At 35.4% G+C, this 72,089-nt stretch overlaps 6 protein-coding genes across 6 annotated transcripts; 5 read left to right on the forward strand and 1 right to left on the reverse strand.

Annotated features, from left to right (window-relative positions):
* The first annotated feature begins 23,032 nt into the window (after window positions 1–23,032).
* On the forward strand, window positions 23,033–26,815 carry LOC128232334 (MORN repeat-containing protein 3-like). The gene is made up of 5 exons (XM_052945831.1): window positions 23,033–23,264; window positions 23,659–23,819; window positions 25,366–25,525; window positions 25,831–26,015; window positions 26,334–26,815. The coding sequence occupies exons 1-5, from the start codon at window positions 23,120–23,122 to the stop codon at window positions 26,400–26,402; spliced, it is 720 nt and encodes a 239-aa protein (XP_052801791.1). The 5' UTR covers window positions 23,033–23,119; the 3' UTR covers window positions 26,403–26,815.
* Window positions 26,816–34,021: 7,206 nt separating this feature from the next.
* LOC128229598 (uncharacterized) lies at window positions 34,022–35,356 on the forward strand. The gene is made up of 3 exons (XM_052941354.1): window positions 34,022–34,139; window positions 34,331–34,502; window positions 34,783–35,356. The coding sequence occupies exons 1-3, from the start codon at window positions 34,091–34,093 to the stop codon at window positions 34,886–34,888; spliced, it is 327 nt and encodes a 108-aa protein (XP_052797314.1). The 5' UTR covers window positions 34,022–34,090; the 3' UTR covers window positions 34,889–35,356.
* Window positions 35,357–37,467: 2,111 nt separating this feature from the next.
* Window positions 37,468–38,947, forward strand: LOC128232501 (serine protease inhibitor dipetalogastin-like). Its single transcript, XM_052946074.1, has 3 exons — window positions 37,468–37,615; window positions 38,130–38,268; window positions 38,563–38,947. Exons 1-3 carry the CDS (start codon window positions 37,570–37,572, stop codon window positions 38,648–38,650), a joined length of 273 nt encoding a protein of 90 aa, XP_052802034.1. The 5' UTR covers window positions 37,468–37,569; the 3' UTR covers window positions 38,651–38,947.
* A 1,038-nt stretch (window positions 38,948–39,985) lies between these two features.
* Window positions 39,986–54,427, forward strand: LOC128232500 (acetoacetyl-CoA synthetase-like). The gene is made up of 18 exons (XM_052946072.1): window positions 39,986–40,190; window positions 43,371–43,474; window positions 43,766–43,883; window positions 44,155–44,268; window positions 44,456–44,553; window positions 44,790–44,904; window positions 45,104–45,182; window positions 45,343–45,493; window positions 45,773–45,853; window positions 47,555–47,679; window positions 47,838–47,902; window positions 49,631–49,753; window positions 49,984–50,097; window positions 50,283–50,408; window positions 50,635–50,704; window positions 53,052–53,110; window positions 53,309–53,514; window positions 53,764–54,427. The coding sequence occupies exons 1-18, from the start codon at window positions 40,076–40,078 to the stop codon at window positions 53,899–53,901; spliced, it is 2,001 nt and encodes a 666-aa protein (XP_052802032.1). The 5' UTR covers window positions 39,986–40,075; the 3' UTR covers window positions 53,902–54,427.
* Window positions 54,428–54,615: 188 nt separating this feature from the next.
* On the forward strand, window positions 54,616–57,048 carry LOC128232351 (uncharacterized). The gene is made up of 4 exons (XM_052945860.1): window positions 54,616–54,702; window positions 54,953–55,418; window positions 55,599–55,769; window positions 55,941–57,048. Exons 2-4 carry the CDS (start codon window positions 54,972–54,974, stop codon window positions 56,904–56,906), a joined length of 1,584 nt encoding a protein of 527 aa, XP_052801820.1. The 5' UTR covers window positions 54,616–54,702; window positions 54,953–54,971; the 3' UTR covers window positions 56,907–57,048.
* Window positions 57,049–61,845: 4,797 nt separating this feature from the next.
* Window positions 61,846–67,435, reverse strand: LOC128232678 (homeobox protein DBX1-B-like). Its single transcript, XM_052946377.1, has 4 exons — window positions 66,806–67,435; window positions 66,444–66,608; window positions 63,290–63,489; window positions 61,846–62,493 (listed from the first exon to the last, which is right to left on the reverse strand). Exons 1-4 carry the CDS (start codon window positions 67,143–67,145, stop codon window positions 62,152–62,154), a joined length of 1,047 nt encoding a protein of 348 aa, XP_052802337.1. The 5' UTR covers window positions 67,146–67,435; the 3' UTR covers window positions 61,846–62,151.
* Window positions 67,436–72,089: the final 4,654 nt, after the last annotated feature.

A 72,089-nucleotide genomic window follows, 5' to 3' on the forward strand; every position in this document is an offset into this window, starting at 1 on the left:
ATTATTTGTTTTTATCAATTTGTGCATGCTATTCATTTATAGACTTTTGCACTGCTTAAAGTAAAGACGTAATAAACGTTAGATCGGTTACGGAAACTCCAGAAGGAACTACATTTCCCCCTAGAAACTTTTTGTTTTCGTTTCTTTTGCTATTATTTTAAAAATCGAGCTCGCAGATGATCCAGGACTCAGGCAGCAGTGTTGATAGCTAATAGATGAATTTTCGATCTGTATATAGAACTCCTTCGAGAAGATAAAATTTGGTAACATACATATGAATTTCGCTTTCCCTAATTTGTTTATGCACAGTTTATCTCAAACAATCAACCATGAATTCTCGAGATAACCATATCAACACGCGGCTGAAATGAAGCTGGCGAATTCTTCATTCCGATTGGTATAACCTTGTACTTGTATAAACCATCAGGTGTTACAAATACTGATTTCTCCTAAGCTCGGTCGGTAAGAGGAATTCCGTTGAGAAGTTCAAATTTCGTCACATATTTCGCTTTCCCTACTTTGTCAATGCAATCATCAGTTTTCGGTATGATGCGTTTTGGTCAAAAGATTCACTGTAATATGTGAATACGGTTTGTCCCATTTACTTTTGGCATACATGGAGAGCTGTAACTGCTCTGACCTGTACATTAAAAAGATTATCCAGAATATTGTTTACTATGTCTCTAAAGTATTGCTCTTTTAACTGATTCATTTCTATTGATGCTGTTTTACTTGTTTAATGTCCTCGATACGCAAGGACATCGTGGTCAGACTTATGTCCTCGACACGCAAGGACATCGTGGTCAGACTAATGTCCTCGATACGCAAGGACATCGTGGTCAGACTAATGTCCTCGATACGCAAGGACACCGTGGTCAGACTAATGTCCTCGATACGCAAGGACATCGTGGTCAGACTAATGTCCTCGATACGCAAGGACATCGTGGTCAGACTAATGTCCTCGATACGCAAGGACATCGTGGTCAGACTTATGTCCTCGATACGCAAGGACATCGTGGTCAGACTTATATCCTCGATACGCAAGGACATCGTGGTCAGACTTATCAATGATATCTGTTGATGCTGTTTTACTTGTTTGATGTCCTCGATGCGCAAGGACATCGTGGTCAGACTTATATCCTCGATACGCAAGGACATCGTGGTAAGACTTATGTCATCGATACGCAAGGACATTGTGGTCAGACTTATGTCCTCGATACGCAAGGACATCGTGGTCAGACTTATGTCCTCGATACGCAAGGACATCGTGGTCAGACTTATCAATGATATCTATTGATGCTGTTTTACTTGTTTGATGTCCTCGATGCGCAAGGACATCGTGGTCAGACTTATGTCCTCGATACGCAAGGACATCGTGGTCAGACTTATGTCCTCGATACGCAAGGACATCGTGGTCAGACTTATGTCCTCGATACGCAAGGACATCGTGGTCAGACTTATCAATGATATCTATTGATGCTGTTTTACTTGTTTGATGTCCTCGATGCGCAAGGACATCGTGGTCAGACTTATGTCCTCGATACGCAAGGACATCGTGGTCAGACTTATGTCCTCGATACGCAAAGACATCGTGGTCAGACTAATGTCCTCGATACGCAAGGACATCGTGGTCAGACTAATGTCCTCGATACGCAAGGACACCGTGGTCAGACCAATGTCCTCGATACGCAAGGACATCGTGGTCAGACTAATGTCCTCGATACGCAAGGACATCGTGGTCAGACTAATGTCCTCGATACGCAAGGACATCGTGGTCAGACTTATGTCCTCGATACGCAAGGACATCGTGGTCAGACTTATATCCTCGATACGCAAGGACATCGTGGTCAGACTTATCAATGATATCTATTGATGCTGTTTTACTTGTTTGATGTCCTCGATGCGCAAGGACATCGTGGTCAGACTTATATCCTCGATACGCAAGGACATCGTGGTAAGACTTATGTCATCGATACGCAAGGACATTGTGGTCAGACTTATGTCCTCGATACGCAAGGACATCGTGGTCAGACTTATGTCCTCGATACGCAAGGACATCGTGGTCAGACTTATCAATGATATCTATTGATGCTGTTTTACTTGTTTGATGTCCTCGATGCGCAAGGACATCGTGGTCAGACTTATGTCCTCGATACGCAAGGACATCGTGGTCAGACTTATGTCCTCGATACGCAAGGACATCGTGGTCAGACTTATGTCCTCGATACACAAGGACATCGTGGTCAGACTTATCAATGATATCTATTGATGCTGTTTTACTTGTTTGATGTCCTCGATGCGCAAGGACATCGTGGTCAGACTTATGTCCTCGATACGCAAGGACATCGTGGTCAGACTTATGTCCTCGATACGCAAGGACATCGTGGTCAGACTAATGTCCTCGATACGCAAGAACATCGTGGTCAGACTAATGTCCTCGATACGCAAGGACATCGTGGTCAGACTTATCAATGATATCTATTGATGCTGTTTTACTTGTTTGATGTCCTCGATACGCAAGGACATCGTGGTCAGACTAATGTCCTCGATACGCAAGGACATCGTGGTCAGACTAATGTCCTTGATACGCAAGGACATCGTGGTCAGACTAATGTCCTCGATACGCAAGGACATCGTGGTCAGACTAATGTCCTCGATACGCAAGGACATCGTGGTCAGACTAATGTCCTCGATACGCAAGGACATCGTGGTCAGACTTATCAATGATATCAAAATTATACATATTTCTCCTGACACTGGTTTGATAAAAGAGCTTTCTCTGTCTAGGTATTCTTTGAACATATAAACATGAAAAAAATGTTTACGCCCTCCATGCGTAACCAGTTAGTATGTTACTTATTAAGTGGAATACTAGATAACCGGTTAATGTTGTACAGTTTATAAAGGTAATAGGTGGCAGTTCTGGGCACTTTCAAGCCTTTTTTTAGTCTTATGATATATATCTTACCAAAAAAGTAACGCAAATATTAACTAGTTAGCTAGATAATTATCGCGAAAATTAAGTGGTTAACACGAAACAAATCGCGAACGTTAACAGGTTATCTTACGGCAGTTATATGCCACCATACAACTGACATAAGCTGCCGAAACTTTTAATAGTTTGTTTCTAGCGAGGTCCACATGGATCTGACCAATTTCCATCCTACATTTCAAGTTCCTGTCTAGAAGCCCCAGCCTCAGGTATCATCTCAAATTAAGAATGAGCCCTTAAACTGTGTCAAAATCCGAACTTTGTTCAACGTAAAGCTGAGAGTACATTGCACGAGTTTTACCAATTAAAAAAACTCTTCAAGAGTTTTTTCAGTGCTTTTCGAAGCCCATTACAGTTTTTCCTGCTACCTTATCAAAGAGCAGAAATGTACTATCAACTTCTTTTTTCATAAAATGAAGGAGAGAGCCTAAGGTGTTTCGTAACGATTCTTTACGTTCTTTTTCTAAATGCGTTTGTGTCTGTATCTCTTCTGACTTAATTCAGACTGCCAACAATAAGACAGAGTGCGCTCTCTTCAAAAACGTGGTTTATGCACATGCAAAATCGCGGCCGAGCGTTCATACTGCATAGCCGCACAAAAAATAATAATCAATCCTTGTAAGTAACGTGAAATTCGTCTTCTTATACATAACATTAAAACATGTTCTGTCACCTTGTGGTAATGTAACTAGTTTGTACCATCTGCCGGCTTCTACCTCTAATCTATATGCAGATATTCTTGACAAAGCATTTCTGTATTTTAACCATATTATCATCGGAAAAATAAGATTTAAATTTAATTTCAAGCTCTAGTGGAATCATTTAGCTCCGTTAACTATGTTTTATATAAAAAAAAACATCCAAATTTTGTTGTCTTTAATATGGGAAACATAAATAAAAATCGTCTCCGACAGTTTGATACATCCTAAGGCTGATGTACGAGTTTCACTTATAAGTCAATGATTTGAAATTAGGATTTTCATTTAAATCGCAACATATTTTAACATAAACTCATTCAGCATATCTTAAAGGCCTCGCTCATGTTTTGGCACCAAAAATTAGTTATTCCGGAAATGTATCTGTTAACACTTATATTAAAATGATTTTACTTTATGACAGCGATATTTCAGAAAAAAAGCAAGAATTAAAATATTAAAAATCCTGGTTGTGGTGATGGGGAGCGAACCCACGCTGGTACCGTCAAATAAACAACTGATACCATATTCACTCGCCCACAAGGACTAGTACATAAGCTGACGGATGTTTTAACCTTGATGGAATACATTGGTAGCATCACGTGATAATGTCAGTCAACCTCACGCAGCAGTATTTTGCTGAATCGCGATACTAACGCTTTTCAAAATCGTGCACTTCAAAGACAATATATTTTGAGCATATATCAACATTTGTTGATGTCCGTGAAGTTAGCAGTATGTCAGCCAGGCAGCGTGAAGTTAACAGCCTAACAGCGTGGCAGCATGACGATAGCAGCCCAGCAGCGTTGCAGCGTAAAGTTAGCAGTCCAGCAGCCTGGAAGCGACACAGCGTGAAGATAACAGCTTAACAGCGTTGCAGCGTGAAGTTAGCAGTCCAGCAGCCTGGCTGCCTGGCAGCGTGAAGAAAGCAGCCCAGCAGCCTGGCAGCGTGAAGTTAGCAGCCTTACAGCGTAGCAGTCCAGCAGCATGAATGAAGCAGCCAAACAGCGTGGACTCTGGCAGCATGAAGTTAGCAGCATGACAGCCTAGCAGCCAGGCAGCTTGAACTTAGCAGCATGACAGCTTAGCAGCGTTAAGTTGACAGTCTAACAGAGTGACAGTTTCATTTGCAGTCTTACAGTGTGACAGACTTACAGCGTGAAATCAGCAGCCTAACAGCGTGGCAGCCTGGCAGCTTAAACAAAGCAGCATAAAAGCTCATCAGCCTAACAACGTGAAATTACCACTCTCACATTCTTGCAGCATAAGGTTGGCAGAACAACATTCTGACGAACAGGGCACTGTGAAGTCAGCAACATAATATAATTTCAGATATTCCTGTTTTCAAACCCATAACAAAACATAAAAAATGAAAATTCCTTCATTTTAGTTCTTTTGAAAAACACGTCTATAAATGACGCAATATACTAAAATGTACACTTTGAAAACATCTACATAATCAATATTTTCAGAACTATATATAGTTATAATGCTTAATATGCTGTTAAAATCGGTGTGTTTGCCGAAAGGCTACAGGGAAAAATATTTTTCAGAGATTGATCTCAATGTGCTTTATAAGCTCGAATGCCGATCTTAGGAAAACATACAGCACTATGAGTTTTAATAACAAATGACCACAAACAATTGTCTGACCATTTCCTAAAACCGTCAACCTGATAATTATCAATGCAATGGAAGATTTCTTTTTGTTTTGAAAAATGAATCATGAATATCTGAATTTATGTTATGTTGCTGACTTCACAGTGCCTGAGCGTCAGAATATTATGCTGCCAACCTTAAGCTGCAAGAACGCCAGAGTGTTAATGGCATGCTGTTAGGCTGCTTTGTTTACGCAGCCAGCCTTCCACGCTGTTAGGCTGCTGATTGCACGCTGCCAGGCTGTCACGCTGTAAGACTTTCAATTTTATGCTGCCAATCTGCCAAGCTAATTAGTTCACGCTGCCTTGCTTTCAACTATATGCCTGGCAACTAAATGCTGCCAGACTGCCACGCTGTAAGACTGCTTACTTCACGCTGCCAGGCTGCCGGACTGCTATGTTCATGCTGCCAGGCTGTCATATGCTAACTTCATGCTGCTAGACTGCCACGCTGTTAAGCTTCTAACTTCAAACTATCGGACTGCCACGCTGTTAGGCAGCTAACTTAGCGCTGCCACGTTGTTAGGCTGCTTATTCTACTGCAAGACTGCCATGCTGTTAGGCTGCTAACTTCACTCTGCCACGCTGCTATTCTGCTATGTTCACGCTGCTAGGCTATCAAGCTGCTATTCTGCTATGTTCACGCTGCCATGTTGCCAAGCTGTTTTAATGCTAAGTTCACGCTGCCATACTGCTATGCTACCATGCTGCTAATTTACGCTGCCATGCTGTTAGGCTGCTATATTCACGCTGCCAGTCTGCCAAGCTGTTATGCTGCTCAGTTCACGCTGCCAAGCTGCTATATGCTGCCATGCTGCTAATTTACCCTTCCATCCTGCTAGGCTCCCATCTTCACGGACATCATTTGTTGATGGAATCCAGCCGTCAGTTTGTTAGTTTTAACATTCCTAGTGATTTGCCACACGTAATATTTTAATAAAAAATCCATAAAAAGTGCATTTTACAAACCATGAAATAGTTCCTTTAAATCCTCAATATGAATTATTTTCATCCAACATCTAATACCGCCTGTAGAACGTGAATCTTACAATGTTGTTTTACCTCCTTTAAAGATCATTACCGTAAATCTTGATCCCGCACAATTTTATCCCCAAGTTATTGAATATTCTAACTACATGTATTATAATAGTCATTTGCATTTTGAACGTAGACAACATCTGTTAAATACATGTTCATGCATTGATATGGGTTTTTTAGATCACACTTAACAAGAGCGCCGCGTATTGCTACCAACAGTATATACCCTACAGGGTTTTTTTTGCCATAGTAACACTGTTTTTAAATAATAAGAATAATTTTTTGTTGGCCCCTAACCAATTGAACACAAAATTTCATATCCTGGTTTGCATACTTCTTGAGTTACATCAGGATGAATATTTTCCGAATGGATTGAAAGACGTTCACATTATGTATGTTGCCATAGCTACCACACGAATTCACCGAAAATAAAATGACATGCATAAACTCACAATGTCCTTCTTACGACAAACCAAGTTTCATTAACTTAGCTTGCATACTTCTCGAGTAACATGCAATGTTGAAATTTTCAATTCATGATATTTTCAGTTCATTTACAAAAAGAGGCATAAAATTGTTTGGTAGTTTGTTATAACGTTTAGACTGGTACCCTCTTTCTCTTTTATCCGAAAAGAAACCAGTATCAGCTAACCGCGGTGCCCGTCGCGCATTCAAAATGTCTTATAAATTCATACGTAAAGCGAATAAAGCGTGCAGTCTAAGTAGAAAACAACCAGGAAAGTTGGTTTAAAAAAGTATTGTTATCCTTTGTTTACAATGTTGGTAGTCCGAAGTCGGTCCCTGTTTTTTTTTTCGACATAATTTGCATGTTTCTGTGATATTTCTTTTCGATACAAAGTTTTTTAACTAATCATCGCATGGCACTTAGCACTTAGCACTTAAATACAACATGATTTTTGGTATTTATGTTCAAATACTATTAATGTAAACTAAAAGCCTTATGCCGCGTACCTGTATATAACATTATATTTTTGAGGAAAAGTAAATCAGGGCACCAGTCTACTTATTGACCTTAAAATTTACTCTGATCAGAGCGTCCGAATGATTCAGGCATGTATGTTATCACTACTTCTGGATGCTGATTATGTGAATATCATAGTGTTTTATTAAGGAAATTTATCAATAAAGCCGCCATTGAATGATAATCACCATCAAACGGGTTTATTTTCATCTTACCGTGGGTAGCATTTTTAATTTGACACGCCAATTTTCAAGCAATAACAAGTTCGTTTGAAAAAATCATGTGATTTCAATTTTGCAAAATGGAGATAAAAAATATCAAATATGCGCATACTTATTTATGAAGTTTCATTTTAATTGAAGCCAAATGTATGAATATGTGCACAGCATCTGTGAATAAGATGATTGTTTACCTATGTGCATAGAAAGGTCTTGGAGCCACTCTCAGTGTAAGTACATGACATTGTGATAAACCATCGCCATTGATAACAATCTTGCATGCTCAATTTTGATTTCCTCTCTTATAATGCACCAGTCAATTGTTACCACGGCCCCCTCGGGGATATATTAGGGAAAGGGGCTGTGTTTTTACCTTTCAGGTGTCCTCGTAGCTAAAGAACTTCAGCGAACACATTATATATTACCTTTTTGGACGTGTTGTAAACATCAAAAAAATAAATATAAATAAAGTTATGGACGCCAGAACTAGTGTCCTCGCAATGCCGGGTGATTGCGGTGGTTTTGTCTTCCCTCAAAATATATCAGGGAATTGCTCTTACCTTAGATCCCCGGGGTGCGGGGTTATTCACGGGATGTTACCACCAGTTCGTTCTCGCAGGGCAGGGATTTTACCGGGGATTGACTTGACGGAAAGTCGGGGGGGGGGGAGCGTGGTTACAATTGACTGGTGCATACTTTACAAGTTCTTTTTCTGAAGACGCTTCGTGCTCACTTTTTGTTTTCTAGCCAAGAATGAAAATCAAAAATGGGAAAGGTATTTGGTTAAATAATTTACAAGTGTAATTTTTGAGTTTTATTTAACAATGCAGTGCCGAATATTGTGGAGATAGAATTGAATTTTGTATTAATTAATCAGTTGACTTGTGGCGTTTAGGGAACAAAATTAAAATCAAAATATTCAATAAAGTTCCCTTATCACCCAATGTTGTGGAATAGTAAAGTAATGAAGATTTAACCTCACAACAGTCTTTCTCAAATGCTGTCCAGGCTTTTTTATGCTTAAGAATAACTAACCTCGCGTTGTCAGACCAGAAATCATCTTGGCATGAGATTGGATCACTATGGATCATTGTGCACCAGTCAATTGTAACCACGGCTCCCACATCCGGGGATATACCGGGGATAGCCGGCGAAATTGGCCATGTTTTTACTTTTCAGGTGGCCCCGCAGTGCCAGGTCTACCCGGAAAATACAGTGTGGATGGGGCTTAACCTAATGTCCCTTGGGTGCGGGGCATTTGGTGGGGACTGTGCAAATCTGTATGTATCATCCAAATATGAGTACCTTGCAGGGTGTATGTTATTTGTAAAAAATATACTAAGTGAGCTTTCAAGATTACCTTTCCAATCGCATACACAATGCAGTTTCAAACATGGATAACTAAAACAAATCTTGGTAGTAGACCATTACTATTAAATATTTGATAAGTCACAGACATTATAAGGTACAGTTTAAAGGGGCTGTACTCAGTTACTGATGAAAAAGCAAAAATTTAAAGAAAATTGACATAAACTTGGTATCGATGTGTACAATTAATGCATTAAAACTTACTAACTGATGATCCCCATAGTTTACAAATGATTTATCAATAGCAGTTATTTCGTGTTTTTCCATTAAAAAAATATTACTAGGTATGTCTTACATGATATTAGCGAGTTAGGTATATATCTGGAAAATTCCTCCCGGTAAAAGTAAGTCTTCATAACATAGTGGATACAACACTTCACTGCATTTTTTTTTCATTTTGGTATTTTATTTACAATAACGATATCAAAGAGTAAAATATTTTATTAAACAAGTGTCCTCAGATTCGTTACAGGTAAAAAAAACTTTTTTGGTGCCAACATGGTGTACAGTCCCTTTCATAAACAACAAGTAAAGCCAATGCTGTATTAATTTGAGACAAACAAAAAAAGACAGCACAAAGTTCAAAAGTGTGACCAATGTGAGAATACCTTACATAATTTATAAATTTCCATGCGATTCAGACAATTTTAATGCTAGAAATCACAAAAAATAATTCCCTTGAATTATTCCTGTCATAATTTAAAGCTACCCTCTCACAGATTTACCGTTTTTACAACTTTTTTTTGTCTTGGAAAGAGCAAATTTTTGCGTAAACATCTTCAAACCAATGATATCAGATTGCTGACAAACAATAAGGTCGTAGTTTGTCATATTTCCGTTCGAAAATTAATGTTTTATGGTTTAAACCGTTGCTAACAGTTTAAGAATAATGCTTAAAACATCAATTTTGTAACTTTAATATAAAAATCTGCCAACTAAATTTTGGGCAGCAGTCTTATATAACTGGTTTCCATGGATTTTCGCAAAAATTGGCTCGTTCCAAGACAAAAAATAAAAAAAAGTTGTCAAAATGAGAGTGCAGCTTTAAACTCATACCGTAATAAAATTGCAATGCACTACTTTTGACATAATTTTAAACAGATAAAAAAATGTTATTTTTAAAAGGCACAATATATCCTTTATGTGACCTTACATTATAATGAATGTATTCAGATCATAATTAAGTGACTTTTCTTGCACTTAAATGTAAACAAGAAAGCTTGGGATTGAACACTAAATGAAACAAGAATGAAATTAAATGAATCACAAAATATCATAAAAATTATACACACAAATGTTCTTTGATATACAAACAAATGAAACATTTTAGACTTTCAAAAATTTAACATTTACTAAATATGGTTAAATAAAACGATAAATACATTTGTAGGATTTGATATCCTACTAGATGTAACTCGGCTTCGTTCATTTTTCTAAACTTTCTCTCAGTGATGAGGAATAAATTTTATTCACTTCAGTTGTTTTTTAAGTTTATGAAAATAACAATTGAAACAATTCATTAACTACTGTTGATCAGTGCAGATTGCGGGAGGTCATGGTTGATTTCAATGAACCACCAATAAGCCCTGCCAAAATTGGATACTGATTGGTCACTCAGGTGCTTTTGGTAGGCATGATTAGCATGAATGTTAATTTTAACCATCATTTATGAATGTTTACACAATCAAAGAATATTGAAATAACAAGCGAAATGTTAGTTTGAATGGTGAAAGCCATGAAATATGTAAAGTATTCAAAAAAGAGTCCATTTTTCAGCTTGTGTAAAAAATGAGAAAATTGTTAAGTAACATTATTTATTGTTTATCAGGAAAATGTTGAAATCTCATGTTTAAGCCTATAATGAGCATACTCGATTGCTATGTTATTAGCACTTATTGCAATATGTTTTATTCATTGCAATATTTATGTAAAACATTAATTATTATGTTGACTTAAGTTTGTAGATGAGAACTAATGGTATAGGTGATGTGAGAATGATCTTGTAAGTCTTTAAAACCCCTTTTGGTATTGTGAGTTCTTTGCTCAAGTCTTGTTAAGTTTAGCTTTTGAAGATTTTCAAAGTAACTGCAAAACAAGTCAAGCTGTCTAGAAAGACTATGTCAAACCCTGACCAGATATAATTTCTTGTCTTTTCAAATTACCAACTTGGCAAATGTTTTACCATAGCATAGGATATTGGTTTTAAAGTACATGTTAGTGTTTTTGTATGTGGAATGAAATATCATAAGTAGCACTAAATTGAACAGAATTTATAGTTCTCATTGATATTACACATAGCCCCAAGTACATGTTGATCTAAGATTTAAGGCTTGGATGGAGTCGGGGCAATAAAATGCATGTTAATACATTGTACTTTCCAACGCAAGAACTGTTTGTTTATTCAAGTAAATAAAGCAATCCCCACACCAAGGAACTGCAGTATTGCATAACCAGCTTAATTGACATTATGAGTTGGAGTTCAAATTGCTCCAATTAAAGGCACATCTAGTTTTCAGAATTATTCAAACTCTGATTTAGCAACCTTAATATAGTTATATGAACTACTTTTGCGAAATAAAAGCTTTTTTTAGATTTACAAGGACGGGTGAAAAGTATTTGCCAAATGTACTGCAACACCTGATACCTGTTGCCTAGGAATCCAACAAATTCTTGGCACTCCAAATGTTACAGTAATATTCAATTTGGAGTGCCTGAAAAGAAAGCTTCTTGATTCTACATTCAACATCTTCTTTCTGTATGACATATTGGACCAGGAGAATCATGAACCTACAACCTTTTGCATCTATTGAAATAGGGAGCTATCAGGACAGTGACAGAGGACAATACAAGAATGGCCAACTGCTGCATTTATTGACTTTTCCAAACTACTTCCTTAAGCATCTTGTACATGTATGTAGTTGTCTTTTTCAATGATTGTTCAAAGTTAAAATGGGCCTGTGGGTTAAAGATGCTCTGTCCAAGGGGTAACATGTTTTGTACATAATAGGGTTATAAGTACTGTACTTGATCCAGGAGGTTGTGTTCGACTCAAGTAGATTTTTGCATATTCGGATTTCACAAGGCATAAGCCGAGTAAAATCAAAATCTACAAAAAACTACCAGAATCAAATATGACATTCCGCCATATCCGGATCAAAACGCAGTACTAATAATCCTTTTATTATATACATTACTGATTAGATCACTTAGAAGCCACATCTTTGCATAATAAATTTCATTTTTAGGATGCACTCATTGGTTTAATGACGTCAATTTAATATTGCGCAACATACTTGTTATGACGGGACGTCACAAGAGTGGTATATGGCCGTATTGCACTGGAGCCGAATATGGGTTAAAGTATTTTGTGATATGTAAATGCATGTGGATTGATGATGGGTATAAAATAAAGAATAAAATTATGTTTGGTATTCCATTCTCACTAGCAGTGTGATGAACTGCTGACCATGTTATAAAATATGATGGTCAAAGTATGTAAAAGACATTTCAATATTTCATACTTTAAAAACGATATTCATCTCATCTTAGTCTACTCAACTTGCTTTGCTATGTACAAAAGTCTGCAGCAGTAATATGAATAGCATAAGACAGAAGGCAGTGACTAATATTTATCAACAACACTAAGTTATCATGGTAACATGTTATATGAATTGAATACCAAGCACAAATTAAGAGGGAGAAAATAATTCTTCACTTTTTAAATAAAAACTACTTCCTAATAGCAATGTGTATCCAGTCTGACATAGGTGTACAATGTAGAAGTCTTTTACAAAGATTGTTCAAAGTATGGCCCTGTGATTTAAAGCTCCCCTGAAAAAGAGGTGACAGGTTTTCTATATAGTATATAATTACATCATTGAAAATCTTCTCTGAAACTGCAAATAACAGTCCTTTGATATAAAAGGATTTGATCAAATTAAAGAAGTATGTGTGCCAACCACGTAAATTAATTTGTACAAGTCTTATTTAATGACTTTGAGAATTTCAAAAGAACTATGACTTTATCTGATTTAACGCTTTACCCCCCCCCCCCCCTCACTCTACACACACTGAACTACATTTTTCAAATTTCCTTTGCAGCTTGCAAGCAGTTTTAGTCTCAAGTTTAAGCTAGCCCATTAAACAGTGACCCCTTGTGATTTGAGCCGATTTTTTCAATGCTTAGAACATGGTTGTCAACATTCCCCTGAATGAAGCCCTAGTCCATCAGTGCTTTCACTTTGATTTTACTATGCAAACGTTAGATTTAAGATCCTCCATTGATCCTGTGGTATGTTATGCACATGGGCATGAGTCCTTTCCTCTCAGGAATGTTTTAATGGATTGATCAGATAACTATCTCCTACGAAGCAACGAACAAGGGAAACCCGTTACACTGTTCCTGGCTTATCATGTATAAAATAATGCATCTTCATCTTGATAAATCATAAGTTCACACATGTATGTCAGATTATGGAGCTAAATACGTGTGTGTGGTGCTAATTTGAGGTGCACAGAAAAATACAATGTTTTAAATTATCATAAATATTGAACATACCGTATACCCAAGAAATAGATATATTCTCGATTAAAGCAACGATTGTACCCGTCCATGATCCGGCGTACCAGTCTATCAACTGGAAAATGTATACCCCCGCCTGAAAAAAAAAAGATAAAAAGTATATTAATTTCATAAAAAGGACACAAAAAAGCGGAAATAATTTAATAGTTATTGTAGGAAGACTATTTTATTGTTAAACACTTACGCCTGTGCAAGTCGGCAGTGAGAGGACAAACATGACAACAGTGATGACAATCAATGTGGGAATACGAAACCCAGCCGGGAAAATTACCTGAATAATCATCTCAATCGGTATCATCTGCAACATAGACAATGTTATACCCGTAAAGGTTTTACAAATAAATGAATACGCTTTCTGAAAAGATATGCTATAAAAGTTATAAAACTGCTCGTCACTTCACCTTAATAGAAGGACATGAACCATTACAAGTGGGTAACTGATTAACACATATTGCGGCGGAAGAAACTCTGAAAAAGAACAATAACCTATAAGTCAAAGGACAAGATCAATAACTGTAATGTGATTTTTATATTAAGATTCCTTGATAACAGACAGTTTATAAGATAACTTAGCTCTAAAAAATCTAACATGTTTTCTATAAGTACCTCATATACATGTAAGGGTTGTAAATTAAATTGCTGCAAAAGTTCAGTGTAACATTGTATTGTTCAGTTTAATATCCAATTATAGACTTATTTGCCAAGTTATCTTCAATGTTCTGGTATAACCATACGTCTGTCTGTACAAGTGATCCAATAGACTTACAATATAGCATTCAATGTTGACAACGTCATTGTCCTCGGAGCTCTCTGGTGTTGTCGATGCTGTTTTTGTTTGATTTGTATTATCTATTTCTATTCCGAGTTTTTCATACGGTTTTGTTATTTTCATATGCGGTTTTCAATCATGTTATTTTAATAGTCATATTGTTATGTGTTTTTCATGTTGTTAAACATATTATTGGTGTTATATACAGTAACGATGTTAGTCCGAATAAAAATTAAAGTTAACATTAAGAAATTAAAATTAATGTTCTTTTTTCAAACAAACAAAGTATCTGAACGCGTCCTTTTTCATAGTAAATACATCAACTAAATTAAAATTATTGTGTACATACCTGACGAACCGACAGTCTGATGCTTTGTTTTGTTCCATACTGCAATACAATCACATTTCATTTATTTCCTCTTTTTTGGTTGTAAATTGTGTAAAGTGTAGTTTTTCCTTAACTGTTGTTTTCTTATATATTTTTATTTTCTACAGCATATATCTGGTACCTCATATATTTTACCGCATAGTTTCATATTGTATATATACATATACATGTTATATAATTTACTAATGCAAATAGTTCTACGATCAATCACATTTGCTAGCTGTCTAGTTGTCTAACATAGAAGCACAGCAAAAGTATCATCTGATATCAACTGCTGGCCCTTAAGATTCGTTATCCATCCTTTTTACTGCATTGCTGTTCATAATTTATTTTTTTAGGTCTGTTTTTTTTTCAACGTTCAAAATTAAAGTGAAAAATGTCAAGGTTAGCACAATCATATATTATAAATCTACACAATTAATCAAATTTCCGTTTCCTCAAACCAACTCAGCATCTTATTAAGTGTATGCTATTTTTTACAAAGTACAAATATTTGTGATTTGGATTGCCACCCTATCAGTAACGAAAATGATTTCGTGAAATATCGTACCGGCACTGGTTGATTTTAAATCTAAGTATTCTAGATTTCTTTAGTAAGTCGGTATGCTGAATACTTTAACCACTGTTTTATATGATAAACAGACTACAGTCATTTTTTCAATAATGATAGGAAACAGTTTCTGAAGTCTGGCACAAATGTCCTCTAAACAGTATTTCTGTGTAAACGTTACTTAACTAAAACATAATTCCTTAAAAAAGCTTTACGACACCTCAGACTTCTTATTTTACGCGAGTTGCTTCTCTTGGACTATTAGGTGTTTAGCTATTGTACCTTTGAATACAATGCATACCATTTTAAAGTAATGGTGGAAATAATTATACATTTGTTAAAGTTATAATTCTATTCCTTCAAAAGGTATATTTCTAATTCTTCAAAAATGTATACCAGAGTAATTACTCCAACCGTTTCTATACTACCGACTTCCTCTGAAACAGGAATGACTTGGAAGGAGTCAGCTCCGGAAACGTGGAAATAGTAGGAACGTCCTCGAAAGATAAAGCATCGGGCTGACGATATACAAAGAGTAAACAGCCAATGGGGCAGATAACACGACTAGGATCCCTCTCGTGCTTACCAGCTCGCACATCGTATATTCATGATATTGACAGAACTACCTCATTCCGAAAAAATGGGATGAGTACCAAAAGAACCTCGATTAAAAAAACACTTTGTGATTCGTAAGGGCATAGCAAAATTAAAGGACACAATCAACAGCGCCAAGGCATGTGCCAGGGTAGTTGTCCAAAGTGCGCTGTTATGTCCAATTATGTATTTTAATGTCACGAACAAAAGAATCCCTTACGGTGAACTGTCGACGCAGAAATGTAATATATTGTTTTACGTGAAATGAATAAGCAAGTACAGAGTAAGTCGGTCAGACAGAATGTGAAGTTCGTGGAAATATGTTAAAGCATCTCAGAGAACATGGGAATAAAAATCCATAACAGTCCACTTTTACATATACATAGTATGTTGAAATGGTCGACCACTCTTCTTCATACTAGACATTGTATAAGCACAATCCCACATCAGCTGAACTATTGGTGGGACATGATGTATAAAATGCCTTCGCACAGAGATGCCAAAAGGCTGAAACGAAACAGACTGCTATAATTGTAAGTATAATTGCAAATGCGTGTAATGGCGCGCGTTGGCGTCTAGTTCAGCTCATTTCTTCAGTAATGTCCTAAATGGCTGTCCATACTGTAGAACATAACCGTGATTCGTTAAATACTGATGAAGGGCTATGCCCGTACTTTTTATTTCCTCTCTTTAAATGCTGACTACTTTCGAATGAGCCGTATTGTTTAACATCTGCTTTGGTTAGATGATAGGTTTAGGCAGTGCAAAAAAGTTTTTGTCAATTCGACAAAGGCAAAAAAAGTCAGCCTATGTAACAAAAATCGATCGAGTATACTTAAGTAGGTCATGCATATTGTCACAAATATTCGTTTTTTCATCTTTATACGAGCCAGGCTTAATTTAGCCTACGACCTATCCATCAGATGTTATGAATTATAAACACAATGCATGAGAGTTATCGACAGCGGAAAACCGCTAATTGAAACATTGTTACAATAACAAAACACCAAGAAAATCGGCATATAATATAGTCCATTTCAAAATACTTAAGGGCAATTTCTTCTGGGTAAATAAACGATGAATCATATGTTATTAAATAGTCAATGGTAAGCCAGAAACCGTGTTATACGAATACAAACTGTTTTTTATCAACCATAGGTTCATACTGCAATAATTACAATAATCATATCAAGCGTGAGTAGAATACAAATATGTATCCGTAAAAAACTATTTTCTCAATTCCAACGCCTTGCTAGTAATCAATTTACACTGGTATTTTAAGAAGTGAACAATTCTATAAAAATGTTATCCCATTTGGTCGTACATAATAATATTTATCTATGTATGTTTTTCTAATAGAACAAAATTATGTTGCTCTTCGAGCATATTGCATAAATTACATTTCCTTATGTCTTCTGTCTCCCTCTACTTTAATATTTACGCTGATACTCATATTCTCAACAATGGAATTTTATATAATTAAGAAAACAATCATTATTATAGAAAGACAGTTAATCAAACTTTGGCATTTATACATTGGCTCTTGCTCACAGTTTATTCAGAAATCCGGTTTTGTACAAATACATATCGGTTACTCTCTTATATATAATTTTATGAACTGTAAAGTCATCAACATAATATAAATTCAGATATTCATGTTTTTAAACCCTAAAAAACATACAAAATGAAAATTCCTTCACAATAGTTCTTTTGAAAAACACTCCTATAAATGACTCGAAATACTAAAATGTATACTTTTAAAACATCTACAAAATCAATATTTTCATAACTATATGTAGTTTTATTGCTTAATATGCTGTTAAAATCGGTGTGATTGCCGAAAGGCTACAGGGAAAATTACTTTTAGAGATTCATATCAATGTGCTTTATAAGCTCGAATGCCGGTCTTAGGAAAACATACATCACTACGAGTTTTAATAACAAATGACCACGAACAATTGTCTGACCATTTCCTTAAACCGTTAACCTGATCATGATCAATGCAATCAATGGAAGATTTCTTCTTCTTTTGAAAACATGAATATCTAAATTTATGTAATGTTGCTGACTTCACAGTGCCTGTGCGTCAGAATATTATGCTACCAATCTTAAGCTGCAAGAACGCCAGAGTGCTAATGGCATGCTGTTAGTCTGCTTTGTTTACGTAGCTAAGCTGCCACGCTGTTAGGCTGCCAGTTTGTCACGCAGTAAGACTTCCAATTGTATGCTGCCAGACTGCCAAGCTGATAAGTTCACGTTGCCTAGCTGCCATCCTATCAGCTGATAAGCTTCTAACTTCAAACTGCCAGACTGCCACGCTGTTAGGCTGCTAACTTTACGCTGCCATACTGCCACGCTGTTAGGCTGCTTATTCACGCTGCCAGACTTCCATGATTTTAGGCTGCTTACTTCACGCTGCCAGACTGCCATGCTGTTAGGCTGCTAACTTCACTCTGCCACGCTGCTATGCTGCTATGTTCACGCTGCCAGGCTGCCATGCTGCTATGTTTACGCTGCCAGGCTGTTATAATGCTCAGTTTACGCTGCCAGACTGCTATGCTACCATGCTGCTAATTTACGCTGCCATGCTCTTAGGCTGCTAAATTCACGATGCTACGCTTCTATGCTGCTTTGTTCACGCTGCCAGGCTGCCAAGCTGTTATGCTGCTGAGCTCACGCAGCCAAGCTGCTATATGCTGTCATGCTGCTAATTTACCCTGCCATGCTGCTAGGCTGACAACTTCACGGATATCATTTGTTGATGGGTTCCAGCTGTCAGTATGTTAGTTTAAACATTCCTAGTGATTTGCCACACTTAATTTCGTAATAATAAAACTCCATAAAAAAGTGAATTATTTTCATCCAACATCTAATACCGCCTGTAGAACGTGAAGCTTACAATGTTGCTTTACCTCATTTAAAGATCATTACCGTAAATACTGATCCCGCACATGTATAATAATAATAATCATTTGCATTTTGAACGTAGACAACATCTGTTAAATACATGTTCATGCATTGATATTGATTTTTAGATCACACTTAACAAGAGCGCCGCGTATTGCTACCAACAGTATATACCCTACGGGTTGTTTTGCCATAGTAACACTGTTTTTAAAATAATAAGCATAATTTAAAACAGGCTCTTGGTTTTTGATACTTATAGGCTAATACCCTAGGAATTTTCCATCAAAAACTCATAAGTTTAAAGCGGTGATACCTTAAACATGAGAAAGAGGACCACTGACACCCAAACCACAGTGTAGCCTAGGCATAGACGGTCATGACATAGGTCACTGGACTGCGATTTAAGCTAGGCTCTGAGTTTTTGATACTTATAGGATAATACCCTAAGACCCTAAGACATTTTAAGCAAAAGTTCTATTATTTGAAGCGGTGATACCGTATAAACGGGAAAGGGGACCACTCTCACCTATACCACCACAGTGTAGCCTATGCCTCAACCTAGATCATGGTATAGGTCAATGGACTGCGATTTTAGGCAGGCTCTAGGTTTTCTATACTCATAGGCTAATACGCTAGGAATTTTCCATGAAAATTAAAAAAGTTAATAGCGGTGATACCTTAAAAGTGAGAAAGGTAACCACTCTCACCTATACTTCCTAAGGTATCAGCCTAAATACAGATAAAATGCCACATCCGAACAAGAAAGTATGGTTCAGTGCAGAATGCTATGATGCACGATCTACATTTAAAAAGGCAAGGAATAAATTCATACGGAATAAATCGAGTGATGAATTGCGCCATAATTATATTGCATCAAAATCTAATTATAATAAGGTTAAACGCAAGAATAAAAATAAATACTTAGCCAAGGAAAAGGAAACATTAGAAAAATTAAGCAAAACTAAACCAAGGGAATTCTGGAAAAGGGTGAAGAACCAGTATAAGAAACGCCCCCAAGATGCGGAAAATCTAAATATTTCTGATCTTTTCGAAAAATTTCGGGATTTATATAGCACCCCCGTTAGTAACGATGATAATGTCCTACGAGATGATATTGTTGATGAATACCTTGATAAAGAAATAACCGTTGTTGAGCTAAAAGATGCAGTATTTTCCCAAAACAATAATAAAAGTAGTGGTCTAGATAATATCCCCGCAGAGATATATAAGCATATATTTCCTCATATTGCACCGTTTCTGCTTAAACTTTATAACTATATATTTGCAAAGGGGGAGTACCCAACATGTTTTGGGGAGGGTATTATCGTCCCTATTTTCAAAGGCGGGAATGTAGAAGAAGCAAAAAATTATCGAGGAATCACACTCATTAATATTATAGCTAAATTTATTCAACGATATTATTAAATAGGCTCACTAAATGGAGTAACACTAATGAAAAAATAATTCAAAATCAATTCGGATTCCAGAAAGGAAAGTCCACAATTGACTGTGTATTTATACTTCATTCAATAATCGCTAAAACTCTTGCATCAAAAATGAAATTATATTGTTGTTTTATCGATTACGAGAAATGTTTCGATAAAATCTCAAGATCTCATTTATTTCATAAACTTATAACCCAAAATGTTAGCTCATTGTTCGTAAAAGCTAATCAGGCCATGTATAATACTGTAAAAGCCTGCGTTCGATATAAGGAAACGGCGTCCCCCTTTTTTACCTCAAATATTGGAGTAAAACAGGGGGATCCCAGTTCAAGTTTGATGTTTTTATTTTTCGTCAATGACATACTTAATTAATCATAATATAGATGGGCTATGCAGTATCAATGATATCAAAATATACTTACTATTTTTTGCAGATGGTGCAGTTATTTTTGCCAATACGCCTATAGCGCTACAATCAATGCTTAATGATATACAATTATATTGCGGCCTTTAGGATTTAAAAGTAAATATACCAAAGACTAAAATAATGATATTTGAGAGGGGAAGAAAAACAAAATATACATTTACATTCAATAATACTAATCTAGATATAGTAGAATCATTCAAATATTTAGGCATAACTTTATTTAAGAATGGAAACTGGAACAGAACGCAGAAACACACCGCTCAACACTCATTATATGCTTTGCATAATTTATTCATCGCAGTCAATCAATTAAAACTAAATACAAAAGAGCAATGCAAGTTGTTTGATAGTCTGGTAGGATCAATATTAAACTATGGATCCGAAATTTTCGGATATTATCCTGCAAAAGATATAGAAATTATTCATTGTAAATTTATGAGAAAGGTTCTTAAAGTAAGAAAAAGTACAAATTTATCAGCGTTATATGGTGAATTAGGAAGACATCCTATGGAAGTTCAGAGAAAAATAAATATGATACGGTACTGGGTTAAAATATTAAAAAGCAATGATAACTCATTAGTGAAAAATATATACACAATGCTTAAAACCGAAGCAAATTCTAATAACACATTTAATGGATTAAACTGGGCTTTTCAAGTGAAAACAATATTAGATGAAATTGGAATGTCTGACGTCTGGATCGAACAAGATATACAAGTTATACCTTTACAACTAATTAAACAGAGGATAATTGATATATTTATTCAATCGTGGAGTGCAGATGTGAATGGATCCAACAGATTGGCTACATATAGTTGGTATAAAAAAGAATTATTACATGAAAATTATCTAGATCTTATACAGATAGATAAATATAGGATATCATTAACTAAATTTAGAGTCTCATCCCACGACTTACTTATTGAAAAGGGAAGGCATTTTAATATACCTAGAACAGATAGAATTTGTACATATTGCAACATGAATGTCATAGAAAATGAATATCATTTTTTGTTAGTATGCCCGCATTATAATAACCTGCGAAAGGAATATTTTAAAACATTTTTTTTTGTCATTGGCCCACAAAACAAAAATTTATAGATTTGATGTCAGCAAATACAAAGAAAAAGCTAAATTCTCTTGCTAAATTTGTATACCATGCTTTTCTTTTACGATCACGTTTAGAGTAACATATAATAAATATATATGTATGATAATATTAATTCATAAAACAATCTTAATATAACATCCAATTTGTAATTCTCTCTTATGACCTTTCACGTTTGATAATATGTGAAGCATTTTGGCTATGAATGTTGTACATTTAATGCTAAATAAATGTTGTTGTTGTTGTTGTTGTTGTTGTTGTTGTTGTATCAGAAAACCAGAGCCAACCTAAAATCACAGTCCATTAACCTATACCATAACCTAGGGTGAGGCCTAGGCTTCACTGTGGTATAGGTGAAAGTGGCAACAGGTGTCTCAATGCATAGTGAGATATTCTTTAATTGACATTCACATATTCGCACGGGATGCGTTAAGTCTGTGCAAGTGTGCCACATAAGAAGTTCATTCAGTTATGAGACAAATAAAATGCAAATTAAAGTTGTAGCATGCATTTCTTATGTTCACATAACATGTTACTGCCATATCTGTGCAGGAATCATGGTTTACTTTGAAAGAAATGTTTTATCAGTTATAAACTCAGTCGCCCCTGTCAAGGAAGTTCTCGAGCAAATCTTGTCCTAACGTTGTTTTGCAGATGACAGTGCTATACTTTTTCACATAAGGGTCCAAATTGTATAACAGAAACTCTTGGAAACGAACTGGAAAGTTGTCATGAATGTCTTTAAGACAATAAGTTTACATAAAACTTGTGGTTGAACTGAATAAATTCTTTTTGGATCAAAACGTAAACTTGCTAAAGTCAAAAACTCTTTTATCAAATGCAATGACCATACTTTAGTCTCATACTCTCCTGTGCAATACCTTGACGTGGTGTGGAATAATGATATTTCTGCTAATTCAAAATTTTAACGTGCAATCAGGAAAATGAAAATTTAGGATCATGTTCTTGTTTAAACAAAGATTTTTTAAACTTGAATATTCACAAAAACTCGCTTAGCAAATGTCATTTTGACTATATGCTAGCTGTGTACTAGTCACCATTAACTGAATAAACCGTATTAAGAATGGTCTTACTAAACAACTAACAAATCAGTTAAAAACTGCTCAAAACAACGTCATTAGATTTATAAATGGGTATAAATGTACATCTCATTTGAAAGAATATGATGTATATAGTATAGTTCCCACAACTTTTGCGCCAATACCTCTGATAATGGCCAAAACCAAACTAACCGTTTTGACTAACAAAATGTGACGAGCTTTACCTTGTTGTCATAGGGATAGCGTACTGTCATACACTTCCGGTTTCAATGTTTACAAAAAGTGTTGTTATTATCGATAGACAAAATATTAAATAAAAAGCTTTTCGAACGTTAAAATGCCTATGTTAAAAGAACCAAAGGCGAAGCAGCCTTTGTGGAAGGAAAACGATTATAAAGCTCAGAAAAAGGGCATTCGTAATACGGTTTATTCAGTTAATGGTGACCAGTACACAGGAGAATGGCTGAATAATTTAAAAGACGGTATGATTACTTTTCATATCATATTTTATATTATATTTGTTACATAATCCGACGTTGAAAAATTTACTTGACTTGATCCGACTTGATATCAGATCAAGATAGGCTTAAATGTTTACATAAAGTGGTGTTCATCAAACATTTTTGGCAGTTTTTGCTATCATTCAACTAGTTGGGTATTAAGGTTCATTCAAAGGGCCATGAAGACAATCTGGTGTTTATTTATTGATTTTTTAGTATATATAAAAAAAAAACATAGCTTAACTTTTATTTATGAGCTACATGTATTTTTAGTTGTCACGCAGCTGGTCATTCATTGATCATAAATGTATGATATGAATTTAAACTAGATGTTTTAATTTACATTGGTGATATGAAACTTTAACTCCATTTTCAGGTAAAGGTACATACAAATGGAAAGAAAGTGCCTGTATATATGATGGAGATTGGAAAAAGGGAAAACGAAATGGATTTGGAACATACAGTCGACCAGACACCAAACATAAAGGGCAGTTTGTGAAAGAATATTCAGGAGGATGGAAAAATGATATGCGTCATGTTAGTATCAAATATTTAAGTACTTATGCTCTATTGGACTTCTTCCTCATACATAATTTCAAAACATACATTAGACCACGCTTTAAAGTACTCATTATAGACAAATATTTTTCATTAAGCAGTGCCTGGAATAATGTTGAATTTAAAAAATGATTATTATTATATATGGTTTTTATTTTTCTCTATAATACAGTGCAATTACACACAGTATTTTAGTTTAAATTTAGAGTATATTAAATGCATCATAATAAAAAAATGAACGGAATGATAATAGTGGAACTATTTGTGCAGTTAATTTGGCAAACATCTGACATCAAGTTTAACATGTTTTTTTTCCGTAATTGCATAAGTAATGACCCTTGTGGTGACAATTCTGCACAGGTGTGGTTAATGGGATTAAGCTCATCAACTTCCTGTTTGCCAGCACTCATCATTTAGCACTTAAAGTTCACTGATATAATAGATTTTACAATCACTAAAAATATTAATCTTTATTACATATTCCAGAAAAAATATAATAACAATATTTCCTTGTATTATGGAAAACAGTGTACAAAAGTCATAAAAACATGCTGGAAATTTTCATGCGCCAGATGCATGTGCAGGTTTCCTGTTAATAAATCAGTCATGCAAATGCAAATTAAAAATATATTTAAAGGAAATATTTTTTTGTAAATTGATGTCTTCACATGTTATATTTGAAAATTATAGGATGAAAATCAAATTTAAATTCACATTTAAAAAATGTTTATGTAAAAAAGTTGTCCAGTGTATTTTAAAATAATTGTAAATGTTATGTGAATGAGATTAGGAAGAGGTTATAAGGAAACATACATTATGTCCAGATATTTCTTTTGGTTATTAAAATGGAATAAGTTAGCTGCAGGTGAAATATCTAGAACCACAGAAAATGAAGTTAGATGTTTAATTTTCAGAGGTTAATAGTGATTCAGTGGCTGAAAGTATATAATTGATAGAGAAGAAATTATATTATTATTAGGAGGGAATAGCTAGCAAATGTCAAGGCATGTGGTCTGGAATGTTATAATATTATCCTGAATCTGAATTTGACAGTAGTTTGGTTCATTAGTTAGCCCTCACTGGTGGGGGGGGGGGGGGGAATAGTACTCAGTTTCAGTATCATATTATAGTACATTTATGTTAAGGTTCCCTGTTACAAAATAAACATGCACCAGAAAACTAGAATGTTTGGTTAAAAAGGCTTAAATTCATCCCACAAGGGGCGTTGCCCCCTTGACCCTAACAGGGGGAGGACACCCAGACCCCCCCCCCCCGCCTACTTTTAGGATATTCCCTGCTACTTGAATTAATTTCTACACCCCTGACATACCGTATTCACTTGTTGCATTTCTAATCTTTGCTGACACTGTTCAAATAGTTATCAAATACTAAAGGAATTGAAGAAAAGAGACTTTGTTTTGTTAAACTACAATTTAGCTATTTACATTTATTATTGTATGAATACATATACCATGTACATGTTTTTATGACTAAGCAATTTAGTATTAACTACACTGCATGACAGGGCTATGGAACCAACTTCTACACAGATGAAGAGTACTATGAAGGGGAGTGGTATGGGGACAAGCGAAGTGGTTGGGGAAGAATGTATTATAAAGATGGCACAATTTATGAAGGCGAGTGGTATGATGACAAGCGCAATGGTCAAGGCATGCTCAGATTACGTAAGTCTAAATACTTATTGTTATCAAGAAATGCTATTAATTGATCATTAAATATGCAAAATTGAATATTGGTAATCATTGAAGATGCAGCTGTAATAGTGGATGTATGGTACAAAGTATGAACAGTTCATATTTTTAGCAAATTTAACAACTAACAAATTGTATTATAAATGAAAAAAATATATACCCATTTCAGTTAAGTAACATGTGATGGAATAAAAAAGGTCTTAAATAGAAGGAAGTTACACTCATTAATATAATACCAATAAAAGTGTTCTATATTGACTCCTGTTTGTTTCTTACAGCAAATGAAAACAGATATGAAGGTTCTTGGAGAGATGACAAGAAAAATGGACCTGGTAAATTTTATTACCTAACCAATGGACAGCTTTATGAGGGGGTGTGGGTGGATGATATTGCAAAGTGTGGAACAATGAAGGACTTTGACAGAAACAATGCACCTGAACCAACACAGTACCCCATTCCGAAGGTGATATTAGTTTGATATGTGCATCATACGTTTTGAAATGTGCATACAGATATAATGCTTCATTAACAATAAAACTAGTTCATTTGTTTATATTTTTACAGCTTATTATGGAAAAAAGTATGATTATATTAAAGCTTATTTAATTTTATAAAAGTTCGAATTAAAGCGACATAATTCAATTCATATAATCTCTTTTCAAAACAATATATTCCACGTATCTCTTCTCGCAAGGAAGAATAAATTCTTGTTAGTGCAAACTGTGCAGTTAAAGTTAAAATTATCCATAGTAACAATTAAACAAGTGTGTATTTGTTACAGGTTGAACTGGCCAGTGTTAGTGGAGTATTACAGGAATCGGAGGAGCAGTTTCTACATGATCAAGAATAAGTTTTAGTCCAATATAATAACTTTAAAGGTCTCATTGTCATGAACCATATTTTATATGTCCAGGAATATATTTAAAATATTCGTTTTTGTCTTCGTTTACCGAAAACACCAATATTCAAATTTTAATTATTTGATCATGGATCAATATTATAGATGTGCTTACACAACAATGGACTGTGTAAGTGCAGAGCAAACTTCTTCATAAAAATAAATGCCAAACATTTATACCCTTTTATATTACCATGTTTTGCATTCAAGCAGAGTTTGGGGTTTTAAAATTTCTTAATAATGGGATTTTGTGATATTTTTTTTTTGGTATTTTTACCGATTGTTCTTTACAATATTATATTGTTTTATATTATTGTCATCAATAAAATGTTTACGAAATCAAGTTTTCTCCGTTTTTAGTTCGATTGATCATGGAATAGGTCATTGTTCATTTGGAAATGTGTTTGAAAATCATCATATGATTGTCATACAGACCTGCAAATAAATGGTAACGTATAATACCGCAGTGTTTGTAAAAGCTCTTACTTCCAGTTGTTTTTATCGTTTACTCCTATCCATGATCATTTGTTTGCGTAAGAAACAATATGATGGTTCATGTAGTTATTTGTTTGTAATTATCTTGTATATACTTGGTCTTTTATATAAGTATTTTCTTACGAACTGCCAACAATACTATACTACTTCCAGAGCAAATTCTATTAAAATGTCTGGATTTATGAAACGCATAAGTCCCACAAATAATTGAAACAAACTATGTGTATAACACTTTTTAAAGAAAGACCAATGACGTTGGTATAGTGTTGATTAAAAAATTAAGTACAGCAAATAAAACGTCACCTATTTGGGGACAAACTGTCATCCCATTGATAAAATCTTATCACGTTAAAGGGACACTCTTATTCAAAATCAATGCATACACATGTATAACAAACATTAATTTTGACTGATACACCTTAAACTACTTACTAAATAATGCATTTATGGAAAAATATTAATTACTGATAACAAGATTGTAACTGTGTACTTAATAGCAGAAAGCGCTAAAATATTAAATGATTGGTGAATGCTAAAATATTTACTGTGGTCTTCTATAGTTTTATATGGTAGAAATGCCGTGTTTAATGCTCATTTCTTTCAAATTCAACTCAGTATCCTTCATGAGAATCATTGTTTTCGACATTTATTCATCAAATTTGGAATTTTAAAACAAAAGTTTTAATTGTGGTAAATCTTACGTGGGAATAAGAGTGCATCTTTAACCAGTTGTTCTGTTACTTACTAAGTGGAATTGCAAACCATAACTAATTAACCGGTAATTTCTGTTGATTAGCTAAAACAGGTGGCAGTTCTGGGCACTTTCAAGCCAGTTTTAAGTCTTATGATATTTATCGTACCGAAAAAAAATTGCGAATATCAACTAGATAGCTAGATAATTATCGCGAAAACTAAGTGATTAACACAAAACAATGTGCGAACGTTTATGTAAACAGGTTATCTTACGGCAGTTAAATTGTATACATTTAGTTAAACAAAAGATGGAACTCGTCCTCGTTTAATGCCTTTAATGACTTTTTTTTCGTGTAGTATATATATCAGTGTGTGTATACCACGTGATAAATTAATTACGACATAAATGTTGTGTCGGAAGGCAACCTTTTGCTTCGAATGGTGACTAACGAAAGTGAAAGTTCGAAGGTGGGACTCCGTAAGTGGCGTAGACTGCGCTGTTTAATTAAAAATGGTGAAGAAATAGTAAAGTTATGTAATGGTTAGATGACATGAAGTGAATTATTAATGATTAAGAATGGGCGGAGTGAGCGTAGCAAACTAGTCCTTTTTATTCATTAAGAATTCACTTCATGTCATCTAACAGACTTAGAATACAACCTTATTGGCTGATAATTGCCGACGCAAAAGCTGACGCAGGGAGTGTGTGTCGGATGATTGGCAATAGGCGGATCTTTAAACACCCGCGAAAATTGAAATTCTTAGTGATTAAGTCTACTACTTAATGGTTGCCTGTTTGCAATTTCATTGGTTGAGAATGTGTGTTGTATTCTAACCTTGTTTAAAGTCTTCATTTGAAGCAAAATATGCGCCTTCCTACGTAGCATTTATGACGTAATTTATCAAGTAGAATGTACACACACTGTATGGGTTGTCTTGTGGTGTTGTGTGCATCTCATTGACTCGGGCCTTTATATGTGTTCCGCTAACCAGAGCAGGAATACAAGTTTGGTTGCATGACTTGTGCCTGTAGGGTGGATTGTATTAATTTAAAACTGTGTTTACTATGAATACGTGTGTGTCCTCATGGCATACTGAAACACGTAACTAGCTGCATACGTTTGTGCGCACATCTTACATGCGTTGCTAAAGCAAACGTCGCAAAAAGGTGCCTTGTAATAGATTCTCGAAGAACAATCATGCGAAGCCTCAGAACGCATCCAACGTATACACACAGCAGATTTGGGCGAGGTTATTGCGATAGGACGCTTTTCTGACGTCCTGTATCACGTCGAGTTCGGTGTGTAAACACATGTCCGTCCAGAGAACACAGCGGTCGAGTACATGTACTTATGTAAGTTTTAAGTTATTAACAAAATCACACATTATACATGGACATCACAACACACCATATATACAATATACTCACAATGAGGAGAAAATCAGGTTACCAGTAGAATTGTTACATTTGATATAAAGCTATTAAAGCTGCACTTTCACAGATTGAGACTTTTGATTTTTAATTTATTTTTGTCTCACAATAATCTGATTTTGGTATCCATGCCTTCCGTTCAGTCATATAAATAACCCACAATTGTTTGAAAAACTGCCAAAAATTTCATTTTTTCTTATATCGTTAGAAACGCTTTTTGCCATGAAACATTTTGTTTCGAACGTTTATATGAAAAACTTCGATCTGATCTTTAGTCAGCAGCCTTGTATCGCTGGTTTTCAGACATTTAAGCAATAATTGGGTCATTCTAATGCAAAAATGTTGTCTAAACGGTCGATCTGTGAGAGTGCAGCTTTAAATATAAACTATCTGAGTTTCTCAATCTAAAACTGTTATGAATACGCATTGCTAATTTCCAACAAGTAGTCTTTGTAGATGAGCTCAACACACTTTGGTTATCGTCTTCTTAAATCAGTTTATTATGGACATTCAAGGAACTAGCATTCGTCGTTTTAAAGGCGCACAACACGGTCAATGCAGTTTTAATGCATTATCATGTATAACTCATTTGACTTTAATGATAAAAACAAAACACTGAAAAAAAGGGTTAAGCTTGATACATTTTTATTTCCTTGATTGCGTACTGAATGGACCCACCTACCGACGCTCTTGTTAATACATTGTTTGTTTTTTACTTCCAACGATAACACTTGTTAAAAGTCTTTTAAATACATTGCTTTTTACAAGGATTATTTTTTAACTCGGGAGAATGTTGCGGAGTTTAAAAAAAAAACGATTTATACGATAAATGTCTTATATGATATAGTACGTAACTAAGACATTTGTATCCCATTCAGTATGTGTCCATGTTGCATTATATTCGCCAGTGCTGTTAAGCGGGCGGTTTTATCGCTTATTTATGCGTGTTTAGGGAAAGCAATAGCTTAAAATTTAGGTACACAACGTCATTCAAAAGGTGTCCGTGACAAAAGATAAGAAAACAACACCAACTGACTCACAATGTTACTCATTATAATATTAATTCATGTTTATCAACGACTTAATGTCGATCCTAAATCACATCTTAAAACTAGACCAGAAAACAACGATTGCCCGTATACTGAATGGACCCGCCTAGCGACGCTCTTGTTAATATTCGTAACTTCAAATGAACACACTTGTTAAAAGTCTTTTAAATACATAACCAACAAAAGGAAACAAGTTTCAATGTACAATATATCACTTCTTCATGCACAACGAATCTGATTTATAAGGCGTAATCAGGCGTCACCATACCAGCAAAACTCTTTAAAAGAGCATTTCAGTTGGCTCGATATTTTTGGGTGTATTTTTTCGCCTTGTAGGAGAGTTGATTACATTAGATGTTTAACAGGATTAATTTTATCTTGGTAGAATGCTGCGGTGGTTAAAATAAATTATTGATAAGATGAATAATGTCTAACATAGTTTTATAAACTGATACAAACCTCGGAGGAATCACGTTTAATGAAAAAATGACGTTAACAATTATTATTTCAGTTTAAATTTTTATATATGCTCATTTTTCTATTCACAAGTCGACATATAATACACAATACTGTTAATATATACATACATACATATATATATATATATATATATATATATATATATATATATATATATATGTATGTATGTATATATTAACAGTATGTTGGTGTGTGTTGAGGGAAAGCAATAGCTTAATTTTAAGGGAACACCAAGTCCATCAAAAGGTGTCCGTGACAAAAGATAAAAAAATAATACACCAAATGATTCACGCCGTTACTCATCATTATATTAAATCATGTAAATCAACGATTTAATGTCGATCCTAAATCCCATTTTAAAACTGGACCAGAAAACAATGATTAAAGGATAATACGTCTGTAAACAGAGCAATCACTTTAAATTAGCTATGGCCAGACAGCCTGATGCAAGCCACCAATCTGTCAGTCTATATTTGTATTCGTCTCGGTTATTCTACTAATAATAGTTGATAACAAGCTTTATACTGATAACCCATTAAACCGCCCGCTCAACAGCACTGGCGAATACAATGCATCATGGACACATACTAAATGGGATACAAGTGTGTTGTACTATATTTTAAAAGTTTAAAGTACGAAATCAGATGACCTATAGATAATCTATTTAGAAATGGTACAGAGGCCCAGAGATTGCATACATGAGAGATGAACTTTTTGCTTTGACCATTACTTTTGTGCATGGTTGTAACAAGCTCGGTAGTGGACCATCGATCGTCGATTTGCAATAAATGTTTTAGGCAGAGAAATGCAGCTACCCTAACAAAACATTATAAGAACAGTTCTAGTGAAGTCCACATATAAACAAATGAGCTATGGCTGGGCATCGTTGACTATGAGTAGATGACTACCAAGGTTGTAGTTTCAAACGGTTGTTTTAAACAAGAATTTTTTAAAGAATTTATATTTTATATTATAATTTTAAAAGCAATTTCCTTTGCAAATCTATAAAGATGCCTAGTGCTCTCTTGCTAAAACATGGCATAAACTCCTTGAATAAAGTTGTGTACTTTAGGTTGACTTGTGATTTGGTTCTATGCAAAGAAAAATGAGCATTGGCGGGGGGACAAACCATGACAATTTGTAGTGACACAAGTTGAACAACTTAGGTACTTGACCTATAACTGATTAGATGCGACAATAATCAAATCACTGCTCCCATACAAAAATAAATTGACATGTGTTTTCTGCTCAGATCTTCTCATTTTTGGAAATTATTTAAATATACAGCAGAGGCAACAAAAACCTTTTGGCTTAACACAAACTAGTTTTAACATGTTTGTTCTATCATGAAGTATTTTTTAAAACAAGAATTCCAGATACGGTGCTAACGGAAACACCACCGGTACTATTTAAATGAAATGTGTAGGGAAGCAGTTTCAGACAAGATGATTGTTAATTGTTTTGCTGTACATGTCTATATAGAACAAATGAACGGGGCGAAGCACTGAACTTGGGTAAAACCGTGTTTGAAAAGAAGACTTTACTGACCAGTGCATTAGACACATTGATCACTAAATAATTTAATGAAGCTGTAGATAAAGTTTTAAGAACTGCATTTAACAGATCTATCTAAAACAGTCGTTTATAGCCATAGTTACTGGTCTGTCACCGTAGCTCATTAGTGTTATTTTAAAAGATAGACCACAGACAAAAAACTGTACTCTGGCTGTAATTTAAGTAAGGAAATTAATCTGTTTCAAATGAAATCACAGAGGGCATTAAGTAGCAAAAACATTTTAGACAGTCTAGATTTGCCACAAGCAAAACAAAACAAAAAGACTCACTCAAAAAACACATCCACATTCAACATTAATATGTCTATCAAAGGATTTGAGCGATCGTTCAAAATCACTGGAGGTGTCTTACAACATTTGCATACACAAAAGACCACGTAGGCAGTCGATGTATTAAACTACGTGAACAAAGATAAATATATGGTGTACAAAAACGTTGGTAAAACAATTCAGAATTATTATAAAAATAGATCTGACAACGGTGACAAAAACAAAGCAAAAACTGGACGAAATCAGAAACACAAACGAAATAAGAGTTGACATGATGAAATGCATTAGTTCATAATGATATTGGTTCAAAGATATTATCTGTATCTTTTATGTGGAGGTAGATTATCTACTGCATTGTACAGATGCTTTAAGTAAAAATGTGTTGTACGCGATGTTGTGAACATGGGTGTAATAAACTGTTTGCAGATTGACATAACAAATCTTTATTCATTTCTCTTCCGGAAGGCATGGCATGTATATAGTTGTTCTCAACTTGTAGATATTTCGAAGAAATACAAAACCATATCACATACACGTATACCTTTTTGTGCTTTGTGACAATTTCCCCCTTATGCACAGTGATTCCATTTGACTATATATGCAAAATTTCAGTGCTTTTCCATCTATGCTGCATGGATGGCCTCTTTATAATTGTACTCTTCTTTGGGTGAGTGCAAACAGTTTATTCATTCATTTGCAGGTGATATTTGTAACATAAAGTGAATACGTAAAGTATTATGATCGTATGGATGTTTACATCATTTTGTTTTAGGTATAAGAATCAATTCAGATAAAATTAACATGTTAAGGATTATTATTAATGCAGTGCTTTTTTCAGCACGAGAATGTCCTCTGTCAAAGTACTTTGAATTTTGAATACTGATCTGAAACAAAAAAAACTAGTTTGTTTTTAAACATTTACGTCATGATATATATATAAAAAATATAAATCCATCATGCTTCAGGTAAAGCCTTGCAAAACACAGTCATCCCTACTCGCTCAACTCTTGTTTTTTATCATAAGGCAATGTAGTACGTGGGTTCAAGCATTATGTCGTTGACATTAAAACTATTATTCATTTCCCAAAGGATAACAAAAACAAGGGCACCTTTATTTACATTCGACGCACATTAATTGAGATAAGCACAGAAAAAGACTGCAAAAATCGCCAGTTTGCGCAATGACACAAGTGACTGATTTAATCAAAATATAAACGATAACAATGTCAACAAAAACCATATATTGAATGATCACAGATGTTTTGTGGCTTTAAACCGAATTTATCACCATCTTCCCAGGGTGTGTACGTCGACATCTGGTTAAATCTTGATCTCAAACAGAACATTAAAAGGTGGATATCTAATTTGGCCAACTTATTGATGTAATTGAAAAGTCTATGACGTCAATCAATGAAGGACTAACCCCTTTTGGGCCACTTAGTTAGATAAAATAATAATCGGATCTTATTATAATCAAAATGGTCAATTTTTATGTCAAAACCACTTGTAGACCACAGTTTTGAGGTTTGATAAGCTGCAGGGTGTAGTGTTGGGACAGATATAAAGCATTGTCGGTTGGAAGATTGTTCCATATTTCATTTGCACCTACATTGCTAAGAACGTAAGCGAAAACTTAAAACATTGAACATGGAGAAATTCATTTTGGTTATTCCTTTGGTTACGATGTTTATTGTTGGTAAGCAATGCAATTTATTTGTTTATCTTGTAGTTGCACATTTGCATTTGTAGCTATTTTCAGTGCATGCAAAATAAAGACAAAAATAAAAAATAAACTTTTATGATTTTATGTTAGGTAAATATACTCAATTCTCAATAAATATGGTTTAACGTTTCTTTATTACAATTCTTCATCATTTGCTATTTCAGGCGTGTTCAGTATACCAGTACGGGAGAAGCGGTTCTGGCTGCAGGAGATCAAATGCGCCGAGAAGATAAACTGTACGGACGAGGACTACAAGCCCATCTGTTGCTCCAACTCCAAAACATATGACAACGACTGTGAACTGAGAGTGGAGAATCAGAAGAAATACTGCACACTGTAAGACGATATGCCATTACATATTACAGTCGTTAAAACAATTTAATGAGATCATCAAAGACTATGTAATTTGCACATTCGAAGAATGATGTTTTTTTTTAAATAGGGGCTATAAAGGTATTACATGGATGCATAATGCAGTTACTCTTCTGTCAAGACTTTTGACAAACAAACTTATTAATGACATATTAAAGATTAGTCTGCATTAGGATATTATCTAAATTAAAATAACATGAGTTATATTTTTTGAGAGACTAATGTCCATGCTTTCTCTTTACAGTAGTGGCGACTTCAGTCCCCTGGTAATGGTTCACCCTGGTCATTGCAAGGACCGCTCAGACACTTCCGACACCCCCAATGACAGGTCATTCTTTCTTGACCGATGAATACTTCGCCATCTAAATGCCAGAGAGAGGGCGTTGATGAGCTAAGGAGCTGTTGGGGAAGAGTGTGACACGATTCAAAACTCCACAACGTTTTGGAATCAGATACCAGACATGGTTAATCGCAGTGGCAACCCCGTGTTAGTTAGCAAATACTAAAGCTGACTTCACCTCTGCGTTGAAAGTCCCGAGTGGGTAAACAATCATGAAGAGTTCCGTTTAACGGTAATTTGACTACAATGAGTGCAATAATATAACAGATGTTCGATCATGAAATGTTCACAACAAAAATAAACAACCGGACCCTCAATTGTGTTTTTAACGTTGAGAGATATGGAGACAACACTGTTAAAACTGTATAGTGATCTTTGTATATATACAATACATGTATGCTTTGCTGTATATTAATTGTGTATAAACATAATTTTGTTGCAATATATGATTATGTTGGTGCAATGTGTTCAAGTTTAATAAATGTCATTCGTTAAAAAGCGTTCTTTTCCTTTTACATAATTGCCACTTTAGCTGATGAATGGAAAACAGCATGTTTAATATGTCAACAAACATAAGCATTTCGGTATGATACAATAACATGAGTTATATTTTGAAACACGTTGTCTAATGATTAATAAGGTATAATTGTATTACTAGCAAATAACAACGAAACGTCAAGTATATGTCATTGAGTGAACGAAGCAAAAATATCGAAGTTAACCGACCATATGTTCATGAAACAAAACTAATATCTAAAAATGTTTAAGAGAATCATAAGTAACCAGTTACGATTTATTAACGTATCATGGTCTTTGGCCTAGCCGAAGCATCTGCAGCATTATCTGAATTATTACTTAGCAAATGCCAAGGTGTATATGAGATTGAGCGAATGCACTTGACGGGTTTCATGGCATAAAAACAAAACAGTGATAACTCAGGTGAGGCGTTAGTTTAATATGATACAAGAAAAATCGCCCAATGAGCAAATACGTACTATGTCAAATGTTTCCGTACGGGTCAAAGGCGTTGCATCAAGAATTTACAAGATAGACATGGACAATGGAAACTTTAGGGACAATAAGAAATTGTTACTAAGAAATTGTTACTGTCATGTTAAAATCAACAATATAAAAACTTTTACTTCAGGGTGAAAAACAACTTTCTTCTTTTTTGTAAATTCATGTATATGCCCTGGCTCTTGAGGACTGTTTTATCCGTTGTACAATTCGAAGTGTACGGCGTTATTTCCAGATATTTTGCGTTTCATAATATTTTTCGTACGAAACGTGCGTCTGTTTTCGTTGATCTTCGAAATTATCCCACGAAAGCGTTTAGGGTGGCGTAAATACTTAATAACCACTCCCATAAAGAAGAATCCTATAGTTCCATGGGTTTTTTTTATTATCAAACGTCATAAGGGAAACAGTATTTGGGGATTTTTTAAAGAATATTTGGTTTTATCCAGCTGTTTAACTATATAGGTGATGTTAGTGCCAGGTTATATCATATGATATGTTGGTCTAATTTTCGGATCAGTTAAAGAAAATATAAGCAGTGAGGCAAAAATGATGTTTCTTAATAATATTTTTGGCCATGTTGCATTAAAAAAATAGACCAATAATGTTCATTTTCAGTTACAAAAATAAGATTTAATTATGTCTCTCAAAAACATAGCATACACACAATGTACTTTTTAAAGTTTTCGTCATTTTATCAATATGATTTTTATCAGCAATTAAACCCCTTTCAACTGATACACATATTATGAGGGGTACCTATAGTCGAATCCCGTTGGGTCGAACTCGCTTGGCTCGAATGCTCGTTGGCTCGAACTGAATGTTAAGGACCGATTTCTTAATACTTAACGTAAGCAATCCCGCATGACTCGATTTTTCCGAGGCTCAAGGTATATTCTCCGGTGCCTAGGGGTTCGAGCCAACGGGACTCGACTGTATTTAAGCATCAATATTTAATATTGGTATACACGTATTGTAGCTAATGGGACCTACAGATTACTACCTTATGTGTTGGTTAAATAAAGACGGTCAAAGGCTTGAAGAAGGTATACAAGACCATAGCTGTTCTTTGGGTATCTTAATCATATGAGTTTAATAAGTATTTATAGAATATGGTGGAAAGAGATATAACCCTTTTTTATGCATGTGTATTTGCAGAATACAATCTTATAATTAAGATTTTAAACATGAATGTCAGTTTGTTTCTATGGAAAGGATAAGGAGAATGTTAATGCTCTTGTTTTCTTAAAAACAATGACAACATGACTTTTAACAGTCCACATAGAATTAAAAGGACTGACTGAGAACGCTGTTTTATTTCTCAATAACACGGGTAAATCATGCAAAAGGTGTTTGGTGAATATCTGAAAAAAATGTTGTTTAACTATATAGCCGAGAGCATTTTCATTGAGAAAATAAACATGGACATAAATTAAAAATAAATAAAAGATTTTAGAAACTCAAAGATAATTTTTCCACTGTCACAATGCTTCGGGTAGAACTATTATAAAAGGGTGAAGTGAACGTTTTATCAGTTCATATATCGTGTGACTAGTATTAGGGGTGGGTCTTTCTGATTGACGTGCAAAGGAGGAGTTTTAACAGTTAAGATAAGAAGGAACATTACTTCGTATAATAAGCAAATATGTCTTCCAACTGCAGTATTCGTGAAAGATGATTTTGAAAGGATTGGTACTTGTCACAATATTCTTTGCTGCAAGTAAGTTATAAACTATTAAATAAAATGTTATTTTGTTTTTGTTACCATTTATTTCATTATTATTATTATTATTATTATTACTATTACTATTATTATTATTATTATTATTATTATTATTATTATTATTATTATTATTATTATTATTATTATTGTTATTATAATCACAATACTAATAAATATAGTGCATAATTGAATATAAAAATACCATGAATTTAAGGTAGTGTGAAATTCTCAGTTTCACTAAACATTGATAAGGCGTAAAATATATATATATATATATATATGTGACAGCGACCACAAGATAATTCAGATTTTTTTATCAATCGTATTCATTAAATGTTTCGGCTATGACATGATGCTGGAAGGGCAACAGATGCATTTATTACATGGCAATATATATATATAAAGGCTTTTACCGAACATGGCTGTAGATGAATACATCACTATGAACATATATTTTAAAATTCTTGTCAAAAAAGAAATATGTTCCCATCTTTTTTCTCCGTTTTCTCAGGAATGGACGTGCAATGCTTTATCCTGTGTGAAATGCCCAACTGTACACACGTTGAGCACAGTCCGGTGTGCGGGACAAACCAGATTACTTACAACAACTCCTGTCTACTAGAAAGGCAAAGCACTGAGAATATTTGTCTGTATGTAATACCTCCATTCTAATAGCATTTTCATAAGAATAAATATGTTCCGTTGTGTGTCTGGGTTGATTTTTAGAATATCAAAACACGCACAATTACGAAAGTCTGTACTATGTGCACCTTCTTAATTAATTGCATAATATTATAATATATACAATTAAAGCCGCGCTCTTCTATTCAAATTATATTTCATTCGTCTGGTGCCAAACTAACCAGAAACATAAAAAAAACAATTAACTGATCTCCATTTCCCGAATACTGTTTTCATTGATACGTTTATTCCCTCTGTTGCAGCAAAGGAGATTTTAACCCAATAGTCAAAGTTTATGATGGGCCCTGCAAGAAACACGACAGTACAACGTCTGGGTCTGTTATCACCTGAGTATTAATACCATATCAAGACGACTCTCAAATCAATCTGAGATGAATTACAATGTTGTTCCGTTGAAATACTTCTTGGAAATTATTTCAGTACAGATATGATGTTTGAAATGTTATTTTCGATCGACGAACATGGGTGCGCTTTAGGATGTTTATGTTACCACGGGTTGTTGCGCTTGCAATAAGATAACGAATATACCGGGCCTGACTTGTGAAACTGTTTGTCTTTGTCATATTTGTATTTGCTTGTTGTTCTTGCTTTGTTATTTTGTACTTTTGATAAAGATATTTAACATGTCACGTCGAATTGTTCTTCTTTATAATCCTGTTCCCGATCATTTTTTTCATAATTCATGCATCCTATGTTTGCTTTCATATATGTATAGCTTTATCTTGGTGAGGCAATGGATATTATAGTATATCAAGGCTCCAGATTAGGGCTGGTGAGATGAAAATAATAAAATGAAAGTTCTTGGATTGTATGAAAAAAGGGGAATGCGCCAGCTTCAATGTTTAGACGCCTAATGCGCGGTATTTCGTTTACATTGGCTTTGTTTGTTGTAACCTGTCATCGGTCTGTGTAAAGCTTACGTGACAAACATAAGTCTTATATAGTATAGGTTTGTGTTCGCATCGTAAAATGTCTCCGACATGAAAAATCATAGAAGACCGTATCGGCCAGAGGGAATCACCCCTTACTTCAAATGCATACATGTACTTATTTCTAAAAACTAATACTCATCAATACAGTGAACATGTTGATATTAAGCTGTTAAGTAAGCGATATCCATGAACCTGGCTCTAAAAATACAAGCTTCCTCTTTAAACAAGATCGGCTATTAATTAAAATCTCGGACCAATATGGTGATATATTATTTACCGTAAAATTTGTCCCAACTGAAACCATTTCAGTTAATCCAGTAGAAGGCAATTGCGAAAAAAATGGATGACAGAGCTCTCCGCTACATTTAGATATAAGACATTTGTTACTATACTAATCAATGCATTATCGTTAAGCCTATATATACTAGTATGGTAGAGAAGCGTCGAGGATGGGAAATGTCTGGGAAGAAACATCTGGATACCGTTTCAGTCAGGACGATATGACTGCAAAAAAACAGATATGGAACTACTTTCGACGTATTTATATAAATCCTATTATATTTAAGCTTCAAACTTAATTAGAAGAAGTGATGTTTAAATGTTCTATATCATTATTTTTAACATAACTCGAGTACTATGAAATTTAAACATTAATGCTTATAAACAAAAGGGTTTAAAAAAACAGCACACTTTTTTCAAGCGCAACTGTTTCCGTGTTACAGCTGTTCCGAGGCACTACCGGCATCCGTTTACAAGTGTTTGTTGTTGTTTGGGTTTCTTAAATATTAGTTTTTAAAGCTAAGTATAAGCATTCCACTCTAATATGGATGCTGGGGAAAGAAATGACCCAATGACAATGTGGAAGCCGGACGTTGGTAGACTGACAAGGTCTACAAAGCTTAGAAAACTTATCAATGCCAAATATGGAACTTGTCTTGGTATGGAAACATTTTCAAAATGAATGATTTGTGTAATAGATGATGCATAAAACATGCTCAATTGATCATTGTGCCCCTATATTGAAAAAGGAAATGAGGGTATTATAATTAAAATTAGTTTTTACTCTTGTTTATGCTTTGTTTAAAGCTGCACTCTCACAGATTGAATGATATGACAACTTTTTAATTTTTTGTCTTGGAACGAGCCAATTCTTGCGAAAATCCATGGAAAACAGTTACATGAGACTGCTGACAAACAATGAGATCACAGATTTTAACATTTAAGTTCATAAATTGATGTTTTATGCATTTTTTAAAACCGTTATTAACAGTTTAAGCCACAGGTGCGCATCACATTGCAGTAATACATCCTTTTTTTATATTTTTTTTCTATTATTTATTCATTTCGGTCAAGATAGTGAATACATGTCATTTAAAAAAATTATTCCACAATTTTTCATGAAAGAAAATTAGTATAATATATAAATAAATATAAGGTGAACATGTGCAAAAATTCATTAATTCCAAACGGACCTAATCAATAGAGCATAGTTCCTAAAAAAATTGAGATAATCTAATAATTTTTACTGTTCTGATAAGGTAAGATTCCCATTTACATAAAAAATATAACTTTTATGCTAGTAAGATTGACCTTTACGGCATATTCAGACAAAATGCACTGACCCGAAACTGAAATTCGCCATTACGAAAGAACTGGGAGGTTGAAAAACAACTGATTTTTCACCCCTAAAACAAGTTAAAAACAGACTGACATGCAAACTTTCCGTGTGCATTACAAAGACAAGCTTAAAATATCATTCCTACCGTTAAAAACTCGTTGAGTAAGACGCGTATTTATCCAAATCGAACGTTTTTTGTTGCAGTATTTCTGCTTTCACTTCGAATCACCTACTTGAAATTTTGACCTTGACCGCCACTCGGCTATGACTTAAATACACGAAGCGTTTTCATTGGACGGCTTCCATCGACTTTCCTTGTTATAATGACATAATTGGAAAAACATTCAAATGTTGTCCACAAGTCCCTTTAAGAAAAGGCAGAGTTCACAATTAATTTAAAAGGGATGCAGAATGAATTATAAATGAGAATTGGAACTCGAAAAATTGAAGATGTTGGGGTTTGACTAAAGACGCTTTCCATTGATTAATGATTGAATGCAGACACCATTGGCAGACGTATGAACCTTTGGCAATGACAGAGAGGAATATTTAGGTCTCCCCAAGTGGGAGGTTGGGTTCAAAAGCGGTAGAATGTCTTATTCCTTAAATTTTCAGCCAAAAACAATGATGGAAACAATGTAAGCAAACACTTGATATTTGTTACTATTTTAAGATTTTTGGAAAATACGCATAAAATACGTCATGGTTCAGAGTGTAGTCAGTGTTTTTGATTGAGAAACACAAGGAATATTTACCTCTGACTTTTAAAATCTAGTTAATATTCAGTGAGTTGCAAATAAATCAAGTCAGACTGCCCAAACAGGGTTATTGTTGTTTTATGGCTTAAACCGTCACTGACGGTTTAACAAAATTGCATAAAACATCAATTTTTTAACTTATGAAAATCTGCAATTTGATCTTTTGTCAGCAGTCTTATATCACTGGTTCCCATGCATTTTTCGCAAAAATTGGCTCATTCCAAGACAAATAATAAAGATGTTGTCAAAACGTTCAATCTGTGAGAGTGTAGCTTTAAGGCAATTCCCGAAACAGAAACATGAATTTAAGTCTTTGATCCCAGTCAATCAAGCTTTTCCAGTCTTGAGATACCGTCCCTCAGTTGCTCTCTTCGCCTAAGAATTTGCAAACAAAGCAATCTTGAACACTGATTTTTAAAACCAATAATCGGTTTTTGTATATGTATTTTTGGAATTAATTATGTTTAGAAGTACTTCTTACATTCCATAAAAATCAGAAATAATGAAGACCATTGAAGGTTCAATTTCTTTTAATAAACAAAAAGTGGCTAAGGATACAAGCTCAGATGGCAATGAAATAACAACCTATTTGGCCTGCACATGCAGCAAGAAGGTATCTCCCAAATGCAAAGGAATCCAAGCAAGTACAAGCTCTATTTCTCCAAATTCCTTTGAGATAAAATTCAAAGTACTAGTCCAAATCAAATCTTAGGTTTTAGAATGAGAGATTTTCTATGTGAACAAGAAGTGCTATCAACCAAGTCCTATGCAATGCTGTGCTAGCGGAGAGAGCTGTCTAGGTCCATCTGTCCATTATTCAGGTAGTTGCTTGGCAAGAAATGCTCCAAAATAAGGCTATAAGGCATCAATTCCAATTGCAATCTTGAGTTTTATCTGTACCCATTTGTCAAACCCAATTTGTTTAAACTTCATGACTTTATCTTTTTAATCATTAATGAATGTAGGAAATATTATACAGTTATTGCATGATTATTTTGGTCAATAGTGATCCTTGGTGTCGGGGATGAGATTCTGAACTAATGCCCTCAGCCGATATTATTATAGATATAAATGTTCTGTTACCTAATCAAAAGTTTATCTGAAAAAAAAGAAAATAACTGTTTCATTATCTGATCAAAATTTTATTTAAACGAAGTGTTAAAAAAGTTAAAAATAAATTTAAAAAATATAATTTATTACAATTAAATAAAAGCACAAAAAATAAGTGATTTGTGTATAATGTATATATATAATGAATATAGTAAAAAAAGAAAAAAAGAAAAAAGGGGGAGGTGGGGGAGAGAATCTCAGTGAATTAAAATACCTATGTTTTAGTGCTCATACCAATATATCAACTTGGGGACAAGTGCACCTCTGGAATGGCTTGACATGACCAATCCAAAGTCCAATCATTAGGTAAGGCCAAAAGGAACACTACCCTTCCTAGGGAAACCCCTCTGACCCTAGATTGTTTTTACCCTAAATAAATTAATCTGATATGTGTTTGGCATAAAGAAGCTGAGATTTAATTTTCAAAATGCCGAAATGTCAACCTTATTTCACTGAATTGACATGACTTTTATCTCTTAGACCTATCATTTTTTAGACTGTTGCCCTAAACACAGATTATTTTTAGCGTTCAATGAATCATTTGGACATAACTAGGTTTTCCTTTAATAGCTTTCAAGTGTATATTCAATTCTGTTCAAATGCACATATAAATCAAATTATACTGTTTTTAGAGAACTACAGAGATTTTCAACGCTGGTCCTGTGAAAACTATGCTGAATTTTGGGCAGAGGTTTGGGACTTCACAGGGGTTGTCCACTCACGGTCGTACACTTCTGTATGTTAAACTTGATTTTCCTTATTTTTGTTTACTTCTTAAATTATTTGGTGTGTTTTTTTGTACATTATGAATACATATACCTTTAGTTCTTCTAAAGGCTTAGCCTAAGTTAGCCCTAGGTATGCTTTTGGTAAACTGTTCAGTATCTAATATATTCACAATGTTGAAATTCAAGTCCAGCTTTTCTATACCAATTTAAATATCACAATTTGACTCCTTATACAGGATTCTAAAAGTTTTTATTTTATTTTAAATTCAGCTCTTGTGCAAATCTGCTTCTTTTTAAAGGTTGTGGACAAAACAAAGAAAATTACGGACATTCCTGAGTGGTTTATAGGGAGTCAACTGAACTTCGCTGAAAATCTTCTTAGATTTGATGATGACAAAGTGGCCATTTATTCCACAGGTAATTATGCGTGTAGGTGCATCACTTGCAAGTTCTTTTAACATTGTCATGAAGGATACTGAATATTAGTTTTGTAAATGATCAAACATTAAGAAGAGTTGTGTGATAGATGACACATATTTTGATTAACTGAGATTTTGTGTGACTGTTGTTGTTATTTTCATCGATATCAAGAGTTTCAAATGGCAAATAAAATCAAACTGTAATATTGGGACAAAAGGAATGGTAGTGAAAATTATTCATGATTAACATAATATGTGTTCCTTATAAGGTGAAGGAAGAGAAAAGATCGAGGCAATAACATTCAAGGAACTTGGACAGAAGGTGGCAGTGTATGCATCAGCAATGAGGAGACTCGGTGTGACAGTTGGTGATAGGGTTGTAGGTAGGAAAATATGTCTTCATTTTCTTGATAATTACATGATTGTCTTAAGCTTTTAAGTGTAAATGTATGTTTTACTTATCCTTTATCTGACAGAAAATCTTTGAGGCTGTGACATTAATTTATGTCCTTATTATTAGGTATTTATCGAACAGAATTAAATCACGTTATCAATTTCTAAATCCTTCAGGGTACATCCCCAACTGTCCTGAGGCGGTGATTGCGATGCTGGCTGCCGCCAGTATTGGGGCAATCTGGAGCTCTACCTCGCCTGACTTTGGCGTTGTTGTATGTACAGTTTTATTATCACTATCAGTATTTAACACATGTTTATTCAATGAATTAGAATGTTTAACCCCTTTGTTTGGTCCCTCAAACCTACACATTGGCTGGTTTTAATGTAAGAAAATATTGGAAAAGTATGAATTTTTAAAGCTCAAACTTTTGTTAGCATGCATGTTATATAGTATAGTGAAAGACTCATGAGTAACTGACTAATTAAGAACTAATGGCTTGTTAATCAGGGCGTGCTGGACAGATTCTCCCAGATCCAGCCCAAGATGATCTTCAGTGTGAACGCTGTCCACTACAATGGCAAGGTCTATGACCACCTCGAGAAACTGGAGAAAGTTGTACAGGGTAATAAATTTTATCTTGTTGTGATGAGTTGCATTGTATTTCTTTGCTCAAAGGTTGTAAGTAGCATATTACAACTGAAAAACAAACAGATGATACCAGTTTTATATTAGTAATTATAATCTCACCAAACTTTTGCCAAAGATAATGGTTACATCCTGCTAAAATCTTCAAACTATCCACTTGTGCATGTACCTTTCAGGTTTACCTGAACTGGAAAAAGTTATAGTCATTCCATTTGTACCATCAGCTTCTTGTAAAATCAGCAACATTAAAAGCAGGTAAATGATAAAAAACAATTCAATGATTTTGACTTATAACAGATGTTATCCCACTTTTTAAGTTCTGCCATTTGGTAAATTCGTTAACATTTCATTCCTGTGACTGTCAAAAAATAATCTGATCAGTATATTAAAGTGAAGCAACCTTTTGTCATTCCAGCATAATGTTGGAAGATTTCCTGCAGTCGGGTATTGTTGATGGTCAGGTCCCAGTGCTGAGGTTTGAGCAGGTTCCATTCAGTCACCCCATGTTCATCATGTACTCCTCGGGCACCACAGGGGCTCCTAAATGTATGGTCCACTCTGTTGGGGTAAGAAATGGACAATGGCATAAAAGTAAGACCGTGGATAGTGTGAAAAGTCCAGGCTTTGAAATAAATTTGCTGCTCCAATAGGTCGTTTCTTAAATGATTCTTAAAAAGGTTTTTTAAACACAAAACATGTTACTAAAACTCAGTTGATGGTATAGGTACTGATATTTCTTTAACTTTTGTCTGGTTCTTGCTATTTGCTAGCTGTTGCTGGGTGCAGATTTTTCCCATTTATCATGATTAACACTGCTATTTTCTTACTCAATGTGATGTTTAAAGGGTACACTAATGAAGCACCTGGAGGAGCACATGGTACAGGGTGACCTTACAAGGGACGATGTCATGATGTATTACACTACAGTGAGTAGCAGTTCAGAGTTAATAAATAAATTTTGTTAGGTCCATTTTTAGCTCTACTGGCCAAAGGCCAGAAGAGCTTATGCGATGGTAATGTGTATGTAGTATGTGCGTCCGTGCATCTGTAAACAATTCCTTGTTAACACGATACAGCCTTCAGTTTTGATTGTATCTGGATGAAACTTGTACAGTATCTACATATCCATTAGAGCTCGGTTCCTTTCGAAAACCATGCATAAAACCATGCATGCCTAGAATATAGGCCTTGATAGTATTAAAAAAACAGTGACTTGTTAACAGTTCCTTGTTAACATGATACAGACTTCAGTTTTGATTGTACAGTATCTAGATATCCATTAGAGCATGGTTCCTTTCGAAAACCAGCCAGATCCGCCTATGCATGCCTAGATTATGGGCCTTGATAGGATAAAAAAAATGCTATTGTATAAACAATTGCTTGTTAACACGATACAGTCTTCAGTTTTGATTGTATATGGATGGAACTTGTACAGTATTTGGATATCCATTAGACCTCGGTTCCTTTCGAAAACCAGCTAGATCTGCCCAGGCATGCCTAGATTATGGGCCTTAAAATGATTAGATTATGGGCCTTGATTGTATAAAAAAACGCTATTGTGTAAAAAATGCTTGCGAAAATGATAGAGTCATCAGTTGTGAGTGTATCTCGATGATACTTGTACAGTATTCAGATATCCATAAGAGGTTGGTTCTTTTCGAAAACAGTAATGTTGACCACATAAACCCAGCCAGTAGAGCATAGGCCCTTTAGGGCCTCTTGTTAATAAGTGTAGTGATGTTGTTTTTGTGATGGAAAATGGAGCCGAAATTCAGCCACATTCACAATCCTAAAAAGTATACTTTATTCACAAAAATCAGACTCAAAATACGCAAACCTGAGAAGAAAACAAATTGTTTTTAAACTCCCAACAAGTCAGCTGGTACAGATATATCTAAATGCAGGCTTATCTCTAAAATTTCTTCAAACATAAGATCTTAAAACACAAAAAGGTAATAAAAACCACTGAAGTCTTCTCTTTCACATGAGTTTGGACCAACTTCCTGTAGGTTTCCTTAAATTACGGTGATGAAGACACTAAATTATTCGGAAATATTATTGTCTTTGTGCACAAAGTCTTAATTAAGTGTTCTAATTTTAATAAAATATAGGTTGATTCATCCTTGGATTAAATCAGTTGTGTACACATTCATTTGTTGTGTAAAAGGTAGAGGTAATATCTTGATGTATTTTTCTCCCACCTCAGATTTTTATAAGTAGATCCAATAATTTAACAATGCTAGAAATTCTTATATTGCCCACGGGCGAAGATAAAATCCCCGTATGGAACTCATTTTTAATGCTCACCACATTGTTATTACCTCTGTAACATCATGGATATCTTGTCTTGTGACAATATTTAGAACGCTAATTAATTATTTCTCGCTTCAAATGTCACCATAAAACAGTTTTCACGCACATTTCAATAAATAATGCTTCACTCTCCTTAGAACTATTTAACGACCGATTTGACTATTCACATAGTCTGAATCACTGCGCGCATATCCATGACAACCACGAATTATCGCATATCCATACGCAATTATTTCTTGCACTCTCGGCCATGGGAGATACTTATAATCTCTGCATGTAGTATGTAAATCATGGTAAGAATTGCCGTATCTCAGGTAGGTTGGATGATGTGGAACTGGCAGGTGTCTGTGCTGGCGGTGGGAGCTGCTATTGTCCTGTATGATGGATCTCCCCTTGTACCACATGATAACATCCTATGGGATATTGTTGACAATGTCAGGTAGGAGAATACGCTATTCAAACAGTGATAAAGGGTACATAATGGATATATAAATAAGCTTTGGTCAAATTATTATTCTAGTTTTTTGTAGGAATATAAGCTCATTTCTATATGAAATATGTCTTCATCCAACTAAATCCTGACCATTTTTGTTCCAGTGTAACGGCCCTTGGCACCAGTGCAAAATGGTTGGCTGTGATGGAAAATAAAGGACTCAGACCAGGTATTTAAGGACAACTTAATTTATTATGCCCCCTTTTGAAAAAAGTGGGGTATATTGTTTTGCACATGTCGGTCGGTCGGTCTGTCTGTCTGTCGGTCGGTCGGTCGGTCGGTCGGTAGGAATACCAAATGGTTTCCGATCAATAACTTGAGAACGCTTTGACCGAGGGACCTCATACTTGGTATGTGTATTGGTCATGACCAGCAGATGAACCCTATTGATTTTGAGGTCAGTGGGTCAAAGGTCAAGGTCAGTGTGACCTTTACATGAAAAACGGTTTCCGATCAATAACTTGAGAACGCTTTGACCCAGGAACCTCATACTTGGTAGGTGTATTGGTCATGACCAGCAGATGAACCCTATTGATTTTGAGGTCAGTGGGTCAAAGGTCAAGGTCAGTGTGACCTTAACATGAAAAACGGTTTCCGATCAATAACTTGAGAACGCTTTGACCCAGGGACCTCATACTAGGTAGGCTTATTGGTCATGACCAGCAGATGAACCCTATTGATTTTGAGGTCAGTGGGTCAAAGGTCAAGGTCAGTGTGACCTTTACATGAAAAACGGTTTCCGATCAATAACTTGAGAACGCTTTGACCCAGGAACCTCATACTTGGTAGGTGTATTGGTCATGACCAGCAGATGAACCCTATTGATTTTGAGGTCAAAGGTCAAGGTCAGTGTGACCTTAACATGAAAAACGGTTTCCGATCAATAACTTGAGAACGCTTTGACCCAGGGACCTCATACTAGGTAGGCTTATTGGTCATGACCAGCAGATGAACCCTATTGATTTTGAGGTCAGTGGGTCAAAGGTCAAGGTCAGTGTGACTGTAAGCTGAAAAAAGGTTTTCTGATTGTCCATATTTTATTTTCTTATATAGTAGACAGTAGAAATTTATATGTCACTAAATGCATGAGTTGAAGTATCAGTTTTCAGTGAACATCTAGTTTAATTATGCCCCCCTTCGAAGCAGAGGGGTTATATAATTGCTTTGCACATGTCGGTCGGTCTGTTGGAAGACCAAAGCTTGTCCGAGTGATAACTCAACAATTCCCGGACCTATGGTCATCAAACTTGACATGAAGATTAGGTATGACCAGTAGATGACCTGCCTCATATGCATCCAATGACAAATCAGCTGTCATTTCAGTCCATGCATATTTCATTCAATTGTCCAAATATTTCTGGCAACTTGGCGCTCAGGGGGCATAATGTTTGACAAACATCTCTTGTTTGAAATTAACATGTACCTCTTTAGAATTATTCACCTCTGAAAATACTTATGAAAATAGAAGATTACCAATGTATGTATTCAAACCTTTGGAATTGAGAATTGAGAACTGAAAGAACTAATATTTTTATTACGGATAATATTTATTTAATCCTCTCACTATGTTTATGTTGTGCTATGGTTCTGTGATTGTTAAACCAATTTTTAATAGTATGATTTAAAGATTGAATGACCATTGACTATGTTATGCGCTGAGACTATGTTATACCCTGAATTAATGTATTTTTTCGGATTTTGTATGCATGGGCATATTGCCTATTATATTCTGAAATAAACTCTAATCTGGAAACATTTGTCCAAAATCTCACTGTTAACAGTTTAGGATTCAAGTAAATTCTGATTATCATGTATTCCAACCATATATTCCTTTCAAAATATATACTTAAGTATATTTGATGTGCTTCTGTATTTCAATGTGAACATTATTACCCAGGCACCACCCACAAGTTGTCGAGTCTACGTATGATCCTGTCAACTGGTTCCCCACTCATGCCCAACAGCTACGACTATGTGTACAGGGAGATCAAGAGCGACCTGCTGCTCGGGTCAATTACTGGTGAGACATCATGACAAGTATAAAACAAATTCTTAAAATGTCAAACTAATAGCTGTGTTCATTTTGACAAAAAGAAAGCATGTATGGTTATCATAAAATAGTTGCCAGCTCTCAGAGTCTGCTGATGGATTTACTTGACCTAACTTGTCTATTCAAATATATTTACCAGTGCTTTAACTACACTACTTAACTACAACTATTATAATATTGAGTGTTCTTTCTCTTTTCAGGTGGTACAGACATTATAGCCTGTTTTATGGGTCATACGTGGGATGCCCCGGTGTACAGGGGGGAAATACAGCAGATGCTTCTTGGTTGTGATATGGCCACCTTCGATGAAAATGGTAAGATCAGTAGAAATTAATAATTCTTAACAAGCATGTGTCAGTTTTGTTTTTGACAGACATTTTATTCAATACTGACAATTGCAAGGACATTGATCTGTTTATTTTTTTAATTTCCTTCAAGAATACCTACCGAAAGACTATTTTGGCTATTAGGTGACAGTTAGCCCTATTCTTTTGTGCAGGTAAACGTGTGTATGATGAGGATGGTGAACTGGTGTGTTTCACTCCCTTCCCCTCCATGCCAACCAAGTTCTGGAACGATCCCCATGGAGACAAATACAGGAAGGCTTACTTTGAATCCTACCCAGGTAATCAATACATTGCCACGTTTGAAATATAATTATACAACCTATTTTGACACAATTATTCTAACAAGAGATAACCTTGTTTGCAAACTTCAGTTGCATGTTCCTGAAATCAAGATTAAGGTGCATTAGTTTTATTGCATACTAGACAAATTCAAAACCGAAAACACATGAATGATAAAAAACAAGCTTACCTAGATGTACTTGTTACATCAAGTATGTGTTACAGGTGTGTGGGCCCATGGTGACTACTGCAAGTTCAACAGCGAGACAGGGGGCTTCATCATGCTGGGGAGAAGGTTCGGGATTTAGTTGATAAAGATGTCTTTCAAATGTACCATTTTTAGCTCCACTGGCCGAAGGCCATGGAGCTTATGTCGTCACAGATTGTCCGTCGTGAGTGCGTGCGTGCGTGCGTGCGTAAACTTTTACTTTAAACGACATCTCCTCTGAAACTGATAAGCAGATTTTGACAAAACTTCACAGGAATGTTCCTTTGGTGGTCCTTTACCAAAATTGCTCAAATGGTTCCGGTCCATTGCACAATATGGCCGCCAGAGCTAAAAATAGCAAAATCTTTAAACGACATCTCCTCTGAAACGGTTCGGCAGATTTTGATTAAACTTGACAGTAATGTTCCTTGGGTGGTCCTTTATTAAAATTGCTCAAATGGTTCTGGTCCATTGCACAATATGGCCGCCACAGCTAAAAATAGCAAAATCTTTAAACGACATCTCCTCTGAAACGGATTGGCAGATTTTGATGAAACTTGACAGAATTGTTCCTTGGGTGGTCCTTAACCAAAATTGCTCAAATGGTTCCGGTCCGCTGCACAACATGGCTGCCAGGGCAAAAAAATAGAAAAACCTTTAAAGAACATCTTCTCAGAAACCGATGATCAGATTTTGATGAAACTTAACAGAAATGTTCCTTGGATGGTCCTTTATCAAATTTGCTTCAATGGTTTCAGTCCACTGCACAATATGGCCCCCAGAGGTAAAAATAGAAAAACCTTTAAATGACTTCTCCTCAGAAACCGATGATCGTATTGCAATGAAACTTGACAGAAATGTTACTTGGGTAGTCCTTAACCAAAATAGCCCAAACAGTTCTGGTCTGCTGCACAACATGGGCACCAGAGCTAAGAATAGAAAAAAACGTTAAACTACATCTTCTCAGAAACCAATTATCAGATTTTGATGAAACTTTACATAAATGTTCATCGGGATGCCCTTAAACCAAAATTGCCCAAATGGTTCTGGTCCGCTGCACAACATGGCTGCGAGAGTTAAAAATAGAAAAACCTTTAAGGACTTCTCGTCCGCAGTCTTCACGAAAAACATTTTAACCTACTAGCCAGTTGGACTAGCATAATGGCATATTTTACTAGTCCGAATGACAATCTAGTAGTCCGACTATTTTGCCACATTATAAAACTGTATGCTTGAGGTAAATACCTATTTCAATTGAGCAGCTTGCAGTTTGAGTAAACATTTCTTTATTATGATGCTCATGCAGTGATAGGGAGTGACATCCTTCTGTTGGGAATAGTGCTCCTTGTTTTTCAGAACCTATGGGTACTAAAAACAAAAGGCATCTTGCTTGAATAGACTGTAATAATATCAACATGGTTAGAAAAGAAATGCCATGCTTTAATAGCTTTGATTACATTTTACTACTGAATTACCTCCCTTTAATAGAAAAAAAAATAATGTCTTAATTTTTCACGTATAGCATCTTTAAATAATTTTTAAACAATAATAATTTATGAGTAAACATATAAGCATAAAGTTCTCACAAAAAGATCAATTTAAAAACCTTACATTTATACATAGGAAAGTATATATAGACTGAACATTAATTTTCGTTTAAGTGACATTCTGAAAGTTTATGAAACAGCTATTTTTAGTAACTTAAATGGCCGAAAAGTGTAAGTGAAACACCAAGTCGATTCTATCTCGTCAGTTCTTGTTCAGGTTAGATATTTGCTTCATAATCTATTCAGATTAAATGTTAACCGATGATCAGATTTTGATGGAACTTGACAGAAATGTTCCTTGGGTGGTCATTAACCAAAATTTGTTAAATGGTTCCAGTCCACTGCACACCATGGCTGCCAGAGCTAAAAAATAAAAAAAACTTTATACGACTTGTCGTCGAAACCGATGACCTTTTTTCGATAAAACTTGACAGAAATGTTTGTTTGGTGCTCCTTTACTCAAATTGCCCAAATCATTTCGGTCCACTGCACAACATGGCAGCCAGAGCTATTTAAGTAAAAAAATTTTTTAAATAACTTCTCAAAAATTGATGATTGTATTTCTATGAAACTTGACGAAAGCACAGGCACTGATGTGCCTCTTGTTATGTTAGAAACCTTTAAATTTGGCTGCCATCGGTCATGACTACTATGACTGACACAAATACAAGTTAAAATTTATCACTGAAATTGGAGTTTTCACAGTGTTGTTGAACTCTAACTGCAGATCTTGTATCTTGAAAGTGTTTACAATTTTTTTTACAGGAACTTGAATACTCAATTAACAATATGTGTTTACAAACTAAGTGAAAAAATGTTATATAGTGTTTAATACTTTAAATGTTAATGAAGTTGATAGTTATTACCACAATGTTGCCTTATTTCAGTGATGGTACATTGAATCCAAATGGTGTGCGCTTTGGGAGCTCTGAAATATACTATATAGGTGAGATTTTGAATTCAATTCATCTTGATGATACCGTACATTGTAGCATGGCTTCATTATTTACTGTTAAATTCTCTTGAGATTATTGAATGACAGTACATATGTATGTAAGTATATTCGTACAGATGTATAATTATTGCTTGTTTTGATGGAACATAAAAGAGCTATATAATTTTTATGCTTAATCATATCCCACAGTGGAATCCTTCAAAGAAATTCAGGACAGCATCTGCGTAGCTCAGCGCTGCAGGGATCTCTCAGAAGAGCGGGTTATACTGTTCCTGAAGATGGCACCAGGGGCTCCGTTCACTCCAGATCTGGTTAACAACGTAAAGACCTGTATCAGGAAACACCTGTCAGCACGACATGTCCCTGCCTTTGTGCTTCCTTGTACGGACATTCCAGTAAGTTATTTAGCTGCTCACAGCTTTACTGACACTTGCTTTCTTCTATCTAGTCCTAAACTTAGATATGTTAAATATGCATAAATAAAAAAACAGATTAATTCACAATTCGAAAGATAAAAGAAGTTTTTATCAACAGACGGGATAGTACCGTGTATAATAAGCAAAACTCCTTTTTTCATACATACTAAGTGCTAACAAATGAAATATTTTTGTATTTATATCTCAATGGTGTACACATCGTTTCAGTACACAATCAGTGGTAAGAAGGTGGAGGTGGCTGTCCGGCGTGTGATCGCGGGTCAAGAGGTTCTACAGAAGGGGGCACTGGCCAACCCGGACTGTCTACTACAGTATGCCAATATACCAGAGCTCCAGGGATACTGACACAGTCATGATACACTCACATCCGGCTTCTGTCTTACACAAACGTTTCTGGCCTGGTTGTAAAGAGCAATGAAAAAAGCAGGCTTTTTACTTTTAAACACGTTTATGTATATGTTTAGCTTAGAGGCAACTAAGGAATTAACCCTAATGTGTGAGGAAAATATGCTTCATGTATATCTTGATATTAAAGACCGTTTAATGCTAGCTGAATCGAATACTGAGGAAAAGGGAAATGCTTGAAATACTATATTTATTTCATAAATTATGTATACTATGTAACGGCTTTGTTGAGAACTACAAAAAGCATCTTAGTAATTAAATCAACTCAGTGAAAAAAATGTTTTATTTATAAGTTCATTTAAAGAAAGGTAACAATGATTTTATACAAGGGTCATCCGGTGAAAGGTTAACATATTCTTAAGTATAATCATATAAACATGTACTGACTTTGTTCTATTTTGTTGTGTGTTTTAAGTTTTATTTATTAAAATGTATTTATTGAATAAAATGTTACTGTGAAATGTGAGTGAATGTTTGTTTTCCATTCAGGGGAAATAATCCGTTTTTAAAGATTCTTAAGGAGTGTTTTGGTTATCTCCCATTCGACACGCTTTTTAAAAATAACTAGGCTAAAAATAAAATGATGTCATTAAAACATGTTGAGACATAAAACAGGCATGCGCGTTTAACGTACAATATCGTATATAAATACAACGAGATCAAATGTCGGGTACAAAACTCAACAATATCAGTGTGAGAAGATACCACAATCGCTTTCTTGTACTTTCTTCACCGTAAAAAGTGAGTAGGTCTAAATGTAAACTAGAGGTGTTATTCATGTAATAATATCTTAAACAAAACATCTCGTTGTATCGATGTTCAAGTAAATTAAAATATGAGTACATGACTATAAGTATTAAAGCTTTGCTTTAAAAGCATAATCCTAGGTAAGTTGCATTGCGGCTCTCCATTCATGTATTATGTACAGTAAATTGGTATGCATCACGGGTGCGTATTCCCTACTGAACGAAACCGGCTTTAATGTTGACAGATACAGGTAACAACGAACCATGGCTGGACTTCCACCAGGGGGTGTCTTCGAGCTGGCCATTTGCTTTGACACAACTGGTTCCATGTCTCGCGTGATCGACGAAGTGAAGGGGCGCGTGCAGGATATGATCCAGCGGCTTCAGGCGGACATCCCCGCAATCCGTATCGCTGTTCTTGCCCACGGAGACTACTGCGATGCCGAGGTGTTTTACCTGGAGAAACATGTGGACTTCACCACGAACGTTGCGGAACTGACGGACTTTATCAACAATGTTGACGGTACGGGCGGGGGCGACCCGGAGGAGTGCTATGAGTACATGATGCGGCTCGTGCGGGGCCTGCAGTGGATGGCGGGCTCGCAGCGAGCGCTCGTGATGATCGGGGACTCCGTTCCGCACGAGCCAGGCTATGATCTGAACACCGACAACATAGACTGGCGACAGGAAGCGCGGGAATTCGCCAGCATGGTAGGTTTATCTGTATGTTATGAATGAGAAAGGACCGAATAGTGTCATTACTTAAAAAGTCTCAGCTTAATTTTTACTTTACAATATTTAATAATACAAAAAGTTTGTTAAAGGTACATTTCAAATGTTTTTTATTTGTTGGCGAAACCCTTTTAAATAGTTGACACTTCGTTCATACAGGGTATTAAGATATACGGCGTTCAGGCTTTTGAAGAGGAAGCCTCGGCGATGTTCTTTGAGGAGCTGGCCATGGTCACATCCGGGGAACATCTTCAGCTGAGCAACCTGTCCAATATCGTAGACTTCATCATGGCGATCTGCTATCGGGAGCGAGGTGCTGAATATCTAGATGTAAGTATTTCAATCTAGTATTGGCTTTCCGCAGTTTGAATAATGGAATTATTACTCGAGCTGACTTAGATAAATATTGCCGATTGATGAGTCTTTCATACATTTTATTCATAGTAAATGACTCCCATTACATTTTGGAAGCTATTATCGATTAAATTTGTCTACATTCAGAACTACGAGGCAGAGGTTAGGGCACGAGAGGCAAGAATGGGGCTTAACAAGGACTTGGAAGGGTTGTTCGGGGTGCTCCGGAGAGGAGATTCTGGCGCCTCTCTAAGAAGGGGTCACTCCAACGCCTCGCTTAAGAAAGGGAACTCCAATGCCTCACTCAGGCGGGGAAATTCCAATATCTCGCTCAGGAGGGTAAATTCCGCCCCATCACGGACGGGTTCCCTCGTCACTGCGGCCTCAACCCTGTCCACCATGTCTGCCGTGGCGGTACCGCCAACGCCCATCAGTCCTATAACATCCACCAGCACGTCGTCAGTGGTGATCACGGCATCTGCTTCTGTAAAGAGGATTAGGCAACCAAAACGTACCGTTAAATCACCAGCCATCAATCAGAAAAAAACATTACAAGGTAAACCTCGTGTACAGAAAATCGGTAAAACGAAAAGTGCTGTGTTAAAAGGGTTAGAAAGACAAACAGTACCCGACTCCAAATTTCTTTTAAAAGGAAGGACAGTGTGTCAAAGATGGTCGCAATGGAAATTGGCCATAAGAAATGATCGAACGGGCAGTAGCACGTTTCAGAAAGTCAATCCGAAAGCACTTGTTACACCTTTCTGGATAAAGAAAAGACTTTTTCCAAGAGACGCATTGGGCAGAAAAGCTCTGTATGAGGTGGCAGTACAACGAGGCCCACACAAGCGGAGACAGGTGGTGTTTTGTAAAGCTTGCACAATCAGGACGTGGACAAACTGGTACAAAGTCATATTCAACACCAAATCGGTGAAGATCCATTTGCAGAAGGTGTTACAGACACTTGGCGCCAATGTGTATGTGCGGCGTTTCCGCCTGGACGGACTCGGGAAGCGACAGAGAGAGCTCGTGCAGCGGTTCAAGGGTGGCCGGTTCTACAAGTATGCCTGGCAGTCCCCAGGGACGCCGCCCTCACTCACATGGGCGATGCAGTGACACGTTAGTTTATTTGAGGAATTTATCATTATTTCATTGAAATGATCTTGTGCCGTTTTTATGTAATTGTTATCTACGTTTATTTATTAACTTTATACACATATAACATGACCTGAAATTGATTAAAATTAACCTTGCCAAATCGCTTCGTTTTTGTTACTCCTCCGATAAGAGCAAATATGATCAGCTTTGATAACCTCCCTTTTATATCCCCTGTGTAAATGATTGTAAGATGGTTCTAGTGCGGAAAATATCCGAAGAATTGACATCCTTGGTATCGTCCTGTAAAATATGAGGATATATATAATATTTTTTTACTTTGCTTATGTAACTTAATCTTAAGATAACATATTAAGTCATCAAGCCTGTGAATTGTACACACTTAACACAGTTTCAGAATACCCATAACACATACTATTCACTCGCGGATCCAGGGGTTGGGCGCAGCCGGTGCCCCTACCCCTCCCCGAAATCTTCCAAGTTAAATTTATTTTAAAATCAATATCGGAGAAATAGGTAATACAATACGCTCAAATTGCACCATTTTTGACTAGAAATTGTTGCAATTTTCTTTTGGAGAGTACTCCGAAACTGCCCTGCAAACATTTTCAACTAATTAACTTTCGATTCTGAAGGAGGCGCGAATGTCAAAAGGTTGTTCCCCTAGGTTACGCCACCTCTAACATCAATTCCTGTAGCTGCCCCTGCTATATATATAGTTTTTTCTGCAGTAAAAACAATATAAAATATATGAAAGTCGTAATTACGTTTGAGCTAACCTTAGCAAGAAATGGGCCAGGTTTCGGATCGTCCACAATTGCTTCGATAATCTAAAATGTGTGCATGTACAGGGTGTGAACATGATTATATTTCATTCTAGCTTCTTAAATGATCTTGATTTTTTTAGACCCTTTCTTACGAAAGTCCGTGAGAACTCAATCTTGACTATTTTGATGCCTTTTTAGACAGGTTGCAATGCAGTCTCTTAATTCCATTGAATTAAAGGAAAATAAATAAATATTGATAATTTAAAGTCGTCCATTAATATCAGAATATCTAGATTTGCTATGGATAAGGTTCATACATGATCTTTATCTAACAAATCCATGGTTTATTTTATTTTATTGCGAGATTGACTTAAGCAAGAGTGGGAACTATCACCGTTATGTATTCTATTCTGTATTTTCCCATGAAAAGTAAATGCATAAGAAAATAATACCTAACTACAAAAGAATACAAGGACTGATAAAAGTCATTGTTAAGAAAACAATTCTTTACTGCATTTAACAAATGTTATCTGTCGACGTCTAATAATTAAAGATGAATTCGGTTTTATTTTCAAACAAGTCTTAACCAAAAAGTGTTTAGATTTAAAATATACAATAAAGTTTGTTTAATTTCTTATCCGTATCGCGTTACTTTAATAGATTTGAGTCCATTAGTAGGAATTATGGAAGCCACAAGTGGTGGTGCCCTCTGGCGGAGATGCACATTAAACGGTATCAAATTTTATTAGTTTAGGAAATAAATGATCATGAAGAGCCACTTGAGGCCGCGGTACTTGTGAACCAGTATATTCAAGTGGCCGGCTTTACTTTTCATCGGGCATTTCCACGACAAACGTGTATGCACAGCCCTGTATGTCGGCTATTTGTTTTAATGCCTTCTTTCATAGAGACTTGTTTTGACCTGAGGCAGTTCAGATGCAAGAACAAGTGAAACTTCTCAATAAACCATATGTCCTGTAATAAATGTATTCTACTTTCGGTATCCGATGTATAATAAATATTATTTTGTTGTTTCAATCATGTTTATTAGACAATTACAACCAAAATACTGGGTTCTTCACAACGTCCTTCAAAAGAGAAACTTGGTTTATAGTTCATCTTCTCTAATATACAACATCCAAGACCCCTGTGTTAGGTCGGAGTTCCAGGGGTAGCCGCTGTCCGCATCTGCATTTTAAAACGGAAACCATATTTCATGTGCCCCCATTTTTTAACCAAAAAACAACAACATTTTTATAGTATAAATAGCAACTGATATAAATAAACAGGTACCTTATTTCAATAGTTACAATTGTTTTCACATAAACGGATCAGGTTTGCTATACAATCATAAAAATGGTTCATTTCCATGAAGAAAAAACGTTTAAATTGAACAGACACTTAAAAGTTTCAGTCTCCGTTTTTTCTTTACTTTTTTGCTTTTTAATTCTACTTCATGCAATAGAGTGAAGTGTTCTTACACCTTATTTCTATATGAATTTTAAGCCAACCCTTAGTCCGCTTATGTGTCGCTTTGAGCGGACACGGATCGGACGCACAAGCGGGCGCGGACACAATGAATAGGGCTATTATAGTAATCTAGGTAGTATTCAACTGATTCGGTTTTAACGTACACGGACAGCGTACGCTGAAAGCATCTGCCTACCAGGCTAGTACCCATGAGTTCAAACTCTTGTGAGTGTCTAATTGTCATTATCGTTTATTCCATTTTTAACGATGTTCTCATTTTGATCTAACTTTCTAATTTCATTAACAATGTGTGAAATAGCCATACCATAACTGAAGTTCATCCTATCGCAAGGTTAAGCGCTTCAATAGCCAACAATATCAATATTTGTAAAAGATATAAACAACAAGTATATTTATTTTTCGGAAGGACGGCCTTTAAGACCTCTTTTATTGAATGTTTGTTAGAAAGTTTACTCTAGAGATTTTCGCGGTTCCTAATATTTTAATTAGAACGCTTGTATAAATAGGACTTGAGTTATATTATCATTTAAATCAGACCATTTCAGAACTATATTCCTTTTTATGACCATAAAATAATATTTATCACTGTATTTAAAGCTGGATTACGTTAAAGTATTCCCAAGCAGTGATATGTTTTATCAACTATGAATTTGTTAAGGCTTCGTTACAACTTCTAAGTGGTCGACAACTTTAGAAAGATTTTTTCCATGTTAGTTTATACAAGGAATTAAACAGGAAATGTTGTTAATAAAAGGGCATTGAACATCAATAATTAGCAAGCAGATTTTGAAATAGTGTATTATATTACCACTACCCTGTTGAAATGTTTGCAGAAATGATTACAAACATTTTATTTCCAATTAAAATTATATCATTTGTTAGTATATGAACCTTTCATGGAGTTTCAGAGTAGGGTTATGGGTAGCAATACCGCGGAACTGATCAATGAAAACAAAACAAAATTGTATTGTAGATCATGCATTTAACATTAGACGGTGATTACACCTGTATATCATTATTTTCATTGTTGATTCGTAAATGGAAATTGTTCATTTTGGGTCTTATTTTCCTACCGAGTTATACAAACTATTATACCTACTCGCGACTGTTCCAGTTACCTCCAAACCCACCAGTATATATTTGATAGCCAATGGAAGTCTTGTGTGTTGATACAACCATAGTTCTTTCAACTCTTTTTCACGTAGAAAACAGCACCCGGTATATCTTAGAAGCCTTGGCACTTCTACCTATTTTTAATTCAATATAACAAGGCCTTAATACAAGTTTAATTTAATTAGAAGTATCTGTTAGGAGAACTTTGAAGCCTAGTCTTCTTCCTCTTGAAATTTCCTTTTTTTTTAACAAAAACCAGCAGTTAAAAGATGAACAGTTTCATTGTAGGGGGCTACAAATTTGGAAGACCCTGTTGAAAGGACTGGAAACTGATATCTCAAAGAAACTCTTGCCAATTAATACTTTCAGCGTTTCGACGCATGCGTGGAAGTGACCCTTCAAATTTGCACGATAAAGGGATTTGAGGGTCAGCATTTTAATATCTTTCTTGTCAATGAGACACAGATAAATATGTTTAATAAAATCTGATGAATTTAAGGGTCCTTAGCCACACGTGTTGGTTTAAGTTTGTATGCACTGTAATAGTCGTAATTATTTTATAAGCACGTGCGAATTGGCTTTATTTTAAGTGTCGCCATTTTTATGAGTGACAGTATTTATTTACATTTGCAGCGGCCCTGGTAAGGATGACACTTAATTTAGGGGCTAGCGAAGTCCCCACATTATATTCCGTATTTCACATCTTTGTAGACAGACGTGATAATGAATAAGAATGTTCATAATTAAAGGTGTTATTCTAAAAGCGAGTCCCTAAAGTGTATCAAGGGCTTTTAAGCACAGTTTAGGCGCAAAACTGACCAAATGTTGCAGAAAGTAACAAAGAGGGTTTTTCTTTGACAATTTGGTGTGAAATCGGTTAATATTTCACGGAGGAAATAATTCGTGTTTTGAACCTCGCGTATAACGTATAAGGTCCATGATCAAGGAACAGAAGATAGTAGAACTATTTTAGAGAATAGTTTGCTTTTTTAACTATCTTTGATGTCTAAGAACAAACACGGTTCCTTTGCTGCCCAAAAATAACATGTATTTATCATTTCTGTAAACCTCTTGATTTATTCGAATAGTTCGTGATTATGCTAATAACAAATTACTCCAGTACAGTTTACAGATGGCATCCAAAGAAACCCAAGCTACAATAAAACATTCCTTAAAGCTCTTTGATGCTTTCGGCAAAATATCATTATCCTATGTTCCACATTTATAACTGGCTGAATATGGTCAGATTTGGTCATATAGAAAATCGCCCTGAATAGCTGACTGACCAGCGGTCAGCGTTGTCCACAGTACCGTCCTCGAGGGACGCCCATGGTAGAGGGAGACTTAAACAAGCTGGGCCCTCTCTGTTTGCGATATTTGACCCCGTCTGCCCCAGCGCTGGGATATTTGAAAAGGGGCGGGGACTGTAAAGAAATTAAATTACCATCAAGTGTGGTTGAATAACACTTTGTTGTGGAAATTTAACGGGCCTGTCATGGTGTTTAACATGAATTTTAAATTAATAATTTTGGTTTATTGGAAATAACAGTAGCAACTCAAGTTAAGAGCGTTGAAGCACATTTATTTATGTTCAGCAAGATAAAACAATAAAATAATTGCAAAATAAATAATAATCACAATAACAATAGAAAGTTGTCAACCAACTTCCTCATCTCCGAATATATAATCTTCAACCACATGTTATGTTTCTAAATTTATTGACATAAAGCTTGTTGAAAGATCCCCTTCCAAACGTGTCCAGTTTAAGCATATCTATAAGCAAGTGACACGAACAGACGGCTGCACTTGGCTTTAGGCGATCTTTGTCAGTAGTCAAATGTAAGATGACCTATCGAACATAGATCTCCATTCACCTAGGAGACGTCAATTTCCTCATCCCCACTATCAGACAATGATTCTAAATCATCGTCCACTTCGTCCATTTGTCGGAATATTTCTTGCGAGTTCATAGTCATTTGTTCATATGGGCTCGAGCCCGTGGTCTCCGGTAACGTCTCTGCGCCATCTGCCGAGCTGAAGGTGGCATCTATATGGTCGTCTGTGTCACTGTTGGAGGGTTTGTTCAGGTCGCTCAGATCTGGGTTAGGGTTGTTCTTATTCGGTAGAGTGTTGTCACGGGAACCACCGGAAGACAACAGTTCTCTCTCCTTCGAGTTCCGCCATTTCATTCTTCTGTTTTGGAACCAGATCTTTACCTGAAAATAAAGATGAGTTATGATTATAATTAATATGTATTTAATACATGAGCTATGCGGCATAAACGAGTTTGAACAATTCTTTCCCGAAATATTTAATAAATATTATAACGGTCAGTCCAGATTCATTGACTTATGCCAAAAGAACAATATTCCGTTCCAGAAACTGTCTCAATTGACACATTAAGACAAAAGCCAAGACGGAAACCAATTAATCAGCGACAAATTGCCCGAAACGCCGGATTTATTAAAACGGATCTTCATAAGGAATCGATTGAAGATAAACGGACGATTACAAAACAATTACAGGCGAAAATAAACGAGAAATATTCCCATTAGGGGGGATCACCGCTGAGATTTTCAAGAACCTGTCACTTGCAGATGTTCCTGTTTAATCAAGAACCTCTGAAACTAGCGAGGATACGATTCAATTGTAGACAATATTTAATAAAGAAGAAACAATATGATGCTCTGGAAGTGACGTATAATTAGCTTATGCGCAGCCAATGGGATTTTATGGAATCTGCTTTCATAGGCGATAGCTCTTTCAGGCGACAAATAGATAAACACACACTGAGTTGCCATTTAATTTCCGAACTGAGAATTTCCCCCAAAACTGAACACGCTGCTTAATACAGTTAAAGCCTTCCGAGTAAACTTGTTCGATCAGTACTGTAAACTTTTCTGGATTCCTTTACAAGAGGCATGTAAAAAACTAGCCTTATGGAAACAATATAATTGGACGGGGAAAATAATATTAGGACAACAATGAAATATAAAACAGATATCCATTTACCTGAGAATCCTTCAATCCCAATTTGGTTGCCAGCTTTTTGCGGTCAGGTTTGCTGATGTACTTCTGTTTCTGGAACATTTTCTCGAGCCCCTTGCGCTGCATGTCGGAGAAAACTGCGCGCCGCAGCATCCCGCGCCGGGGCTTCCCCCGCATCTGGCTCAGGAACGAGAACGCGTTCGGCATCGGCATCAGCGGCGAACCTGTAACGTGTACTATTTCATATAAATACTGACATATGCAAAATTAATACTCGTATTCGAATAGTTGCCACATATGGAAACATTCGTATGATATGCCTACCAGCAATGACAGTACCAAAATGGAGCGGGTAACAGATTACCTACTCTTGAGTGACCTTATTTATATTTGCACAGCCAAGTTTCCGCAGTTCATTTGTGGCAAAAAGGGAAAAGGAAGAGTAACTCCGAAATGGTTGAAAATGTCTGGCAGATATAGATTTTGCCAGATTTATGTTCAGGGTATATTACGTGTGCAGTTGGATATGTTCTGCGTGCGCTCCCAATTTACATACTTTCCCATAATACAAATCATTTTTAAAAGCGTGTATCTGTTGTTTGTGCAGTTTTATTGCCATTCATAATTAACTCTTTTAAATACTAGAAAATATGCAGCAATATTGCCGGGGCTGAGCGAGTTTCAGTAACCGCGGTGTAATATCAGCAGCCCTGTTAATTAATATTTCATCGAAAAAATCACCGTAGTGCTTTTGTCGCAACCTGTGACAGTGTGGCTTAGGCTAATATTGCGGTAATAAAGATTTGTATCTTGGTAATTATTAAATCGACAGGCAGTCCAGCTATACATTACAATTAATACATCAACTCGCGCCGGTCTTTGATTGGTATACTCAGAGGTAACATCTTGCGGGTTGTCGCGTGTCGATTTCATTATGTAAGACTTAATTATTTTCCAATTAGGTATTCTCTAATTATTGTTTGTTTCATTGGGTTTGTCTTGTGTTATTGACGTATCATCAAAGTAATCTTTTTTTTAATAGATTCCCCAAAGAGCAGGCAATACACAACCAAATGGTACATCTCGACCGGCAACGAGAGGACTGTTACATCGAGACAGAATAGAAGGTAAATATATCTCTGACAATAATGTAATTGGTTATTTGAAAACAGCAAGATGTTGCAGTTCATTTATTGGAAATAAAATTGAATAATACGGTCATTATTTATAATAATAAAGATTTTATGACGAAATATTATAGGTGCTGCTCTGGTGTAGAGGGAAGATAACGATCGCCAGGTAACATGTGTCGATGATTACATTTCTCTAATTGTTTTGACAGAACCGAGCCTTTTGATGTCCATCCCTTTTCACATTTCTAGTGTCCAAACGCAAATAGGCATTTCAGACTTTCTCACAGAATTCCATTCCTTTTAAGGTTGTAAATATTATTTCCTTTCGATGTCTTATGACGATCCGTTGTTCAATTATTTAACATCTTTAAATGAAATTCCTATTTCGCCTCTGAAGTCATGTATTAAAGTCATATTAATTGCAAATCAGTCTGTACACTGCAATTTAAAACAAACAGTTGTCTTTCAAATGTTAGACCGACTCAAGTGGTCTTTTAAGTTGAAAATGTCCAATGAATAATCATTAGATCGTTATGTCGGTTAGTTTACCTCTGACACTAACTTCATTAATATTTCCTTAAAAGAGCTTGAACACATGGTTGTCGCTAAACTTCAAAGCTTTCGACGTCAACATGAAAGGATAATTGGTGGTATCTTAACTTTGCAAATTAAAGTTAAAATGCAATTGACAATTTTAAAAGATCATTAGGTTTTGTGATAACCATATAAAACGGTTTTCTCGATTTCGATTAAGAGTCTTGTATTATAAAATGTAAACCAGCTTTGACAAATATTCTGGAGATGAAAGTATTGAATGTGAATGAGAATTGTTTACAATGACAGTCACTGTTAAGTGTATAATATTTGAAACAACACAACTAGTGTGCACATATTATTCTGTTCATCGTACGGGTATAGATTTGATAATCAGACAAAAGAATGTTAAAACTTACACCGCGGGCACAATACTTTACAACTGGTCAGCAACAACTTATGATTAATAAAGATACAATTTAATGCTTTAAGTAAGTACGGTACTAAAATCATGACATTTAATGGCTTTTTATTGCATTTTACTAAACAGAATACTTTGCAATAACTGTTTGATAATTCGGATGTTTTCTTTGTCAGCGTTGGTGCCAAATTAATTGATATGATGATAAAATGTCAATTAAATTGCAAAATGAAAAGTTACTTACGGCCGTAAGCCCTACGTTGTAATATAACGATATAGTATTATATTAAATAATATGCTGTTGTTGTTGCTGTTGTTGTTCTTAATGTTTGACTTAATAATCAAGTGTTATTTAATAAAGATATTGTTCTTAAAAGTAATATTGCAACGTGATGAAATCATGTTTGAGTTATTTCAGTGGCCGTGGTACATGATACAGACACAGTAATATATTCAAGGCATTTTCTACTTAGATTTATTTTCTGATAGCCACAGGTCAGCTTGTTCTTTTTTCCAAATCACTTAAGATTGGCTGTAATTACTTGTACAACGCTCGCTTTCTGCTTACAATTAATTTGTATTTTAACATTTAAGAAGCGCAATAACAGCCATAAAAGTAGCAGAAATTAAGCCTCAAAAATGAGTTTTTAATTTTAAGTCTGAACATACCCAATTATATGATTCATTAAAATAGTTTGTGGCACTTTGTGAATGTGCTATGAAACGAAGATGATATTCATATAAAATCACATAGCTTGGGGAGGTGATGGAATAAACAGTTGAAAGATAAATGACCAAGATAGAACATACTAGCGGCGGTATACTTGGGTCCCGGTGACCGAGATGTGTCACAATACTTCAGACACGTTATCAAAATAAGAACAAATCGGGGGATGGGAGCGACAAAAACTTCTCAAAACAATACAATATTCTTTAAATGTTTCAACTGGCCTGTAAACTCCTAAATGGGAGGAATGTGTACATGACCACTTCTTACTTGAAAAAAAAAACTGAAGAAAAGAAAATAAGATGTTTATGATTATCGTAAAATCCATTTAAAAAAACAGCATTCTGCCACAAAATCACTTACCGGCAAAGTACGGGTGTCTGAACATGCCATGGAATGGATGCTCGTAAAGTGTTGGTTGGCGGGGGAGGCAGGACTGGCACCCTAGGGTCGGACTGCAGGGCTTCGGGCACGCCACGGGGCTCACGGGCATGTGTGCGGGACTGCTGTGGTACGCCCGTGGTGGGCCTGAAATAGGTGCGAATAGTGTAATGTCCTGATACATTAGTAAAGGAGTTTCGTATGAATATAATATATAATTAACTTACATTACGTCTTAAACAAAAGTACTCCGGAGTATATATATCTTATGGACAGTTTCATGACTCACGAAAATTCATAATCCTTGGTCAAACGGAAAATATAAACACCAATAAAATGCTTACTAGATCTGTTGTCATTATTGTCTGATCCAAGGATTGCACTGACGCCGAATTTCAAGTACGGCGTCACGTTATTACTTGATGATGACGTCGTCGCCGTGTTTAACGTTTCCTGTCCGCGCGCAAGGGAGAGCCCCGGCACACCGGTAATGTTTATACCCGGAATCCCGATGACACCCGCCTGTAAACTTGTAACTGGTCTGGATATAAGTGCGGACTGGCTTTCACGGAGAAGATTTTCAACTAAGAATGAAGCCGACGACGTCGACACTGGCTGAGGAACTAACGGAAGTGTCCTAAATAAACTTTGATACATTTGCGGCGTCATCATGTTTTGAAACATGTCCCTTTTATCCAGTTTTGTTAAATATTTTCTTTTAAAATAAACATGAGTTTAAATTCTCCTTTTTTCAAACTAATCCTTTTAATAGAAATTGCAAATATTGTTAAAATGTCTTCTTAAAACCAATCGTATCTAATTAGCAGCCAAAGCTACACACGTTCAATAAAAGGTAAAAGAGTATATAATTGTCATTTAAAAATCAAATTTAAGCCTATTAGTGAAAAACTTGATCCTCCGATCAAAAGCACAATGATAGAATGATGATTATTTTTCCACGGATATTTTATTCATTCCAGCAAATATTCCGCAAATTCTCCCAGCGGGATATCACGTGGCACGCGACAGCCAATAGGTGACAACTATGGCGTTTTGTGTCCTCCACTTTGAAGAGCCACGAAAGAGCTTCGGCTAATAAGATCTGTGTATTCATTCGCGTGCGATATGGGGGCGGAGCGACCACAAATTGACTCCGCTTTAGGAATTTGTTCTGCGATCGTATAATTAAGTTTGTGTTAGAGCTTAATTTTAGAGACTGTCATCCAATACGGGCTAAGCGAGAAAAGCTGAGATTATGACGACAAGTTAACGGTCGAATCTCGATATGACACAGCGATACACCAAACTGACGTCTCAATCAAGTGTCAACAACTAAGGTGTCGGGAATCATGAAAACGGCTGGATATCTACGTAATAAATGTAACAATAAAATACAATGGTATCAAAATAGTAACAGAGCGGTATTAAAACGCCGCCCAATATACATGATCCAGTACAACACACTTTTAGGAGCTGAATCAAAGTTGGTCCAGAACGGGAGAAATTAAAAGAATTATTACCAACTGTTAGCCACTTTGTTTTACCATTATTTTAACGATTGTTTTAGTATTTAAAGTGCGTTATTTTAATTTACCAGACACAACGTAATTCTGGATTTTGTCTTGATATATTAGTTCAATTATCTAGAATAATGAATAAAGAAAGAACGAAAAATAATGATAACTATGTTATCATATAAGTATGACGAAAAAAAAAGAAACGATTACAATAAACAAAATTAAGTTAACTCTGCTTAATTTTGTGTTTTAAAATTACATATTTTTTTACAAAGCCACGCACTGACATTTTCACCTTATGAAATGACCGCTTTGTGTTAATGGCGTTACAACTGAGACCTTGTATAAACAACTACCGAAATATTGCCCTGAAGGTGATTGTACAGCTTAAATATCATAACTTCATCTAGCCTGTCAAAAAGCGGTAATATATTTATAATAGTTAACTTGTTAGAATGTTACAATTGGATTAAAACCTATTATTTCAATGGTCCAGAATTGTTACCCTAAACTCTTTCTAGAAAATAGATGAAATAATTGTTCAATGAAACGGCGGTACACTGCTGGTTTCATTTAAACAATGTTAGATATTACCTTTAAAATCAAGTATATATCAGTAGTAGTTTAATTAGATACTTGGGTTTGCATGCAGCGTATTTCAGTTACGGCCTCAACTTTTTAGTAAAGCTCATATTTCAGAAACCTAACAAAGGTTGTGACTCCTTAATGAAACCATTTGTGGCGCGTGCCGGGTTGGAAATAAATTATTTACTGTAGTTATAACCAACAAAGGTTAAAAATCCGTGAAATCTAAATTAGGGTTTCATTTGGAGTTTAACGTTAATTGTCTAATATAGTGAGAGTGTGTTCCTTCGGGTTGTGCTTTGGAGAATTGACGTTTCAATGGTTACAGAAGGGAATCAACATCAGATTGTCTTGAAGTATTATTTGGCTAGGGGCTATACCATTCTATTGGCGACCGCTGGATTGAAATTGCCATTTCATTAGCAATTTTATTAATTTCAAAGCAAAGTTACGTTACAAAACAATGTTAAATATTCATAAACTCAATCTCCGTTGATATTTGAATTTACAAGTTATGGGATAATTTTTAACACAAAAACAGACTTGATTGAGATTCGTGATTTAGGTGGATTTATAGCCAATTTTAATGGAAAATATTAGAAATGTCTGATTTAGTACTGCCCGAAGGGCCAGTCCACAGTCTGCGTGTCTGTAATGCGGTGACATGGTCAGTTTTAACCAAAAACGAGGGCTATAAATTAAAATTTAATTTCGCATCATTCATTGATGGAAGTGACTAGAGTCGCCCGAAAACATTTAATAAAAAGAACAATACAGAGTTCGAATTTACGGCGTTGAAATGAAAATTACACGGTTTGTACCGAACCGGAACATTTGGTGTGGTTTTTTTTAACTTTCCGTCCTTCCCCGTACATTGCTGAAATACACACCGAGCTTCGTACCATGAAACAGATATATCACAACTGTCGAGAAAAATAGTTCATCAATATTAAATACGTATATCCCCATGAAGGTGCTCGTTACGAGTGTCATGCAATCATTACGTATTTACTTGTTCTGCAATAGTCAGCTGTCTAGTATAACTTTACATAGATGCCTTACGTATTTATTTGTTCTGCAATAGTCAGCTGTCTAGTATAACTTTACATAGATGCCTTACGTATTTACTTGTTCTGCAATAGTCAGCTGTTTAGTATAACTTTACATAGATGCCTTACGTATTTACTTGTTCTGCAATAGTCAGCTGTCTAGTATGACTTTACATAGATGCCTTACGTATTTACTTGTTCTGCAATAGTCAGCTGTCTAGTATGACTTTACATAGATGCCTTACGTATTTACTTGTTCTGCAATAGTCAGCTGTCTAGTATAACTTTACATAGATGCCTTACGTATTTACTTGTTCTGCAATAGTCAGCTGTCTAGTATAACTTTACATAGATGCCTTACGTATTTACTTGTTCTGTATAGTCAGCTGTCTAGTATAACTTTACATAGATGCCTTACGTATTGACTTGTTCTGCAATAGTCAGCTGTCTAGTATAACTTTACATAGATGCCTTACGTATTTACTTGTTCGGCAATAGTCAGCTGTCTAGTATAACTTTACATAGATGCCATTTCGCCATAGTAATATTTTTACCGAAATAACTAAAATCTTTTGGAGAAATGTGATGAAAAGAATCTTACAGTCGTTGCTTTTTAGTAAACAAAACGGAGTAGTAATATAGCGAGCATTTCGAAGAAGTTAAAAAGCGAGACCTTCGAAGTAGTTACAAAGAGAGCCTATCGAAGAAGTTATAAAGCGAGCCTTTCGAGGTAGTTTAAAAACGAGACTTTCGAAGTAGTTACAAAGCGAGCCTTTCGAAGAAGTTAAAAAGCGAGCCCTTCGAAGTTGTTACAAAGCGAGCCGTTCGAAGTAGTTACAAAGCGAGCCGTTTGAAGAAGTTAAAAAGCGAGCCTATCGAAGAAGTTAAAAAGCGAGCCGTTCGAAGATGTTACAAAGCGAGCCTTTCGAGAAAGTTATAAAGCGAGCCTTTCGAAGAAGTTACAAAGCGAGCCTTTCGAGGAAGTTATAAAGCGAGACTTTCGATCATATATTTACTTTATCTATACATTTCACTACCATGCAAGTGGTTTTTTTCTATAATATACATTAAGCTATTTACGCCATGTATTTTATAGAATCCAAATCACAAATACTTCAAATTAAAATGAAATATTTATGTCAACTGATGGTTTCCTCGTGCAAAATTTCTAGATTAATTTATTGGAGAAAATTAAAGGCTCGTGTCCGTAAGTGACCCCTCAGTGTTGACACCAATTAGCCAAGGTCATGACCTTGCCATTGCAAAGGGTCATCTCAGGCCGCAGAAGGAGGACTGACCAGTTTGTAAAACAAATTGATAGAAAATTTATGACAGCCATTCCATTACAGCTAATTAGGCTCAATGATTGTAATTTAAAATTCGAGTCTGTCCAGTCTGAATTAATTCTTTAAATCCAAATTAGTAATGTTTACGACGAGAAAGGAAAATGATGATGCTGTGTTTCAGAAAGCTGAAACCACACCGACGTGGGTGGCAAGTTTATTTTGAATCTTTGTGCGACATATTTAAAACTATATATTTTTTGTTTTTGCATGTATAAGAAAATAGTATATATTATAAAATGGATTATTTCTTAATGATATTCTATTGCGAAAGAACTCTGTACCTGTGTACATTATAAGCCAGTAGTTGACCTGTTAGTGTTTGCTGATTGTAAACTTTTTATAATAAAACTGAGTCTCTTTCCATTCAAGGGATGCTGTTTTTAATAAAACGAGACAATTTATAACGATGCCCAAATGATCATTTATCAGTTTTGGTTTATGCAATTATCTGCAGGGTTGAGTCATCATTGTAAAATTAACGTTTAATATTCAACCGCAAAACAGTTGTTCATTTTAAATGCAGATGTGATAGCAATAAAATTAACTATTAAAATGTAAAAAAATAGAACGAACAAATTTAAGATTTGAGTACCCACCGAACGCGTTGCATCGGTTTATTTAATTGAATTTTGACATTTACGTATCATAATAGACGTGGTGTCATAATGGACGTTGTGTTGTTTATGTGAGTTTATCAAGGTCTGCCCGTGCCCATTGGCTGCATTATGGGAAGACCCCGCCGTGACGCCATCACGGCTTAAATTGTGTTTAAATGCCATAAGTGACATGAGATAGAAGTGACAGCAATTCGAATTTAAATCCAGACATTAGAAGACTTCAAAGAACAGAATAAGATACAAGAGATCCAGAGAGCCGTATCCATAAAGATCTTAGTCGTACATTGAAATTATCTTAGTTTTGTTATAATTGAGTGAATTGAACTTAACCATGTAAAAAAGAATGAATACGAAATTAATTAAATCAAAAAATAAAATTATTGACATTTGTGACAATTCTGCAGATTTAGGATTATTAAAATTACGACTAAGATCATTTACTGAAACGGCCCCCAGGTGCACTACCCCAGCTCTTGGCCCTTTAACATGTTCGGTGTAAAGCACCGACACACGG

This window comes from Mya arenaria, chromosome 4, assembly GCF_026914265.1.
Source record: "Mya arenaria isolate MELC-2E11 chromosome 4, ASM2691426v1".
NCBI classification, from domain to species: Eukaryota; Metazoa; Mollusca; class Bivalvia; order Myida; family Myidae; genus Mya; species Mya arenaria.

Bases quoted from the DNA above. Each gene is read 5' to 3' on its own strand.
- LOC128232334 (XM_052945831.1), top strand. From the start codon at position 23,120: ATGCCTATGTTAAAAGAACCAAAGGCGAAGCAGCCTTTGTGGAAGGAA. The intron at 23,820-25,365 runs GTTAGTATCAAA...ACTGCATGACAG, and splicing joins GGAAAAATGATATGCGTCAT to GGCTATGGAACCAACTTCTA. The intron at 26,016-26,333 runs GTGATATTAGTT...TATTTGTTACAG, and splicing joins CACAGTACCCCATTCCGAAG to GTTGAACTGGCCAGTGTTAG.
- LOC128229598 (XM_052941354.1), top strand. From the start codon at position 34,091: ATGGAGAAATTCATTTTGGTTATTCCTTTGGTTACGATGTTTATTGTT. The intron at 34,140-34,330 runs GTAAGCAATGCA...TTGCTATTTCAG, and splicing joins GGTTACGATGTTTATTGTTG to GCGTGTTCAGTATACCAGTA. The intron at 34,503-34,782 runs GTAAGACGATAT...TTCTCTTTACAG, and splicing joins CAGAAGAAATACTGCACACT to TAGTGGCGACTTCAGTCCCC.
- LOC128232501 (XM_052946074.1), top strand. From the start codon at position 37,570: ATGATTTTGAAAGGATTGGTACTTGTCACAATATTCTTTGCTGCAA. The intron at 37,616-38,129 runs GTAAGTTATAAA...CCGTTTTCTCAG, and splicing joins CACAATATTCTTTGCTGCAA to GAATGGACGTGCAATGCTTT. The intron at 38,269-38,562 runs GTATGTAATACC...CCTCTGTTGCAG, and splicing joins AGCACTGAGAATATTTGTCT to CAAAGGAGATTTTAACCCAA.
- LOC128232500 (XM_052946072.1), top strand. From the start codon at position 40,076: ATGGATGCTGGGGAAAGAAATGACCCAATGACAATGTGGAAGCCGGAC. The intron at 45,183-45,342 runs GTAAATGATAAA...TTGTCATTCCAG, and splicing joins ATCAGCAACATTAAAAGCAG to CATAATGTTGGAAGATTTCC. The intron at 49,754-49,983 runs GTGAGACATCAT...TTCTCTTTTCAG, and splicing joins GCTGCTCGGGTCAATTACTG to GTGGTACAGACATTATAGCC.
- LOC128232351 (XM_052945860.1), top strand. From the start codon at position 54,972: ATGGCTGGACTTCCACCAGGGGGTGTCTTCGAGCTGGCCATTTGCTTT. The intron at 55,419-55,598 runs GTAGGTTTATCT...TCGTTCATACAG, and splicing joins CGCGGGAATTCGCCAGCATG to GGTATTAAGATATACGGCGT. The intron at 55,770-55,940 runs GTAAGTATTTCA...GTCTACATTCAG, and splicing joins GAGGTGCTGAATATCTAGAT to AACTACGAGGCAGAGGTTAG.
- LOC128232678 (XM_052946377.1), bottom strand. From the start codon at position 67,145: ATGTTTCAAAACATGATGACGCCGCAAATGTATCAAAGTTTATTTAGG. The intron at 66,609-66,805 runs GTAAGCATTTTA...CACCTATTTCAG, and splicing joins CAATAATGACAACAGATCTA to GCCCACCACGGGCGTACCAC. The intron at 63,490-66,443 runs GTAAGTGATTTT...TACACGTTACAG, and splicing joins CAGACACCCGTACTTTGCCG to GTTCGCCGCTGATGCCGATG.